At 34.9% G+C, this 72089-nt stretch overlaps 1 long non-coding RNA gene and 1 other non-coding gene across 2 annotated transcripts; both read right to left on the minus strand.

Moving 5' to 3' along the window:
• Nucleotides 1-4713: 4713 nt before the first annotated feature.
• Nucleotides 4714-20748, minus strand: LOC119471119. The gene is made up of 3 exons (XR_005200113.1): nt 20638-20748; nt 19357-19360; nt 4714-4726 (listed from the first exon to the last, which is right to left on the minus strand). It is a non-coding gene; the product is annotated as an uncharacterized LOC119471119 (long non-coding RNA).
• An 11755-nt stretch (nt 20749-32503) lies between these two features.
• LOC119471138 lies at nt 32504-32606 on the minus strand. Its single transcript, XR_005200136.1, has one exon. It is a non-coding gene; the product is annotated as a U6 spliceosomal RNA (small nuclear RNA).
• Between the last annotated feature and the right edge of the window lie 39483 nt (nt 32607-72089).

Raw genomic sequence — 72089 nt, forward strand, 5'->3', positions numbered from 1 at the left:
ATTGTTAGATTTACAAGAGCCTATGAACAATTTTACAGGTACTACTGTGTAGAATTACTCCTTCTTGCCTTGGCCCATAAAGCCAGTCTTTATTTTGTATGTGTGGTTTTTGGTTTGGTTTTTAACCTAACAAAACAGATTACCATTATTTTTTTTTTAAATCTATAAAGTTTCCTTTTTAAATCTATTTAAACATCTGTTAATTAAAGTGCTGAGCTAAATGAAATCCTAACAACTCTATGATCTTTTTATTCTTTAATGTAATGAAATAAAATATAATAAATAGGATAAACAAAAATAAAAACGTAACACAGCTAAAGCATCTGCTAAGATTAACCTGAGGTTAGTATGTTACAGAGAGTATATAGGGGAACTTAAAGTCAATTATGAGTAGATTTCTTCTAAAATTCTCCACTGACAACATTGATTTTTGTCATTTGGCTTTCAACATGAAAATCAGATCTACTATTGTTATTCTCCACAGACAATGCCCAACAATTTGCCTTCCATCCACAACTCAATTTTCTCCTCATATAAATGGATAATTACTTTCTCTCATCAAATTGTTTGCTTCATCCCCTAAGAACTTTCCTTTATATTTCTGTGTAGGTATATATATTCCAGTTAAGATAATTTCCTGCAGGAAAAGTGTCTGGATAGGAGTAAATGATTTAGATTGTTGATTTATATCATACTATTTAATTCCTGATCCATGTGTGATCAAATGATCCTTTGGCTCATTTATACATCACTTTTTATTTTCTATAGCATAGTATATTACCATTTAAAATACAATATAAACATATCACTGCTATAGGTACTGGCTAAACAGGAAGCCCATAAATTTCCCTTTATGCTTGTTTTGAATTTTTTTCTGCCATTAAATTAGAAAAAAAAAAAAAAAAACCTAAAAAAATGAAAGTAGTCCATGCATTTAACAAACCCTACATTACCAAAATTAATAAAATGCACTAAAGGGTGAAAATGTCTCCACCTTCAGGTTCGAAGATGTTAAGTTCCTGGACAAATTTTTGCCTGGTGTATCTTTGGCTACTACCCATTCGTCCATCTGAGACAGGTCCTTAGGGGACGTGGTAGAAAAAAGTTTGGATATTGGTAATATTTGCTTCCTATGCCTTTTAAGTGATACTGCCAGAATAAGTGAAGCTTTTATTCAAGCTGCTCATGTAAAACATGAAAGAAAATACAGCTGTGTTTAAAAAGAGTTTTCTGCTTCGAGTCAGCAATCCAAATGATTCAGAGTCAAACAAGTATGTACCCTGTTCAGTTGGAAAAGTCAACTACCTATCCTCAAATTAACATTAGTACATGAAAGGCAAGAAATTGGAGACGACAATGGGAATAAAATATTAGTACCTAGGAACAGCAGGAATACAGACAAATGCTCTAAGCTCTGTCTAAACCCTTTGCTTCATGAACTGACAAAGATAATATTTATATCCCTAAAATGTAGTGTGGGAGTAGAATCAGATTAGTTGGATCTCATAACTATAGCCTTTCATTTCTGAGGTAAATGAATAATGGAAGCAGTTTAACTGAGAGCTAAGGGATAAGCAGACAACTCAGAATTACCACCAAAACAGAAAGCCTAAGGCAAGGTCTACATTTAAAGACCATAACTAAACTGCCTCTTTAGGTTTGGTTACTAGATCTTGGAATAAAATTATGCAAATTCCAAAGAAATCCCTAAGAAACAAAACCTGTGTCCCTGAAATCATGCTAAATAAAAATGGTAGACAAAAGTCCAGCCAGAACAAGACAGGCTTTCTTTCCTGAAGTCAGTAAAGATCAAGGGATAGGGAAGATATTCCCTGATAACAGAATTTGGATCAGGTAAAATGACTAACAACTACACAACTGAAAATTTTCTGAACTGCAATTGACCAAGAAAAATCTATATCATCTGGAGACTGTAGACTCAGACCTAGATACAAGGAGTGAGTTTTCTTCCCTTATGGAATAGACAGATCTTAATTCCAATTGGGTAGATTCACTATGCTAGGGAGGAGAATATTTAAATTATATACACAGAATAAAAACCTAGTTATAGGCAATATTTTATATTTTCTTAAATTTTTAAAAATTATCTTGCAATACTTCTTCCTATTTCTGGTAACATTATAATTTTCTTCTTATCAAAAATGTCTTCTTCCATCTGATGGAGCTGTCAATTACATGAGCCCAATTCTCTACCACAAGGGAAGACTGACAAAAGAGTTGGTATAATGAAATCAGGGTCAATTAAAAATCTAAAATGTACCAAGCAACATGTAACATGTTGCTGCTAAAGATCATCTTTGCCATCAAATAGAGAGAGAGGGCCAGGCATGGTGGCTTATACCTGTAATCCCAGTACTTTGGGAGGGTGAGGCAGGCAGATCACACAATCAGTTTGAGACCAGCCTGGCCAACATGGTGAAATGCTGTCTCTACTAAAAATACACAAATTAGCTGGATGTGGTAGCGCTAGCCTTTAATCGCAGCTACTCGGGAGGCTGAGGCAGGAGAATTGCTTGAACCTGGGAGGCAGAGGTTGCAGTGAGCTAAGATTGTACCACTGCATTCCAGCCTGGGCAACAGAGCAAGACTCTGTCTCAAAAACAAACAAACAAAAAACCCCAAAAAACAAAAAAGCACATTGAGAGGCAGAACTTTCATTATACCTTTGGAGCATTTCTATCCTTTTATTGATATCTCTATTTAATGAAATATCACTCTTCTTGTTCCTGTTAGCTCTTTGTCCATAGTTTATTTAGCTCCTTGGCACATCATCAAAGAGAGGGCTCAAGCCCAGTATGGCAGCTTTACTGGGCTTAGGAGTCGCAGTTTATAATCTAGTGCTTCCAGAATAGCTTTAAGTTGGGAGGAAAGGAAACTAAAAAGGAGGGAACATAAAAGGATAAGGTCAAAATTTGATGGTAAAATCCTCTTTAAGGAACTAAGAAATATTGGGTAAACTTAAGAACTGAGAAGATATTTGTATATAGGACTAGAGAAAGGAGTTTGAAGTCCAAATTTTACCAAGTTAGCAGAGCAAAGTACAATATTGAGCTTTTTATCTACTTGAAAGCACATCAGGGTCTTGGTTTAAGAATTAGAACCATATACATAGACTGAAGAATGCATCTCAAGCCTGAGAGAAAAACTAAAATAGGTCTATCCAAACCAAACCTAATCCTAATATGAATATTTGAACAGCTTATGTATTCTCCAGTAATTTACTACCTGTTGTAGCAAATTACTGGAGAATACATAAGTTGTAGCAAAGATCAATGCTCTTCAAAAAAATAGATTGGAATCCACAATGACCAGTCTTCAATAAGAAACAATCAGACATTCGAAGAGGTAAGAAGATTTGATTTTTGATCAAGGAAAAAAGTACATAGAAACAATTATATGAATGACTGACACTTTGGACTTAACAGAACTTTAAAATAGCTATCATGAATATGTAAAATAATATAATGGAGAATATAAATATGACAGGCATGAAAAATATCAAAAGAAAAATTTTAGTTCTAAAATTAAAAATACATAATACCTGAAATAATTGGGCTGGCTTAGCGGCAGTATTAGACTTTGCCAAAGGTAGGATAAATAAATCTAAACACAAAACAATAGCAATTTTTATAGTGAAAAACATAGAAAGTAATAAATTTAAAATAACAACAGCGAGGTTCCAATGACCTGTGGGGGAATAAAGAAAGGGAGGAAGGAACAGAAAATATATACATATATGTACTATTTCAAAATTTCCCCAACTTGACAAAAAAATTTAAACCTCACAGGTCTATCGTGCTTCATGTACTCTGAACAGGATGAACACAAAAAACACATTAAGGCACTTTTTTTCAGGAACAATATTAGCCAAAAACAAACAAACAAACAAACAATTGAATGACATTTTTAAGATGGTGGAGAAAATTAAAAACCTGCAAACCTAGAATTCTATGTCAGCAAAGCCAAAAATCCTCTGAAAATAATGATGGTATGGACATATTTTAATATAGATTGAGTCCCCCTAATCAAAAATTCTGAAATCCAAAATGCCCTAAAATTTGAAAATTTTGAGTGCTGACATTATGCTCAAAAGAAATGGTCACTGGAGCATTTTGGATTTCAAATTTTCAAATCAGGGATGCTGAGCCAATAAGTATGGTGCAAATATTCCTAAATCTAAAAATATATGAAATATGAAACACGTATAGCCTCAAGGATTTCAGATAAGGAATATACTAAACCTGTATTTTGAAAAAGCTAAGAAAATTTATCACCCGCAGGTTTATTTGACATTCTACATAAGATTTTTAATGAATGGAAATGTATTTCAGTCAACAATATGATTCTTTGGGAAAGAGTAAAGAACACTGGATATAGCCAGGCTCGGTGGCTCAGCACTTGGGAGGCTGAGGCGGGTGGATCACATGAGTTCAGGAGTTTGAGATCAGCCTGGCCAACATGACAAAACCCCATCTCTACTAAAAATACAAAATTAGCTGGGCATAATGGTATGCATCTGTGGTCCCAGCTACTCAGGAGGCTGACACAGGAGAATAGCTTGAACCTGAGAGGGGCCGGTTGAAGTGTGCCAAGATCGCATGATTACACTTGAGACTGGGTAACAAAGCAAGACTCTGCCTCAAGAAAAAAAAAAAAAAAAGAACACTTTAGAAATATAAATAAATATAAAGGGTAAGTTTCTTTTCTGAAAGTCCATTAAATAAGGAAAATGTAGATAATACTACTATAAGGTTCTTACCTTATATGTGAAGCAATATAATGTAAAGATAAGCTTTTATAAATGTAAGTATATATTTTAATCCCTTGAGTAGCTACTGCATAAATGGCACAGCTTAGCTAAAAATACAAATACAGAAGATAAAACTTAATTTTAATAAATATGTGATTAAATCAAAAGAAGGCAAGAAATAAGAGGCAAAGAGAAAGGACAAGAAAATAACAAAGCTCCAGTGGGTAGACTTAAATCTAATCACATAAACAATTATGTTAGATGTAAGAGGATTCAAAAGTACAATTAAAAGACAAAGCTTGTCAAGTTACATTACAAAGCAAGACTCAACTATATGTTGTCTACAGGGCATGCACTTTAAATACATAAAGCCATGAAACATTAAATATATGAAAGTGGAAGTATAATATGTATATCAAGCAAAGAAGACTTTAAGAAAAGGAGTAGTCTCATAAAGAAGGAGTGTTTCATAATGGCAAAAGTATCATTTCGGCAAGATACATAAACAATTTAAAACGTGTTGTACCTAATCAAATTGCATGAATCTAAACGATTTAATAGACAATATATAGTTGGAGATTTTAGCACTTATCTCTCAGTAATTGACCTAACAGTTGACAAAACACTGAAAAAGAATAATGAAAAAGTTTGTTCTTCAACTAGACTTACTTTGCATTTATAGAACTTCAAACAACCAAGAACAGCACAATACTTACTCTTTTCGAGTAAATATGGAGCATTTACCTATAAAATGCATTTAAAAGTAAATTTTAAGCATTAAATCTTCCAGAACATATTCTCTCATCACAATGGAATCACTGGAAAACAGGAACAATCTAGCAAATGCTTAGGCATTTTTAAAATTAAGCAACACACATATAACCTATCATTGCAATATACTGTGTTAACTGGATAAAGTTGCATGATATCTCAATATAAGGAGAAAAAAATTCACAAAATTCAGTACCCATCATGAATAAAACTCAAAGTGCGACAGCAACAACAAATTCTAAGAAAGTTAAGACCAGAAAGAAACTTCCTCAATCTAATAAAAGGAACATCCTAAAAATCTAAAATTAGCATCATACTTAGTGAAATATTGAATAGTCCCAGTCTAGAGTCACAAATAAGGCAAAGATATTTGTTCTTTTCGCTCCTTTTAACATGGTACTGGAGATCCAAGCTAGCACAATATGTCAAAGCCATGGGGGTAAGGGGTGGGAATGATATAAATATTGGAATGGAAATAGTAAGTTGACCCATGTTTATATTTTGTATATAGAAAATACTAAAGAATGTACCAAAGCAAGTACTAGAAAAATATAAGTGCTTAGAATATGGATGCAGAAATAAGAATTCAATATAAACAAGTAAATACTATTTTGAATATTAGCAAAAACCATTTGGAAAATAAAATTTTTAAATATCATTTATAGACTCTCAGTCTCCAGTTCGATATGTAAAGATCTTTGAAGTCATTTCTTGTATCCTCACAAAAGGGAAAAGAACATACTGAAAAATCAATACTGTTTCTTAGATGCATCAGAGAATTGAGGTTACAGGGCAAACTGTTGGCCAAAACCTGCTGAAACAGATAGGTGGATACATATAATCATAGTTTTCTAAGAACAAACGCTCAGAGATGAAGTCAGTGTCTGTAAAATCACTTCCAACTCTAATTGACACATTTCTGGTGGCTCAGTGTGAACTAGCTGGAGAGTTCAAAGCAAGGCAATATAATTTTTTTTGACAATTAAAAACACATTTAAAGAAAGACAAACTCAATACAACATGTAAAATAATTAAAAGACAACAAAATGAGATAAAAATTTCAACAGTAAAAAGTTAAGGTCCTAAACGGCATTAATTATCAATGACATGTAAATTAAAAAATATAGTGAGATATTACATTGCATCTACTGGAGTAACTAAGATTTCAAAATTTGGTGGTTTCAAATATTGGTGGGGATATTGGTATCTATTCATAGCTCTCATAAAGTTGTAAAGTGACAAAACATATTTGGAATACTTTTTTGCATATATATGGGTGTGGCATATGGCCCACCAATTTCATCCTTGGGTATTTATCAAAGAGAAATGAAAATATAAATACAGATACAGCCTTCTATCAGAATATTCATAGAAGCTCTATTTATAATCACTGAAAGATTAAAACTGTCTAAACATTCATAAGTCTTTTGTCCCTTACCTTGCCACCCTTTCCCCCTCAGTCCACCAAGTCTATTGTGTCATTTCTATACCATTGCATGCTCATAGCTTAGCTCCCACTTATGAGTGAGAATATGCAATGTTTGGTATTCCATTCCCGAGTTACTTCACTTAGAATCATAGTGAAGACTGAGATAATTTTTTAAAAGAGCAAGGTATCCAAGAGAGAAGAAAGTTATGGGATCATAACCACATCTGAAGGGGCTGTCTACATAAAAAGGATAGATGCCTTAACTATTATCACTTAAAGGGAGGAAGAATGTACGCTGTATTCATTTTGTGAGTGACAGTAAAGAAGTGTTCTTCTGATAAAGATGTTTGGATAACGAGAGAGGTGTTGACTGAGTAAAATAAATACTGAATAATTGTTAGGAAATGGTGAGGTTATGGAATTTATAATATCAGTCTTTGTATTGGTATAATTTTGTATTAGCATGGCTTAGGACTCATCATATAGAGATGGAAAAGATAAATAGATTGGCCTGTGTTTTGGGTTTCACAAAACAGGAATAAAAACAGGAAAACAGGATAAATCATTTTAATATAATGGCAAGGGAGTGATTAAGATGATTTCAAGGAGAAAAGGCATGAGGTGGCTGAAAGTTAGAAGAATACAATTTTACTAATAAGATAAATAAAATCTCCAAAAGGAATGAAAATACTGTCTTTTATTTTCTGGTGACTAAATCCAAAATTTTGTTCGCCACCCCACTCCTGAGAGTCTTTCTATGTTAGCAAATTGAAAATGAGCAGATGGTCCCTGGACCTGCCCATTCTTTTTCAAAAGCAGATGATGGTTTCCCAAAGGAAAAATGTTAACTTAGAAATAATGATAATGTTTGACCTTTTTAGGTTTAGCAGGTATTTATGCAGCTGTTAGCCACAGTAGCATCTAACACACATTATTATAGCAAGTCATAAATTTTTTGAATAATTTCAGTCATATGGCGATATCTAACTTTAGGAGAAAGAAAGATTTTCTTAAATCCCCTTAGGCTTGGCAGAATTGATTTACAGAAAACATTCAGAACAAGAATCTAAATTTTCCAAAAGTGACATTGTGAAAGACATCTGTTTATCACAGGCACTAAACTATAAGCAGTCTCACTAGAAAATGCTATAGAAAGAGCTATAAATATAGTGGAGCAAGCAGGTTGCCAAAGCCAATGAGTGGTAAAAGTCCCAGAAGCTAAGTGAAAGGAAAAAACAAAATTTCTTTTTAATAGGAAAATTCTTCTCTTCAATGTCCTTACCTTCATCTGGCACAATAACAAGTGATTGCTTCTCATTTCTTTTCTAATTGAATTTCCTTCTTTACTTCTCTAATCAGGGTAACACAATACACACCATGATGTACATTTACTCTGTTAAGCAACCAAATAGACTTTGAGCACGTGTCTTGCCATTCTACATAATTCACACCATCTTAGAAGCGGTTTCTCTTCAATTATTATTTTCACTGTATGAGCCAGAAGCATGTGTTTTTACCCCATGGGTAGACAATGGCTTCTTTGCAAAGTGCCATGAGAGACCAAGCCAGGGAGGATTCTTGTTGAGCACCTACATGCATGGCAACAGATACTTCAGAAATTATTGTGAAGTATGCACCTAATTTTCAGCATGTAAAATTTAAAAAGACAAAATATTGTATAAAAAATATTTCATAAACCATTAAAATGTCTATATTTAATTAACCTAATTTTATCATAAAACCCCTAAGGAGACAGAGATGTCACAAACACTCTGTTTTAAAAGGTAACATTTATATAAGATAAATGCTTATTATTTCTATATCACACAGACAGAGGACAGAATTTTAAAGGATTTACAAGATTAGAAATGGAAAACTCAGGAAGCTCATAAACTGTAAAATGTTTTCATATTTGCTTTGCTGGTTAGCTAGTTTGCTATCCTCTATCCCTGATCCTAAAAGACCATGACAGCTCAAAGAAAAAAGATATACAACAAATTGATAGTAAAATTTAAACACAAATAAGGAATGCAAATTATTTAAAATATAAATGATACAGAAGTATATATAAACTTTGCATTTTCTGAGTCTCCTAACAGCCAAATAATAACCAAAACATGATAAGTAGATATATGTTTTCAAGAGAAGGAAACAAATATTTAAGATAAATTCAAAAAGCTGCACATATAATCAAATTGTAAGTGGAATTTCACATGTAGACTTTCATAATGGCAATAATATAGTCAACAATGTCTATAATAATATTTATACAACAAACAGTATTTCTATAATAGCAACAGACTTAACTGCTTCATTTTTAAGCAACCACCATTTCAAAGCCCAATGAATAATACTGAAATACAACTTACTAAAGGCAGTTATACAGAGTCAATGAAATACAGTCAAAGCACGTAGTAATGACAAAATTTTATTATTGATTTTTAATGGCTCAATGATAGAATTCACTGGATATATGCATATGTTTATGTTTGTGTTTGTGTGTTAACTTCATATATCCAATTAACGTTTTACTTTGCAATTATATATTATTTATCTTTTTGTAGAAAAAGTATTATCGAATAACCCAGGCTTCAGATATAATCTCCCCTTTCACAAACTCATAACTTTGCTGATGCTGTCACCCTTAAAAATCTATTCTCCCTCAACAATGTAAGCTATTCTTCAGAAATCAGGTCAAATGCCACTTCCTTTTTTATCTCCCCCAGTAATCAGTTTTTTGTTTCTCTGTGCCCACAAACAATGTTTTTCCCCTTATACAGAATTCTTTACGCTGTGTTGAAATTATTCTCATGTTGGTCTATTTTATCAGAACACGAGCTTTCAAAGCCCTGCAATTTGCCTTGTGCGTGGGAGCTTCCTTAATACTTATTACTAGGACTCCATACATATTTTCTGAAGGAAGGAATTAAAGGAATAACAAATTATTTCTTGATAAGGTAAGAGGGTGTTAATTATTCTGAAACCAAAGGCTCGAATGAGTCTTAATAATTCCCTCAAATTATTTGGAGATACTTTCGGCTATGAACATTTTTTTCTGGGACATAGATCCATAGCTTTGATCACTCTCAAAGGAATCCCTAATCCTGCCCCTGTGGAATAGGAATGGGATAAAAAGACAAACATTCACAGAATGTTACAATTTTAGTCTTCCAAATGCTCAAGTTACTTATATTTTATAACTTTTCAAATAGAAAGATTGTCTCCTGGGCATTATAAATATTCAACATGCTATCTGATTATTATTTGCATTCATTATGGGAGAAAGTAAGTTTTTCGAGTGTTTCCTGGAGTCTGTTGACCATGTAAGCCATCTCATAGCCAAATATATTTCACTTGACCTTTGTTTATTGGTTGCTGAGAAAATTACTGTTGCCTAAGCAAAGATCCAACTGACAAAAATGTTGGACTAATTATTCATTAATGAGAGATGCAGGGCCGGGCGCGGTGGCTCACGCCTGTAATCCCAGCACTTTGGGAGGCCGAGGCGGGTGGATCACCAGGTCAAGAGATCGAGACCATCCTGGTCAACATGGTGAAACCCCGTCTCTACTAAAAATACAAAAAATTAGCTGGGCATGGTGGCACGTGCCTGTAGTCCCAGCTACTCAGGAGGCTGAGGCAGGAGAATTGCCTGAACCCAGGAGGTGGAGGTTGCGGTGAGCCGAGATCACGCCATTGCACTCCAGCCTGGGTAACAGAGCGAAACTCCGTCTAAAAAAAAAAAAAAAAAAATGAGAGATGCACAAGATAAGTGCTTCTAGGAATCAGTATACCATACTTAAATGACTTAGCACTTGGAGATAAATCTATGAAAACAATACATAACTTAGACACTATATTCATTGGAACATATTCTTCTAGATTTTCACACTAGACACACAACTGATAATTCTATTTCTAAAGCCATTTCCCATTTGTAAAGCTCTTTTTTTCTGAAATTATAGCATGCAATACATGAATTTAGATGAAAATCTATTGAGGTAATTTGAATAACAGAATTCATTGTGCTTACATAATAGATTGAAACAGCTTAAAACATGGTTTAATTCTAAAACTATAATGCAAGTAAATTAATCATAGTCACAACAACTTAATCTTATAAGTCATTATTCTAATATGTAGATATTTGAATTAACAGATTTATACATGCCAAACTATCCATATAGGTGATCATTATTTTGTAGGTGAGGTTAAATGTACCTTCTACCCTTTTAAGGTTTCTGGCTAGTACTAACATAAGGCAGATTAACAAGAAAAAAAAAGCATACAATCCTTATATGGTAATTTTTACATGTACATGAGAACCTTCGTAACAAAAATGAAGACCCAAAGAACTGGCTAAGCCTAAGGCTTATATGCTAGTTTGAATAAAGGTTGGAAATAATGGAAAACTAATTAAAATAAATGTGACTGAAAAAGACACAAGTTATTTTAATAAGCTCTGTTTATACAGATTTTCTCAGCCCCCACTTTGCATCTCTGGTAATAAGAATGTTCTATTCTTCTGGTTTAAGGCAAGCATCTTTCACATGAGAGTTTTATTTCCCACTTTCAGAAGCAAGAAGGAAGAAGTGGTCAGAGTGCCCTTCCTACATCTACTATTTTTCAAGTCCCTTCAGTTCAAAATAATCAATATGTCAAATTTGCATATTTTGGGTGGCATGGTCTGAACTCCTTCAATCTACATAAGTGCTTATGAGCAACAGGGTACATTAACTCAGGAGGAGATAACAGTTGAGATCCTTTATTTAGTTGTGCAATCTCTCTTCTTGTGTAAAATAGAGACACTCATATATATGCATTAGAGATTGCTGTCAAAATTAAATGGAACATAGTTTCCAGCATAAAAGAGATTCTCTTTTATGTTATTTTCCCCCAATGTTGTCCTTTCTACGTGTGATTCTGTTATTTTGTATGTATGAAATATGTTATAATGAATATGCTAACATCACATTTTAAAAATCAGCATTTCTCAACCTTTTAGGCTTATGACACTTCAAAATGTCAAAAATTTTGGCAGCAGGGAAAGGATTTGAAAGTAGAGATGATAACTGACTAAAGTTTAGAACTCACTTTTTCTCTGGATAATTTCATCTGTTCCCATGGTTACCACTCCCATTGAGATCAGATGCCTATGTGTGTCTCAAAATTGACCAAAAACTGATTTAACCTCACCAAATAATGCTATGCTGGCAAAGTAGATCTGAAAATTCCTCTTTGGAAGGGCTGCTCAGCTATTGAAAAAATAACCTTGGACAAAGCAAAGTAATAGCTCTTAAACTGTTTCCCTTCAACATACATGTACACAAATTTGGGGTTTTGGATATTATTCTAGTTTATACGCACTTTCTGTTTCATCAATGGAACAATAAATGTGTGATTAGCTATTCTAATACTTCAGATTATAAGCAATATTTGTAGATGAACATTTAATTGTGTGAAAAGACTAGCTAAATTTTAAAAGAAATTCATGTTTATATTTAATCCTGTGAGATAAATGTAGAATTTCTAAGAGTAGAATACAGACTCTGACTTGAAACATTGATTTGGTTTTATGGGGTAATGATTCTTTTAAATGATTAATACTGGAGACTCCAAAATTTCTATTTTAAACCACTATCTTTCTACCTAGATACTGATTTTCCACTGTCTTTTCTTCAGGCTCAAAATTCACAAAATGGAATTCCTTATATTCCTCTGTACATACTTTATTTGTTGTTCCTAGTGACATAGAACAGCATTATAATATGTTTAAAATCTTCCCCCTCCACCACTGAAGGAACTCCCTTATCCTTTTAACCTAAAATCTCACTCAAGATTTTTTTCAGAGATGAAATGGTTCTTGATATGTTTTTTTTTTCCTCTATTTTCACTTCCACTTTCAAATTGAAAGCTTCACCATATTTCACTTGAAATTTTGCAGTCATATTCCCAAATGGGCCCTAGTGTTTATTCTTTAACCATTAATCCATCATTCCACTGTTTTTAAAATTAAATCAATATCATTATATAATTCAAATTTTAACAAATTTGATAATTTCCAATAGGCCAAAGGATAAAGATCAAGTTTTTAGTATAGAATCTGTAGACCACATCAATAAAGCTAAATCATCTTTCTAACCCTGTCCCACCATGTGACACATTTTAGCTCACAATACTACTCAGTCTATTCAAAGATGCTATACATTTCCCGGCTCCAACTTTGATCATGCTGTCCCTTCTCTTCCACCAGAAACACACAGGGATCATAAAGTGTCATCTCAGAAAGCTCTGTTCCTTCTTTTCTCCCAGAAAGACACAGGACTGATAAACTGTATAATCCCAAAGTCATTATCTACATAGTTTATGTTATGAGACCTTCATGGAACAGATAGACTAGGATGGTAACCTTCCTTGGAAGCAACAGAGCAACAAACATATATTGAAAACTCATGTTTCTAAGAACCAGTTTATTGTCTCTGCTTAATTCAGCAAATTATAAATCAAAACCAATTGTGTGACAAGTCCTGGCCAGGGATTTTAGGATAACAGATATGGAGTTTTTTAAAGAAACAGGTACCATATGTGTATATTTCTTATGATTCTAGGCTAGACAAGGTCATGGGTCATAACTTGCTTGATTGGCTGCATTGTGTGAACCTAAAAATAAAGATTCAAGAGACAGATTTCTGGATAAAGCTACAATCAAAACTATTTGACTATTTAGCCGTATCACAAAATTAATCCATATATTCAACAATAACATAGAAATCAGAGAAGCCAGGTGATTGATAAAAGGAGGCAAAAGGAGACAGGAAGACTGACCAGAAATTATCTTCTTCTTTGAGGATAATCTCATCACTTGTATGCAGTAGTCCAATGATGAACAAATTAACCAAGTAATATTAATTCCACTGGTAAATCAGAATTACCAAACTATTTTCTCCTACCAAAATAAGCAAATATATATTTCACATTCATTAATAGAAAATGTTAGTAGTAACTAACTGTTGCTGTCTACTTTCAGCTTCTTAAAAACAAAATGTCTCATTCAAAACATTATATTCCAGATTTTGTACATATCGGGCTATTTAAGTAGCAGCCTTCTTGTGACCTTGTTATATAATTATTTATAGTATATTAGTTCCACCTCCACTTTTTATGTTTTCTGTTGTTTTTTAATCTAAATTTGTATTTCCCACACATTTAGCACAGATTAATAATATGCATGTTAGATAAAATCTGAAAATATTTACTACAGTAATAATGGAAGAAAAGCATATTTGAAAGTCACCTATGTAATATAATTTAAAATATTTGAAAATTGTAGGATAGTTTGGATTTATAAAGGGCAAAAATAAGAAAGAATCACTTTAAATGGGAAAAATATGTCCAGATACACACAAGGAAAGAGATAGCATAATCGGAGAAAAGCTTGGAAAACATGGTGCCACACAATGGGATTACCAGAATGTCATGTTATATAATTCAATTATTGGGAGACAAGCAATTTGCCTTATATTTGCAACCAATTTTAATTGCATGACTATTATTTCTTCCTTATTAATTTACTAATTATACCTTAAATTATATTTCTCCCTTGCTGAAAGTATTATGATATGTATTCTTGGCATGTTATATCCTACCTTGAATTAGTACTTATACCACTTCCCATCCAACACAGGTATCTTACAATTTAGGCCTTTTACCCCTTACACATTTTGTTTTACAACTTACAATTTTTATCTCATTAAAGTCCACAAAAAAAAAAATAACATGGAGCACATAATTTTTATAACCTACTGTAATATATCACTTTCCAAACATTCTGCATTTTTCTTAAGCAGGATTTGAATTGCTGAAGAATTTTGCATAGAATTATGAACTATTAATGTACCTGTCTCCTAATATCAGATAATTATGTTGCTATGTAAAAGTAACATTAAAATGACCGTTATTTACTAAATCTCTATTACTAAGAATACATTTTTAAAAGCGCACTTTCTAAATAAAAGTATAAGAACTTTTAAAATGCTTTTGAGACATATTCTAAAATTGTTCTCCAGAAATGCTGTATGAGTTCACACCACATTTTTGATAGGAGAATGAATATTATTTTTATGCTTATAACATTGCATATTATAGTTTACTAATTAGTTTTAAATGGAATTTCTTTTATACCTAATAAATTATATAAATTTTAACATATCTTTCATCAATTTTTATTGTCCATTGGTGGATTGCTTACTCATTTTATCTACTTTTATTTTTTCTGTTGAAGTACCTATTACTTTTATTCAGTTAATATGCAGTTATGTAGATTTGTTGCAAGAATACTGCACAGGGGTATTAAAAATACTTTCATATCATAAGAACACTAAAAATAAATGTGTTAATATTAAATAATTAAAGCAAAAACAGTCTCTAGAGTGTCATATGCCCTAAGTCCTAATGGAACTTAGTTTTATTAAAATATCCACATGTTTTACTCATATTGACTGGAATCACATATTTAACTTAGAATAAATACCAGGCATGAAAAAGATATAATTTATTGTGATAAAACATCAGTAACTTTTCTATCATGATTAAAGCTGAGAACAAACCTGTAGTGCAAGCAGCCTTTTGGAGTAGTGTTCATTCTTGTCTGAAAAACAACCTTCTGCATCCCAACACTCTCTCTAAACATGATGTCAGCCTCACACATTCAGAAGTATGGCTTTTAAGTCTTAGGCACTGTGTTCTCCTCATACTTTTAGGATGATGTTACTGACCCACTTTGCTTTCATCTCTGAGTCTACAGCATATACTATGTAATTGGATATACTAAACTTTGGACAGCATATACCATGTAATTGGGTATATTAAACTTTGATCAGAAACTGGTGGTTATCCATGGTTGACTATTGGTCTCATAGACTCCCCTGGGTTCTGACTGTACCTTCTATATTCTTCAAGGGGTGAAGTCACTACCTGGTACCTCCCTGGTGGCACTGCCTTTCATCACCTTTCCAAGATAGTCCAGCCATATTCTCAGCAAATTTCTGTTTCCCTCTCTGTTCCTCTAAGACCAAGATAAACTTTTGGAAATGCCAACTTCTGCCAGACCCAGCTGTGCATACCCCATCCTCTTTTGGTTAGTATGGAAAGGAACACATTCTAGACTCCTAAATATGGTGAAGAAACAATAGAATATCTCTGTTCTAGATATTACTTTAACTTATCAAAAGGACAAGACTTGTCTTTGCTCTCCTATTTTTTCCTTAGAAATGAAAAATTATGTGTTTTCCAGCTGATGCCACGGACACTGATTTCTCTTTCTCCTTTTTCTTCTCTTAAACTGCTTTAAATAAAACATTAAATAAAACCATAGGCCTGGCCCTTATAAATCTACATAGGATAGAATGAGAAATACTTGAAACTCCATAGTTCTTCCTTCTACGTTTTTTCTTATATTATTCATGTCATGATGTAGTATCTTCCCAAACCCCTAAGAGATGAATAATATAAACAAGGCAAAGATAAAGTGATACAAAATTCAAAAAAGAAATATCACATCAATAATTAAATATTTTACATCTGTTAGGTATTTATGTCTTATAATTAAAACAAATAATCTCATTATTCTCAGATACAAGAATTAATGCTCCCTAATTGTCAATCCTTAATTATTAATTTTTAAGGAAGCACTATAAATTTGCCCCAAATTTCATTACAGGTCATGGAAGTTCTAAGTAGATACCATCAAATGTATATCATAGAAGTTCATACATTAATCAAGCTTTGCTAAGTATTACATTAAACTTGAAATAACTTATACAGGCTAATATTTCTCGTACATATCATGTGGATGATATTAAAAATATTTAACAAATGCTTGTTCAACAATGCATGCAGTTATTACAAATGCACACCCTTTAGCAGCCACTGTAAGCTTCGAATAGGAGGTTGCCTCTGGTCAACTACAGAAAAGGTAATATGCTTTTGCTTTAGAAATCTCAACACAAGACCTCATGACTGAATCTTGCTATTGGAAGTGAGCTATCAGGGGATTACTCAGTTTTAAGATAGTGGCTAAGTAGATGGGAAGGGAGAAATTTTCTTAATTGTCCAGTGGCAGGGAACTCAATCTCCAAATCTCCAAAGAGTTGTCACTTCACGTAACCTTGAGTCATCAGGGCCTCTGGATAGTAGTTGCTCTGTATGTCCCCACTGGCTGAGCCAGCCATCCTTCCCTCTTAGTCTTGGCAATTTCCTGTTCTTCATAGTTGAATCATTTTCTACCTCCCCTTGGATATCAACTCCCTTACCTACTAAATTACAGCCTATATTTAACTCCCTCAAAAAAGAAATTTTTAAAGACCTATTTTTAAACTGTTTAGATATATTCTGCATTCTATCCATTTGCTTTCTGCTAAGAACTGTTTTCCAATCACCGTAGTGATAATAGCTTGTTCTTAGAACTATGAAATTTTGGCAGCCTCATGGTGATGCTACAGTACAGAGAGTTAGAAGAAGGATTTAATTCTGATTTTAACTACTCCGTAATCATTTTGTTGTTTTATTTCTCTCAAATCATGTGGCAATATAAAAGAAAATTAACAAGATTTTACTTTGGGCAGTGCATAAAATTATTCCATGATTGATAGCAACAAAGACAGAACCCAGTCTTGAGTAAATTTAGAAAGGCATTCACTGGAAATAATCTAATATCTTATTTGTTTCATGAGACACATTGCTGGTTCTGTCGTGAAGCTGTGAGCACACTGTGACATACAGTAATGTCGGTGAGCTACAAAACAATGAACTTCAAAATCCAAGGCGAGTTTTGGCAACTTTAGCTTTGCCATGAAATATGACTCTTCTCTGTGTAAAAGTGAAAAGGGGAAGGAAAATGAAAGAAGATAACTAGCTTTTAACTGGCTTCAATGTTGTAAACACATTACATGTAATATCTTGTTGAATCCTTACAACTAGAATATTTGTTTTCCATTTGAAAGATAAAATTTTTTTAACAGATTAATGTTACCATAAATCCTGTAAGCAGTGTAAAATAAAACTGAAATGTGAATTCAAATTAACTATGGGGAAAATGAAATTGCCAAGACTAAGAGAGAAGGGTGGCTGATTCAGTTAGTCGGGGCACACGTAGCAACTACTTCTATCCAGACCCCTTGGATTATTACCGTGCTCACGGGTTTATAACCATATTTATAGCTTTGTAACCATCACAATGGCGGTTAATTATAAAGGATCTTAATGGCACTAAGGTGACTCAAATTAAAATAGCAATCCTCTACCTTACTCAATACACTGACATTACAGTCTCACTAGTGATAGGGATGCTTCAAGGAGTTTGGGGAGATATGAAATGTACAGCACATGGACATTGTCTTGCATTTAAAATTTAGTAAATGAAACAACAACATGGCATTCTATAACATATAGACTTATTTCTAGACTATCAGGAAGCTATAGTGAAACAATTGTGACAGCAAAGATGAAAAAAACTCTTGGAAAAATAGAGAAAGTGACAAATTATAGAGTGGAAAAAAGGGCATGTTTTAATAGGCAAACACATGTCCAAGAGATGGCTAAGATGTCAACATTTAGTAATGAAAAGAAGAATATTTTAAGCAGGGGAAAATACATGAGTAATGAATAGAAAAGGCAGTAACATGAAAAGTAAGTAGTCCATTATAGGTATACATAATTATTTCCTAGCAAAAGTATACAGAATTAAAAATAGAAAAATAGTATTCAGATTAAAGGTAGCTTTGAATGTTCTAATTTGGTGAATTTTATTTATTTGTATTTATACATCTATCAAAGGTTTTAAGCAAATCATTGACATAGTTTTAAAAATAGACTTTGAAAATGTTTCTGTAACAATTTACTTAGCATTTACTTTAAGGTAGTTGGGATATGAAAGCAATAAGGCCAAATTACAAGAAACCTATTGCAATATCAAAGAGTGAAAATGAGTTTTTGAATTAGGTGTACACCAGTAGAAATGGAAAGGAGGGGACACACATGAAAGATATTAAGGTGAGAAAATTAGTTATTTTCACTAATATTTCCCTTTAGTGCAGACTTGACTTTAATAATCAGCTGGAAGATACTTTCAATATGGCTTCTCAATGATTCCCATCCATTTAAGATTTTAATCAGGCAGTTACTGTCTGGTAATAAAATGACATTTTATGTTATAATGATGGGCCTTTCAAAGAGCTCTCATCAATGATTGAGTTGATGCTCAGTAATGAACTGATCTGTATTCAACATACTGTTCTTAGTTTAATGAACTTAAATTTAATTTTGCCAGAGCTGAGAGCTTTAAATCAAAGCCATGCCATTGTATCCTGGCAACAAAAGTTCTCAACACTATTCTGTAGTATTTTGCAGATTTATTCTGGGGTGGGAACCTGGAGATTATTTCTGAATTTTTATAAACTTGATATTTTTAAAATCACTGTTTAAATTACCAAGTCTTTACCCAACTAATAACAAGACTTGACTTTACAGTCACAAGACTGAGTAGAGGAGATAAAACATATTGTCTCCAAACATCTAGATTTATGAAAGAAGTATTCTGAAACATTATGTAATATGCTGGGATTAAAAAAAAAAACTTTTCTCTATACAAAAAGTAACAGCTACTGGTGAGGCTGTGAAAAAAAGTGGATGCTTTTAAACTGTTGATGGGAATGTAAATTAGTTCAGCCACTGTGGAAATCAATGCAGAGACAGCCCAAAAAACATAAAAGACAATTATCATTTGATGTAGCAATACCATTATTGGTTACATACCCCAGAGGAAATAAATTGTTCCACAGAAAAGACATACACTTTCATATGTTCATGTCTATACTACTCACAATAATAAAGACATGAATCAACCTAGGTGCCCATCGATGGTGAATTGGATAAAGAAAATGCTGTACGTATATTACACCATGGAACACTATGCAGCCATGAGAAAGAATAAATTTATGTACTTTGCAGCATCATTAATGCAGCTGAAGGGCATTATCCTAAGCAAAATTAACACAGGAACAGAAAACCAAATAGCGCATGTTCACACTTATAAGTGGGAGTGATATATTGAGCACATATGGACGTGAAGAAGGAAAAATAGACACTGGGGGCTACTAGATGGGGAGGGGGAAAGGTAAGCATTGGCTGATAAACTACCTATTGGGTATCATGCTTACCACCTGGGTGACAATAGGATCCATAACTGAAACCAAGCATCACAGGATATACCCATTTAACAATCCTGCACGTGTACATCAGGAAACTAAAATAAAAATTGATAGATTCCAACACCAAAGTCCCTTCAAATGCCTGGAAAGCCTTGCCAAAAAGTGTGGGTCCAAACAAGCCCAGGCTGTAAGGCTACAATAATTACCTAACTCTTCAATGCTGAAAGAGTGATGAATATGTACAAGCATCAAGACCATCAAGGGGAACATGACCTCACTAAATTAACTAAATAAGTCACCAGGGACCAGTCCTGGAGAGAGATATGTGATCTTTCAAAAAGAGTTCAAAATAGCTGTTTTGAGAAACCATGATGAAATGCAAAATAACAAGAGAATTAATTCTAAATCCTATCAGACAAATTTAACAAAGAGATTGAAATAATTTTGCATATTTTTTAAACTGATGTTACCATGAGGCTTGCAAATAATATAACCCATTATTTTAAATTGATGCCAACTTAACACTGATTACAGAAACAAATGATATAACAAACAAAGAGAAAACTAATAAACTATTTGCCAGTAAATCAGAAAACCTAAAACATAGACAAATTCCTAGACATACACAATCTACCAACATTGTACCATAAAGAAATCCAAAACCTATACAGAACAATAACAAGTAATGAGATTGAAGCAATAAGAGAAGTCTCCACCTGCAAAAACCCAGGACCTAAGGGCTTAAATGCTGAAATCTACAAAACATTTAAAGAAGAACTAATACCAATCATACATAAACTATTAAAAAAAAAAAAGAACAGGAAGAGAGAATACTTCCAAACTTATTCTACAAGTCCAGTGTTATTCTGATACAAAACCACACAACACATCAAAAAGTGAAAACTATACACCAACATTCATGATGAACATTGATACAGAAATCCTCAACAAAATAATACCAAACCAAATTCAACAACACATTTAAAAAATATCATTCATTGTTACCAAGTGAGATTAATGCCAAAGATGCATGGATGGTTTAACACATGCAAATCAATCTGATATACCATCTCAACAAACTGAAGAACCAAAACAATATGATTACTTCAATGAAATGAAATGCTAAAAAATTATTTGATAAAATTCAATATCCCTTTATAAAAAGAACCTCAACAAATATATATAGAAGGAACATATGTCAACATAATAAGAGCCATATATGGCAGTCCCACAGCTAGTATCATATTCAAAAGGGAAGAATTGAAAGTCTTTCCTCTAATATCTAGAACAAAATAAGGATGTCCACCTTAACAACTATTACTCAACAGAGTCCTGAAAGTTCTAGGTAGGGAAATAAGACCCAGAAACTAATCCACGTATTTACTGTGAGCTCATTTTCAACAAAGATGCCAAGAACATACATTGAGGAATATTTATTGTCTTCAATAAATGTTGCTAATTAATAAATGTTGGACGACTAGATATCCATAAGGCAGAAGAATGAAACTAACCCCTATCTCTCACCATATGCAAAAGTCAAATAAGAATGAATTAAAGTTTTACATATAAGACCTCAAACTATAAAACTACTATGAGAAAACCTTAGGGAAGTTCTAGGACACTGAAATGGGCAAAGATTTCTTGAGTAATATCTCACAAACACAGGCAACTAAAGCAAAAATCGACAAATGGGATCACGTCAAGTTTAAAAGCTTTGCAGAGCAAAAGAAACAATAACTAAACTTAAGAAACAACCCACAGAATGGGAAAAATACCTGCAACCCACCCTTCTAACAAGGGATTTATAACCAGTTTAGATAAGGAGCTCAAACTACTCTGTAAGAAAAATACTAATAATCTAATTGAAAAAATGTTGAAAGATATGAATAGACATTTCTGAAAAAAGACATACAAATGGCAAACAGGTATATGAAAAGCTACTCAACATCACTAATCATTGGAGAAATGTAAATCAAAACTGCAATACAATGTCTCTCCCCAGTTAAAATGGCTTTTATCCAAATGACAAGCAATAACAAATGCTGAAGAGGATGTGTAGAAAAGGAAGGCCTTCTATACTGTGGGTAATTTAATACAATCACTGCAGAGAACAGTTTGGAAATTCCACAGTAAACTAAAAATAGAGCTACCATATAATCCAGCAATCCCACTGCTAGATATATACCAAAAAGAAAGGAAATCAGTATATTGAAGAGAGAGATATCTGCTTTCCATGTTTATTGCAACACTATTCACAATAAGCAAGATTCAGAAGCAAGCTTGTGTCTATCTACAGATGAATGGGTAAAGAAAATATGGTACATACACACAAAGTCATACTACTATCCATAATAAGATGAGATTCTCTCACTTGTAACAAACAACATGGATGGAACTGGAGACAAACTTTGCATAATATCCTTATTTATCGGAGCTAAAAAATTAAGGGAATTGAACTCATGGAGATGGAGTGGAGAAGGAAGGCTACCAGAGGCTTGGAAGGTTAGTAGCAGGATGTGGGGAAGATGGAGATACTTAATGGGTACAAAAAATATAGTTAGATAGAATGAAAAATATCTAGTATTTGGTAGCACAACAGGGTGACTACAGTCAACAATAATTTATGGTACATTTTAAAATCACTAAAAGAGTATACAGTAATTAGATTGCTTTTAACACAAAGAAAGGATAAATGCTTGAGGTGATGGATACTTTATTTACTCTTATGTAATTATTACACAGTGTATGCATGTGTCAAACTATTTTATATATCTCATAATATATACACCTAATATATACCCATAGAAATTAAAATGTTTTTAAAATTATAATTGTTTTTTTAAAAAACACTTTTTCTAAATTATTTTAATACAACAGTATTTTCCTGATGACATTCACTAGACAAGAAAATTATACAACTTAAACAGTTAAGAAGTGTTTGGGAAGATTTGCGTTGTATTTCCCAGCTCTATCTATCTATCCATCATCTATCTATATATCTATCTATCATCTATCTAGCTCTTTAGCTAGCTATCATCGAGCTAGCTATCATTTATCTTTCTCTATTTATCTCTATAGAGATATTTCTATATACATGTATTTGTAACTATAATTTCAACAAGATCTTCCTTCTTATCTCTTTGTTCATTACTCTAACATGCCTCCAAGGCAACAAACAATAAAGAGGAGAGAGAATGATTTAAAAATTTCTACTATTTCTACATATTTTCTTTATATTATAGGATATAATAAGAACTTCAGAAATAGTACTTAAATCATTCATCAAGAAAGGCAATAACTTACCTGTCTTTACAAAACTCTCATTTGGTTGTGTTCTCTTAGTGTCCATATGAATACACAACTTTTAAAAATTATTTTAGTATAAATATAATTTTAATGTCATTTTTAAGTTTTTGCTTTTTGGTCTATTTTGTGTTTTAATATCACCTCAGGATGAGTTTATTTTATTGGTCATGCAATATTCTATTTTAAATATTTCCTTATTGATCTTAACTTGCACTCACTTGGCATATGTAATTATATGACAGTGAAAAAGCAGCAACCAGGTATCTTTCAATAAGCATCTTTATGTGCAGAGACATTTTTTCTTTTGGAGTATTTTAAATATTCTTTTAGAATTTTTTTTTTTTTTTTTTGAGACAAATCTTGCTCTGTCACCAGGCACCAGGCTGGAGTGCAGTGGTGCTATCTCAGCTCACTGCAACCTCCGCCTCCTGGGTTCAAGCAATTCTCCTGCCTCAGCCTCCCCAGTAGCTGGGACTACAGGCGCACGCCACCATGCCCAGCTAATTTTTGTATTTTTTTAGTAGAGACGGGGTTTCACCATGTTGGCCAGGATGGTCTCAATCTCTTGACCTCGTGATCCACCCGCCTTGGCCTCCCAAAGTGCTGGGATTACAGGCATGAGCCACCACGCCTGGCCTAGAATTTTTTACTATAAAACAAGTGGCATGATACTTAACACAACAGTCTAATCCATTCGGTAACATGGGAAATTTGAACCTATTTTTTGCAATTTACACTTAGCTCTTGATGTGTATTTTATCAATTATTTTCTGAGTATTTTCAGAAGTATTAGCCTTTTCAAAGAAAATAATGTTTATTTAGATCTTGTAGCAATTCTTAAGAGAACTGCTATATTTCAGTGCATGAGTTCCTGTTAACCAATCTTTTGGATTAAATAATCTAATTTCACGGTAACTATATCTACTAACCCAATGGCATAAACACAGCCTTATTTCTCCAAGATAATGAGCTTTTAATAAGAATCCTGAAATAAAAATATCTTCTCATTTTTTTTGTCACTTGGGGAGAAACATTGGAATAACTACGAGATTTAATTATGAAAAATGACTTCTGTGAAACAGCAGCCACTACTTTTCATGAAGATAATGTGACATTTTAAAAGTAGCCCAATATATAGGTTATAGAATCAAGGATCCCAAAGGAAAAATTATGACAATCAAGTACACTAATTTTTTTAAATGGAATTCAGTTATCTTCCTTCTAATCAACATGGGAACTACCGTACAGTATGGAATCAAGTCATAAATCACATCAATATTAAAGAAGGCCTTTGTCATCTACTGAACTGAATATTATTTTGGGGTTAAAAGAATTATAACTCTGTCAACAGAGTTCACAATAATGAGGTGCAAACTTCTGAAATATTTTGCTCTACTTGATCAACATAGATAGTTTTTCATGATCATTCATGAAGGTGATGATCACTCATCAAAGACGATGCCTGACTCAAATGAATGATTTCCCTTTCCGTCATTATAAATTCACTGAATAATTGTCAATATTTCCTTCACCTGAGGCTTGATAAATCCATCCACATTCCAGATATCTGCATAGACTTTTCAAGTTTGATTTCTATTTTCAAAGCTATTAAACATTAACTTTTAACAGCCATTAAGATTAGAGCTAGTGTTACCTCCCACACTGCTGGCTGAAATTTAATACCTGACACAGGACTTAAAATCTTGGCGTTAGTAGGAAAACTACTTTCTATGTAATTATAGAATTAAAACTTTACTGTAAAAGCTCAGCTAAAGTAGCTAATCAAGCTACAGTACATGTCAGTAATTAGCTTAAATTTTAGTGCTTCCAGAAATAAATAGCATATTTATTATAGTAGCACACATTTGGCATTGTGTAGGTCCTCTTTGACTTTAAAATGAACTCCAAAATAGTCATATCTGCTTTTTCCAATCAGGAACCAGCCCGCTACTACAAGGTGAGTAGGTAGGTGGTCATTCTTGAGTAGGTAGACCTTGTGATTCACCTTAAAAAAAAATAACCCTGGGTCCTCCCCATGCTGTTGTAAGAATGAAAGCAAGAGATGCTTTGGTGCTTAGATTTTCACATTGAATCTTCAAAGAATATTTGAGCTGTCACAGACGTGTTTTCACTTTTGCATCAAAAGTCCACAAGCCCACAGTCCCAAACTATGAATGTTCTGAGTCACTTCCTCATAAAGAAAGGGAAATAGAATCAAGGGTAGTATCGGTGAGAAAAAAATAGAATCATCATCCTATAGCTTAGATAACAAATTTTTTCCGTTTCTTTAATTTTTTTTCTCATCTGTCTTTCTCTCCTTGCCCTTTTAAATTTTTGTTTTGTTTTGTTTTGTTTGAGACAGTCTTGCTCTGTTGCCCAGGCTGGAGTGCAACAGTGTGATCTTGGCTCACTGCAACCTCTGCCTCCCTAGTTTAAACAATCAGCCTGTCTCAGCCTTCAAAAAAGCTGGGACTACAGGCATGCACCACCACATCCAGCTAATTTTTGTATTTTTAGTAGAGATGGGGGTTTTACCATGTTGGCCAGGCTGGTTTTAAACTCCTGGTCTCAAGTAATCCACCCACCTCAGCCTCCCAAAGTGCTGGGATTTTGGGTTTGAGTCTCTGCACCAGCCCTCCCTTTTGAATTAGTCCTAATGTCTGGATTCAAACTGTGATTGCGCTGCTCTTTAGTCAATCACACAATTCCTCTATACCTTAGTTTTCCCATCTGGAAAGGGACCATAATTAATATATTGACTTTGCAAATTGTTGTGAGTTAATATAAGCAAATAACTTAAAATAGCGTCTGGTACATATCATGCCACATAACTGACACGGTTATTGTTACACAGCATTTTCAGTAAAATTCCATTTGTGAGTTTCCTTTTATTTAGCACTGGAGAGCATAATAAGAATCAACTTATGGAAGACTTTCTAAGATGAAAGGATTTCTAGTCCCTGAAATGCTGGTCATGAAGGTAGTTTTGGAAGAAATATTACTTAAAAAGGGTGCTTTCTCCTAAGTACAAATCCATTGCAGGCCTGAGGCGGAAAAAAAAAAAAAATTGCAGAAATAGCATTTTCACAGCCAAGGAAGATGTGACTTAGTAAATCACTAATTTTGTTCTCTCAGAACATCCTAGCGGTATAGGCATTATATTAAACCTACATCAAAATGTATCTATTTAATGAGAGAGATCAAACGTCTTAATTTTCAGATTGCTTTTTGACAGGATATTTACTTGAACCACAACCTACTATAGAGGTTTTAAACCAGGGTTCCTGCTCCTCTGGTGTACCACAGTCCTCTTAAGGTGAACTATCAATTTCTTTTTAACAATTTACAAAATACTGGAGATGATAAGAGAATAGCAAATTGTGTGTGAGTGTAAGTGTGTGTGTGTGTGTGTGTGTGTGTGTGTGTTGGAAATATCAGGCACAGAGCAGAGGAGAAGTGTATCATTAGTTGGTAGTAAGAGTTGTAAGTACGCTGAAACACTAAGTCTGTTGCAAACTGTTTTTTAAAGAGCAGGCAAGAACATTGCCTTGTGAATATATAAGGCAGTTAACAGTTCTGCTCAAATGCAGTATGGTGCTAAAAGGCCACAGAGTGAGTCGTAAGTAAACAGAGATGCTTTTAAAGACAATGTGAAACACTGTTTTACTGTGGTTGTTATCTCTTGGCAATTATGCTGACATGTTTTAGTGTTGCTCTGAGTTCTTTTTAAAATCCCATCAAGAATGGGAAGTAATGCTTCAGTGTTCAAAGAGCGGAGCCCTGCCAACCATCAAAGGGTCAAGAATCCTGGCTACAGCAGGAAACAAACACACACATGTGTGTGCATATGCACACTCATTAAACTTTGAGTCAGGTTTGTCTTCCAACTGAAACAACTGGATTTGTATACTCAGGCATGACACTAGATCTCTGTAAGCTGAAGCATGATGATCAGTAAGATATACATGATACCTCCCAGATCGCAAGATCTTTTGAGATAAAATAAATGAGACATTGCATGTAAAAGAGGTTTGTAGACAGCACACAAATTTTAAAAGAAAAGATTCCCAAAGATATTAAAACATAACTCTGCAAGAGTGAGATATAAAATGGATTTTTATGGGAGAAGACATGGACACATAGAGGGGAACAACACACCCTGGAGCCTTTCGGAGGGTGGAGAGTGAGACAAGGGAGAGAATCAAGAAAAACAATTAATGGGCAGTAGGCTAAATATCTGGGTGATGAAATAATCTATACACCAAATTTGCCTTTGTTACAAACCTGTACTTGTACCCTGGAACTTATTATGAAAGTAAAAAAAAAAAATGTTCAGAGTATAAGGTTTTAATGGTAAAGAGTGGGCATTAGGGCCTGCTCAATCGTCATGTTCAAAGCAAAAAGGGAGCAGTCAAGGAAGCCAAATATTTGGGGTTGTGTGAGTTTCAGTTTTATCAAAAGCTGACTGCCAACAGGTCCAGCCCATGAGCTATTGCAGTGTGGGTAAAAGCCATAGGGAAAAATGTGTACCCTGACTAAAGGACAATTGTTCCATGTCCTCTCTGGGGAGGTACAACCAATTGCATCAAATTAGATGATTGGCCAATCTTCTATTTAAAATAGAATTTCCTAAACGTGAACAAACAAGAATAGGCAATGGATTATTTAAATGAACTTTGAGAGCATTTATGGCCTAGCAATGCCAGCTATTTTTTTTAAATCAATGTTTACTCTCTTTCTAAAGGTACCAGTTAGTATGTATACAAACAGCTCTAAGGGAAAAAGTTATGTTGCTTTACTGCTGCTTTCCTAATGAAAATGTAAGCACTTTACAAAGAAAATAATTTCTACATACATGAGAGCAGAAAGTTGAAACCCACAAAGAAAAAATACAGTCCTGATAAAGTTTTTATTTTTTTCAATCTCTTTCACCTGGTTATTCTAAACCACTCAGTAGAGATGCAAATGTTGAAAAACCTAAACTTGTGTCATTTTTTGAATGATGTCTTGTTAAGTGATCCTGATAATGTAAGTTTTACATCTCTAAAAAATTATTTAAATTATTTCAGTTGGAAGAGTTTCGGATGTTAAAAGAGAAACTTCAGCCGAATTAAATTTAAAGGAGTTTAATTAAGTAATGAAGAGTCTGCGAATTGGGTAGACTCCTGAGCCAGAATAGGCTCTGAGACACCACACAGCCATGTGGTAGAAGATGATCTATGGAAAGAAGAAGGAAAGTGATGTACAGAAAATGGAAGTGAGATACAGAAACAGCCGGATTCGTTATGGGTTGATGTTTCTTATTTGAATACAGTTTGAACAGTTGGCTACATTTGATTGGCCAAAACTTGGTGATTGGCAAAAGGGTAGGCTACAGGTCTGGTTACACCTTGACTTGGTATAGTTCATTATATACAGAAAAATCTTTAGGCCCAACTTCAATAAGTAAGGAGGTAGTTTTAGGCTAAGCTTGATTTAACAATTTCCCCCCTTTTGGTCATCTTCTCAATTTTGAGAGATTGACCAAAACTTTGGACATTGATGTTACTATCACTATCATAAATGTGCTTACTTGGACTTGAAATCCACTGGAAAATAGCATAATAGTGGGTTTTGAAAGGTAGGAGTAAGAATTTCAGTTTTTTTCTTTTTTTAAGGGTTAAAATAGAGGGTACCTCTTTATGCTGCGCTGTTCTGTTTACAGGAGAAAAAAACAAACCCTGCTCTGTTCTAGGATCTATTTGTTTCTTGAAAGTCCTAGTTTGATTATGTCACATTTAGCAGGAGTGACTCCATTTTGGTTTGTTCTGGTCTGTTAAGACCTAGTGCATGAGCTAGGTCTCCCATAATTTTGTTGAAAAATTCCCTTCTTGTGTCAGGATCTCAATTAGGTGAGAGTGTGACCAAAACCTAGGGCCTTAAGGCAACTCTCAGTTACCACCATTTTGGGTTTCCAGTCTCAGCATATCATTCATAGGTTATGATGTCCTCATGGTCACACATTTCTGCCAGTTCTTGTCATTGCAGTTGAGGAGATACCACTTGACATTCTAGAGATAGCTACATGCAAACATTTAAAACTTTTGAGAGAATACAGTGTGCCAGGAAAACTATTATGACTATCAGGAGAATACCAAGAGTTTGGAGTATGCTTCTTACCCAGGGTCCCTATAAACTAAACCACCTAAAGTTAAAGCAATCAAAGAATGAGCTAAAGAGTCCAGTCACTTAACTCAGAAGTCTCTTTATCTTCTGTAACTGAACATCTATAATCTACATTTGATGTATTTCCCACAGGCCACAAGTGGCAGCAGCTGCTCAGATACATCTCTGTTTATCCAGCATGTAATCCAGAGCAATTCTGTTTCACAAGATAATTTAAAGTCTGTTGTATAAACACAGCCTTTACAGTAGAATCTGCAATAGAGCCTATTATGAGGGATACATTTCTAATCACTGACTTTTTTTTACTCCAAACCATGAAAGAAAAGGACTTAACAAATGATGCCTTTCTGGAAGAGTGACGGCATCCTGGCAATCTTCTTTTTAACCCATGATGTGGGTTAAGATGGGTACACCAATGTTCTGTTTTTTTTTTGTCGTTGTTGTTGTTATTGTACTTTAAGTTCTGGGGTACATGTGCAGAGTGTGCAGGGTTGTTACTTAGGTATATATATGCTATAGTGGTTCACTGCACCCATCAACCCGTCATCTACATTAGATATTTCTCCTAACACTATCTCCCACCCAGCCCCTAAGCCCTGACAGGCCCTGGTGTGTGATGTTCCCCTCCCTATGTCCATGTGTTCTCATTGTTCATCTCCCACTTATGAGTGAGAACGTGCAGTGTTTGGTTTTTTGTTCTTGTGTGTCAGTTTGCTGAGAATGATGGTTTCCAGCTTCATCCATGTCCTTGTAAAGGACATGAACTCATCCATTTGTATGGCTGCATTGTATTCCATAGTGTGTATGTGCAAAATTCTCTTTATCCAGTCCATCACTGATGAGCATTTGGGTTGTTCAAGTCTTTGCTTTGTGAATAGTGCTTCAGTAAACATATGTGTGCATGTGTCTTTGTAATGGAAGGATTTATAATCCTTTGGGTATATACCCAGTAATGGGATTGCAGGATCAAATGGTATTTCTAGTTCTAGATCCTTGAGGAGCCATCACATTGTCTTTCACAATGGTTGAACTTATTTATACTCCCACCAACAGTGTAAAAGCATTCCTATTTATCCACATCCTCTCCAGAATCTTTTGTCTCCTGAATTTTTGATAATCCCCATTTTAACTGGTGTGAGATGGTATCTCTTTGTAGTTTTGATTTGCGTTTCTCTAATGACCAGTGATGATAAGCTTTTTTTTTTCTTATGCTTGTTGGTTACATAAATGTCTTCTTTTGAGAAGTATCTGTTCATATCCTTTGCCCACTTTTTGATGGTTTTTTTTTCTTGTAAATTTGGTTAAGTTTTTTGTAGATTCTGGATATTAGCCCTTTGTCAGACCGGGATTGCAAACAATCATTAATCATCATGAGAATGCAAATGCAAATATACACAGTAAGCTATCACCTCACACTTATTAGGACAGCTACTATTAAAAAGATAAAAGATCCGTTCAATAAGGATATGGAAAAAAGGAAATCTTTGTATTAATATACTGTTGGTGCGAATGTAAATTAGTATAGCCATTATTAAATAAAATCAGTATACTAATTATCAGGGCAATGCAAATCAAAACTACAATGTGATACCATATTACTCCTGCAAGAGTGGCCATAATCAAAAAATAATAGATGTTAGCATGAATGTGGTGAAAAGGGAACACTTTTACCCTGGTGGCAGGGTTGTAAACTAATACAACACTGTGGAAAACAGTGTGGTGATTCCTTAAAGAACTAAAAGTAAACAACATTTGATCCAGCCATTTAACTACTAGGTGGAAAAGAAGTCATCATACAAAACATACTTGCACATTCATGTTTATAGCAGTACAATTTGCAATTGCAAAAATATGGAACCAGCCCAAATGCCCATCAGTCAATGAGTAAAGAAAATGTGACATATTTATATTTTATATATATATATGTAATATATATATACACACACCCACACATACACACACATCATGGAATACTACTCAGCCATGAAAATGAATAAAATAATGACATTAGCAGCAACCTGGATTGAAATGGAGACCACTATTCTAAGTGAAGTAACTTTGGAATGAAAAAGCAAACATCCTATGTTCTCACTCATAAATGGGAGTTAAGCTATAAGTACATAAAGGCATAAGAATAATACAATGGACTTTGGGGACTCAGGAGAAACACTGAGAGGGGACATGAGGACTAAAAGAGTATACACTGGGTACAGCATACACTGCTCAGGTGATGGGTGCACCAAAGTCTCAGAAATTACCACCGAATAACTTATCCATCTGTCTGTTACAGGTAGTCAGGCATAAGTGGGACAAGAGAGGGCTCCCCACCCCAATACCTACCAGGAGTGTCAGGCGATTGGGTGACAGTTTGACAATTATCACATTGTCTCTCTACAAGTGATAATTCTGGCAGCCAGTGCCTGGAAGAGGAAAAAAAATTCTATTTTGTTCCCCTAAAACCTGTTGAAATAAAAAATAAAAAGTAAACAAAAAAAAAAAAGTGATTAGGCAGATTGAGACAGCTAGTACAAAGGGCTGAAAGCACAAAAGAGCTCAGGATGATTAAGGTTAAAAATAAAAAGTAAAAAAAAAAAAAAATTACAGTATGGAAGTTTTTCAAAAAATTTAAAATAGAAGTACCATATGATCCAGCAATCTCACTTCTGGTTACAAATGCCAAAAAAAAATTAAAGTCAGGATCTAGAGGAGATATCTGCAATCCCATGTTTATTACGACATTATTCACAATGACCAAGATAAGGAAAAAACCTAAGTGCTTATCTGTCAACAGATGGATGGATAAAGAAAATGTGATATGCATATATTTAAAAAATTTTTTAAAGATTTTTTTAAAAAAGAAATATGAAATGCTTCATGAATTAGAGTGTCATTCTTGCTCAGGAGCCATTCTAATCTTCTCTGTATTGTTCCAATTTTAGTATATGTGCTGCCAAAGCAAGGACTATATATGTGTGTGTGCATGTGTATACAAATACCATGAAAATATGTAATTATTCAGCCTTAAAATTAAGAAGTTTTGTCACTATTTGCAAACTTAGTTTGCAAATGGATGAACCTTGAAGACATTATGCTAAGTGAAAATATGCCAGAAACAAGAAGACACATACTGCAAGATCTCACTTTTATGTATAATCTAAAAACCACAAAGTTAAGCTCATAGTAACAGAGAACAGAGTGATAGTTACCGGGGGCTGGGCTTGAGGAAAGGGAAGATATTGGTAAAAGACTGCAATCCTTTAATTATAAGATGAATAAGCACTAGAGACTTAATGAACAGCATGCTAACTATAGTTAATAATAACATATTAGGTATGTAAAGTTTGCTGATAGTAGGCCTCAAGTGTTGTCATTAAACACACACACATAAAATGGATATTGTATCAGGATTGAGGTTCTTTAAGAGTGACTCTTCCTTTACTCAGACACAAATATCTTCCAGCGCATTGTCCAACAATCTGCTCATTTTAAACAAAACAAAAGCCCAAAGTCTTCAATAATCTATTCAAAGAAATTTGAGCAAAATGAGAAAAACTAAGGACTTCACAGTTGCTATATAAAATTATTAATCATCTGTCAATACTTTTAGACATCGCTGCTGTATTAGTCTGTTCTCATGCTGCTAATAAAGACATACCTGAGACTGGGGAATTTATAAAGGAAAGAGGTTTAATTGACTCACAATTCTGCATGGCTGGGGAGGCCTCAGGAAACGTACAATCATGGTGGAAGGGGAAGCAAGCACATCCTTCTTCAAATGGTGGCAGCAAGGAGAAGTTCCCAGCAAACAGGGAAAAGCCCCTTATAAAGCAATCAGAACTTGTAAGAACTCACTCCCTATCACGAGAACAGCATGAGGTAGCCACCCCCATGATTCAGTTACCTCCTACCAGCTCCCTCCTAGGATATGTGGGGATTATGGGAACTGCAATTCAAGATGAGATTTGGGTGAGGACAAAGCCAAACCAAATCAGCTGCCAAATAGGGCTCACATTGGCACAATTTAGCAGAACGACTGAAGGCTGACTCATTAACCACTCAAGAGGTAACATTTAAGAATTATAAATTGAGTAAGCGTCACCCTTTATATTAACAAAAACAAAAAAATTGGAGTTGCGGAATGAAGAAAGATTAGACGTTGTTTTGTTTTGATTTGTTTTAATTGTTTGGATGTTTGGTGTAAAAGCTGTTTGTTGTATAACAGATTAGCACAAATCTCAATGACTGGAAACTATAAAAAATATATATATATATACTCAATTACTGTTAGCTTCCAAAGGAATCCCTACATTTTCCGGAAAAAAAAAAATCTTGATGCTGTCTCCTTGGACAGGTTGGCAGAGGAACTGACTTACTTGCAAAACATCTACCAAAGCAAAACCTGGCTGAGTGAGAAAAGTAGCCTGAGTGATCCAGTTTCTCCAGCCCAAGCTTGGAGATCCTGGCTCCTGCAGAAGCAAACCAGGAGATTGTGGGAGGGGACTAAATCTGACAGATGGACTAATCATTGAATCTGACGCATTTACACAAGGAATATCTCTTACGATTTCAGAAGCGCATGTTCCTGTTAAGACTACACTATCCCTCAGAACCTGCATTCTGATCTTTGATGGTGGTGTGATGCTGTACTTTTCCAAAACTTTTCTTCATCTGGATAGGAGGGAGTCGTGTCAAATCAAGAATTCTCATTTAAAACCTCTGCCTGGTGATGGAGGTTTTCCTTGTGTCTTTTCAGTCATGGTACATATCTCTGCCTAAGCTTCTGTGATCCTTCCAAAATCAGGTCAAAGGCTTTCACGTGCCCCTGGGCTGCAGGATCCTGAATCTAGAAGAACAGCCTCAATTTCATCTGGGCCTGGACTTTGTACAGGGGCTAGTACTGATTTGTCTATTTGCAGTGGACCTTCCTGCCTCTATTCTTTGTTATGAGGACAAAGTCACTGGAAACAGCTCCTTATCTTTGTTTCCCTTTTTTTTTTTTAAGGAAAAAGGAACCTGTGTGTTCTGTGGCAGGACTAGCGGGGTCTTTCTTTTAGTTGTCTCAGGCCATTCACTGAACTAGGCAGAGTGGTCCTTCCCTCTGATTTGGCTATTCTACAATCCTTTCTGTCCACGATGTGCTTTCTTTCCTTCCTTGAGACCTCTAGCATCCTTTTTCTCAGCTATTAAGACTACATGCCTTTTCTAGCTTTTCCTCACAGAATGAAGCTTAGGATGCTTCTACTGGCAAAGGCTACTCTTTCTGGCTTTCCTATCAGAACCCAACGCCCGGAAAGCTTGCCCAGCCCAAGTAAATTCACTCTCGGGATGAGACTCATAGACTAGAAGCAAAGCATTTTGAGGCTAGAAGCAATGCAATGGGTAGGTCTGCAGCTGGGGCTTCATGTTCAGATGAAGAATTATGCTATCAAGAGGCTGTTTTTTAAAGCATGACTGTCCTATATCTTGCTCAATCAGCATCTGAGCATGGTGTGGCATTGCATTCTCTACTTACTCAAGTCCCTAGACCACACATATGCCCTTATTGTGATTTTTCAGGTTACTAATTATTAAGGAGAAGTTGAGTGTTTGCCCTTAAATTTTTCCAGGGATACTTTAACTATAGTAGGAACACCTAAAATCATTTGTACCAACTCCTTGATATGCAAGCTACACTTGAAGATGTCTCCCTTCTTTGATGAGGCCGAAATGGGCAAACCTAAGTACTGAGTGAGATGGTTGACAAAGAGGAGGCCAGCTAGAAGAGGTTATTTTTAGTGGATCTCCGTATAATTGAAATAAATTATAGTAAAATATATAGATAAAGTGATATATAGCAAAATCTACAAATAAATGCCTATATATATTTTTTAAATAACATAATTTCTATTGTTTTCATCTTTGAATGATGTAAAAATATTTTTAATGGTTTGCTGGAAGGGATTTTCAACTGATGTTTGCTCATCAGTCCTTCTTTCAACAGGGCACAGGATCTTATTCATCTCACAGACCATCCATGTGGGTGTGGCAGAAGGCTCCAGAGTAAAATCTCAAACACAGTGATCTACTGGCTGTGAATAATATTTAGGAAATTCAGCACACCTATAGGATAAAACAGTATGTCTACAATTTGAGCACTGATCCCCTTCCAGTAAGAGGTGGGTCTGGTCATGTTCATTTTGTTAGGGCTGATATGGAGAATAATGGTGGAACTTTGGAAGACTCTCATTGAATGTTATAGTTCAAGGTTTGATCTCAGGAAGCAGCAACTTATTAGATGGAGCATACTGGTACCTGTAGGAATAAGATGACAATGGCATCTCCCTATTTCCTTACTGTGACAGCTAACAGAGCCTCAAGACATTGTCAAGTATTTTCTGGGGAGCAAAATCACACTGTTTTGACAGTAGATTAGAAGTTACCAGGAGATGATGGGGAAGGGGTTGAGGAATCATTGCTTAATGTGTGCAGTTTCTGTTTGGGGTGATAAAAATCTTTGGAAATAGGTAGTGATGACATTGTGAGTATAATTAATGACAGTAAAAAATTGTCAAAATGGAGAATTTTATGCTACATGTGTATTTTATGACAAAAAGATAAAGGCAGAAATATGTTTGTTGTTGAAATTTTAAAATACTGAAGTGTTTCAGAACCATTCAGATACAGACACCTGCCTCCCTACAGTTTGTCTAAAAGATCCAATTTTTACAAAATAAAAATTAATTGTTGCTTTTCTAGAAATACCTTAGGAGTGACAATGAGAGTGAGTGAGTGAATAGTATATCGCCTAACAAACATTTTATAGATCAAATCTTTGTAATCGTTTTCCCTGGGCTTGTTCAGCGCTGCTCTGTCTCTGAAGGACACTATCTACCCTCCTCCCTTACAAGGCCTCACCCTCCTGGCTCCCACTTCGTCTCTTTCCCATATCCCTGTCCTTATTCCAACAGTTTAGACTCTTCTCACTTTATCATACAAAGCAATTTGGCTTTCCCTATTTCCCATCTTGATGTGCATGTAATCCCATTATTGGGGGGTAAAAATGTCTTCTGTTCCACATACTTGAATGTCTTGGGGCAGCATTTGGAGTTATATATCACAAAACAAAAATAAAAATAAAAACATGCAAAACAACCAATGGAACTTGAGAAAACAAAAAGGAAAAAGACCAAACAAATAAAAAAAATATTTCTTTCAATCACTCCAAAGGTAATTCCATTAATGAAGAGTTTCCTGATTTTCTTCATCTATTTTTGAACTTGTTATTAAAATTCTATTGGTTTTCAACAATTTTAAAGTCAGAAAGATTATTTTGTTGATAATATTTCTTAGTTTATACACATACACATATATTTGTATGTATTATATCCTCATAGTAGATAGGCATACAACAATTATTACAATAGGTTCTTTATAAACAAAATAAAAATGCTGAAATTAAGCATTCTATCATTTTTTTTAATTTTCACCCATTCTAGTGCTCATCCTAATGGATTAGCCTTGGCTCAGGACATCTAATTCTTTCCTATCCAAATGGTGAACCTTTATCAAAATGACACTTCCTTTCTTTTCCTACTTTCTTCTGTATCAACAGCTTCTTCATCATCTTCCTTCCCTACAGAATTTACATGTCAAGCCACATCCTTCTTTTTTGTTCTCCTTTGACTTTAGCAGAATTACCTGTTTTAAAAATCCATCCACAAATCTAATCATCTCTGGTGCTTCAGTATAACAATTCAGAACACCAGTGAATAAAAAAAATTATTTAAAGTGTCAGTGCAGCAGATACACTTATAAAATCTAAAGTATTCAGAACAATAGTTACAAAATCAGAATAAAAAATACAGAATATAGATTTAACCAAAATTACAACTTTAACATGGTTGTTGAAAATGGAGCTTATTGTTAAAGCTTATTCCTTATCATCCATAATAAGAGGTCAAGTTTAATTTATACAATTTGAATCATGAAAATAATGAAACAAATAGTATTTTAAGGTATGGAGGTTAATAATAAATGGAAAAGCTAAAAGTTTAAAGAGTTCAGTTATCTCTGAAAAGCATGGCTTGAGAAATAAGCGGTGATGAGACACACTTGTTTTTAAGGCCTTATTTTTTATTGTTACCACTTTAATGGGAGTATATGATTCTAAAACTGTTCATATATTATTCTGAAAAACTGAATTAAATTTAAAGGTAGTATGGGTTTTCATAAGTGTTCAATGGAGATTTTATTTTAAAATTTTAAAAAATAATGTAAGTTTGACTAACATATAATCAAATGTTAAAAAATTCTGCTATTTAAACCCAATTCACAAAGAGTAGATATTCTGACATGATCCCCTACTGTAAAACATGCAAATACAATTTTAGTTAAAAAGAATGCAGTTTTTAAACTATTGCTGAGTTCTCATGAAAATAAAGCAAGTCTTCAATGTAAACAGCAACCACAACAACAGAAATCTTCAACAAAACTAAAGAAAACAAAAATGGTTCTATAAACCCAACAACTTGAACTAGAATGGAAAAGGAAACAGTGGAGCCAGAGTTGCTCTGGAAGTGTTCCTAATCCTTAATCCTAACAGCTCCCTGGATATCAATCCCACAAGGAGTAGGATTTCAATTTACCAAATTGGAGAAACTAATGTGAGACCTTCCCCATTAAGTCAGGAATCCAAAATAACTTTATCTTCAATATTCAAGCAATATAGACAGAAGAATATACTGATACCAGCCAATCAATAGGCAAGAAAAACTCCATGATTAATCCATTTACTGGTTTAAGCAAATGTTAATACTCAGCCCCACAGATCCCTAAGAAAATACTTGCTAGTTCAGTGTAGATACAAATAAGGAAGACAAATAGGATAGCATTAGTAGTTTGTTTATATAGGTTGTATGTCTTTGAAGAAATATAGCATCATTTACATGATCAATGAGAAAATATATTGAATTATCTTTAAGACAATCCTAATTCTCACAGTGTACAATTTATTTTTGTTTTACTGAGGTCATGATGTGCCCTATTAATACCAATAAATTCCCTTGAAATTAGAGAGAGAAGCTGATTTGGTTTTTGGTGATTTTATGTGCCTATCTCCTGTAGAAAGAGACCACTGGGATTAGAATAAGCACCACTTTATTACATTTCTATCTCCTTTGTGTCCTCAGATTCAATAAATATGATCTCCTTTTCTATTTCCATTGTATCACTATAACCTTATATTTTGAAGAATATTTTGTTTAAATGGAATTCCTCCTTACTCAATGTATAACACCCTTTTTTTCTCTTTTTCACCAAAGTCACTTCCAAACCTGTAACACTTGATTGAAATTCCATATATTTCAGGTGAACTTTTCCCTACAATTCATTTTTATTTACTTTTTTATTAATATTGGTCTCATAGACTTGCTTGTGAGAAATAAACAAAAGCAAGAGAAAATTCATTTATAGCTATTAAATGATAGAACATGTTCCTGTGTTATGTAGACTTCATGATAAACTTATTAGATAAAAGGTATTATCCTCATTAAAATTAGAAAATTCATGTTTGCTTGTATAGCACAATACTTATATAAGAAACAATAATTATTGTTATTATACTGAAGCGCAATATACTCTTAAACATAGTTATACTCTTGGCTAAGATTTACTATAGCAATGTACTATAGTAAGGATACACAGCCGAATAATAAGAGAGAAAGACATCTGGAAGAATCCGTTTAAATGTCTCATGTTTTCTTCCTCCATGAGCAGTCACAGACAGCACACACTTCAACCAGCAATAAAAATGCAGCAATAGGTGTGGGAATTTTCTGCCCAAGGAAGCCAGCCTACTAGAAACTCAGTGCCCAAGGCTTTTATTGGGGTCTGCTCATTTAGGGATTATCTTCCTAGCATGTAGCAAAGTTCTAGACTCCCAGAAGGAAAGCATGGTTTACCATAAGCCACATTGTACAAGTAGTTTATGCACAGTGAGCCACTTTTATCAGTTAGGGTATGTTTTATATCGAGGTATGAAACTGTTTACCAGCCGAGTTCCCAGATGCCAGCCAAGGGTTAACCTTGCAAAGCGGCATTTATAAGCAGAGTGGTCTTAGGCTTGCTTTATTAACTTTTCTGCATGGACTTCAGTTTCTATCTAGATCTCTTTGGCCAAGAATCCTTAAGATTCTCTGAATGTCTCATGTGCTTAACATGTACAGTATGGTATTGTGACATTATCTACGTACTGTGGCTTTCAATCCTACCACTTGGACTGGCTGTAGTATATCAAAATGTCCCATTAGCATTTGAGAAAGATTTTAAAAAGCAGAAAATTATAAATATCACAAAGTAATGGTGTAAAAATATCCATCAACCTAAAATTTTAAGCTTAGCTAAACTTCTTGAGTAAGTATAGGTGAAATAAGATTTTTCAGACTGAAGTAGTGTAAAACACTACAGTTGAATTTAAGAACATGAATCAAGAAAAGAAGTGATATGCAAAAGAATAAACATAAAAACAACTGGGTAGAGTTATTTGCAAACATGTTCATTCTGAATAAATGCTAAACCTAAGGTAAAATGACAAAACTTTAAATGAGTAAAATACCTTAAAAAATTAATGTAGAAACTGAAAAATAAAACTTTCAGAGCAATTTCATTTTCAGATATAAAAATCAAGAAACTGATTTCTTTGTAAAGTTATTTAATTTTTTTTAAAAAAGGCTTTATAGCATTCACTAAATTAATAGAAATAAATGCCCTGTTTCCAAACAAGAAGCACAAAATAGAGAATGAGGAAAGCTTTCACCAAATCAAAAGATATTATGTAACAAATTGAGAATGCTCAAAAAAATGAGATTTAAGTCCAGCAACAAGATAAATATTAAATTAAATTTAAAACATGGTAATATATGAATATAACATTCAAAGCAAATGTCACAAATTAAGTTTAACAGAAAAATATAAAACATAATTATAATGTATTAAAAATACAACATAATGATAATGTATTAGCATGTTGCATGAAGTACACCTTTACCAGTTGCTTTTGGATGTAAAATTAACATTAAAATAATGACAGTAATAATTATCATTATTTTTTACTGGCTCACCCAACTGCTCTATTCAGAAGGTAACACTAAATAAGAGGCTAAAAGAAAGTAAGGTCCAGTATCTTCAGCCTCAGTCTTTTCTCTCTACAAATTTTTGCTGCTTTTGTACATTGACCTCATTGTGTCCTAATGAAAATTGCTTTATTCATGAAGTATAGCAGTTCCATCTTATGTAATTTGTAAAATTTGCAGAAAAAAAATGTTTACTTCTTATCAAAAAGCCATGTGTCCCCAACATCCTCAGCCCTCTAGCAGTCAACGTGGCCATATGACTAATTCTGGCCAATGGACTGTGAGGAAAAAGAATAATTCCCGTTTAAAATATGGAGAATTCAGTACACATCCCTCTAGCTTTCATCTTCCTTGTTGTGGGAAGCATGCTATGTGGAAGCACGTTTCTTTCATGTTGATGAAAGAAAGCAAAGTAAATTGCTGAGTGATCACATAAAAATATTCTCTAGAGAATCTCTCACTTTTTGAACCTATAACTTGAGGAAAAAGTAAAGTTTTGTTGTGTTACATCTGTAATGCTTTGTGCTTATTGAATGCCAAGGTACAATCTAAGCTTATATCTCTAAATGAATTGTCTCTCCTGATAGTTCTAGTTAACAGGGCACAACGAAGATACATACTATTTTAGCTTGAATAATGTGCTAATCTAGAACAAATCATTGTAGTTAGAGAGATTTGGTATTCTGATAGGCCAAATATTTGATTATGCCTACTCTTGTAAAGATAGAGGTAATCTCTTAATGAAGCCTGAAATGGAGTCCTCCCAGGAGAGAAAGGTCTTGTTATTTTAAGGAAGATCAGTAATTGTCAGTTATTATTTAAATTATTTGTAATTTGTCAGTTATTATTATTTAATATTATTAAATAATATAATAATAATATTATTTATTATTATTTAAATTATTATTTGTATCCCCTAAAATGCTTTATATCCCCTAAAATGCTTTCCTTATAGTTATGGGATGAATTGTGTTCCCCAAAAATTCATATTAAATCTGTAATCCCCAGTACCTCTGAATGTGTCTATATCTGGAAATAGTGCCTATAAAGGGTAATTATGTTAAAATGAGGCCGATTAGAGTGGGACCTAATCCAATCTAAGGACAGCTGTCCTTATAAAAAAAGAAAATTTGAACACACAAAGATATGTAGGGATTTGTTTACACAGATGGAAAGTCATTTGAATGAGGGACTGTGTTAAGGCAAAAAACCTCTCTTCCCAGGTCCACAAAGGGCGTGATTTCAAAGGCAAAAGCTTCCCAGAGCCTTGCCTCCATCCAGGCTACCATCCGGGAAGGTAAAGTTCTTTGTCTGACTTTCCCGTGAGAGGGCTAGGTAGAAATTCCAGGTGAGCTCCTCTGTTTAGAAAGCCTGGGAAAAGCTGTGGGAGGAAGGGCCTCTGCTGTGAACCTAGCAGCCAATCCAACATCCAAGTGAAAAATCAGTCACTCCAGCGGAAGTTTGAAAGAACTCCTCTCTTTGAACAAGAAGATGAATGGAGCTGGAATAACTCCAGGGTTAAAATCTCCCTGTCACTTACCTGTGCAGATTCTCCCTTGGATCCCCTCCCATAGCAGCATGTGCGCTCTCTCACTCCTTCTCTCTCTCTTTCTCTCTGCCTAATAAATCGCTCTCTGCTAAATTACCTGGGCCTGTGATATTTATCCCAACGGTAAGCTCACCACATCTCCAGGACCCCTTCTCCATTCTTGGGATAAGAAAGATCAAGGACCTGGGCACATCGGGGAACACAAAGGAACAGGGAGGGATCTGAGCCCCTGTGCCCACTGGATAGGGACAACTGAAAGCGTCTTCGGAATGCCTCTGTTCCCCTCCTGCCCCTCATTACCCGAAGATATATTGAAAACGCAGCCGCCTGCAAGCAAAGAGAGAATTAAGGAGAAACTAAACCCACTGACACCTCAATTTTGGATTTCCAGCTTCCAGAACTGTGAGAAAATAAAATTACATTATTTAAGTCATGGTATTTCATTATGGCAGCCCTAAGAACCTAATACACTATTACGTAAAAATATCAAAATGTCTGCTGGTTCTCAAAATACTGCCGAAAACACACTGTCTTCTTCAAAGTAGACTAGCATCCACTTACTACAGCAGTTCCAAGTTAAGGAACTGTAGTTGATGGGTATTTCTCCTCATTAATTTCAAATGTTATCCCCTTAGAATGCAATAGCTTATAGCCGAATGTTAAAATTTACATGAAAATTCTAGGAATCAAGAATCTGTATTAAGAAATAGCATAGCTTTGAAAAGAAGAAAGCAAAATATCTTTAGCACACAAAATATCTTTAAATTGGCCGGCATTCAATAGCTATGAGAATCTTTAACACATTTCCTGCTTTGAAGGGTCAAATAGGCAGAAGAAGTACTCCTGGAGAATGTTTAGAACATTAAGACATATATATTATGAACATTCCAGAAATTAATCACACATTAAAATAGAGCTTGCTAACTAATACTTCAAATGAGTTACAGATGTGTTCAAATATTGATTCCCTCAGCTCTTTAGGCAGGTAGGTGAACAGTCTCAGCTCTGTTAATCTTGGGGTAGCATCTAATCATTATTGCAATTTACTCTGCATGCCACAGTGTAAAAATGATTGGACACAATACATAGCCTCAATAATTTCAAAAGAATAATTGTTCAGGCTGTATTGTCTAACGGTAGTATTATAGAAATCAAAATGGCCATATTTTTTCAATCCTGAATTCTACAGATTTTCACATTTTAGATTTTCTAAAATTAAGGTGCGTCCTAAAATTACTTTGAAGAAATTGTAGCCATGACACAAGCAAAAGTCACGATATAATGGTCAATTCCTGTAGAACTATATATGGTTTTAAAATAACTCAACATAGTCAACTTTTAAATTTAAATATTTCTAATAGTACTATATTAAGATGCTAAAATGTGACTCTATCTATGTTTCAATTATGCCTCCAAGAAAAATGGATCAGCTTCTCTCAGAATTTCAAAATGTTGATGGTCAATAAAGCAGGACATGATCACGGAGGTTCTGAAAACTAATTTGGAGATCCTTAACTAACCTCAGATAACTAGCTTATTAAATAGATGGAAAAGGTGAGATGGAGATTTTAAAGAAGTTTCAGAGTGCATAGAATTCCCATGGTCTAAGATGTGGAATGCTTTCCTTCTACCTTAAGTTAGGAGGGGGAAGACAATGTTAAAAAAAAATCACACTCAGAATTTTGTATATTTACTCTGGGGCTTGCTACAGAGGTAAGATCTTAAGGAACTGGTTTCTCGTTTGAGTCTGAGAAAGAATAATCCTGGAATTGACTTAGATGGGGTCCATTAGAATTTCGTAGAAACATGAAGCTGCCTCAGCAGAAAGAAGCTAGGAGTGAACTACCAATGCTTAGATGGCAAGAAAACTGCTTGAGCAACAAGTTGGAGGAGATACATTTTTTTCATGGCAAGTGGAAGAGGAAGAGATTCATAAAGAACCCATCAGCCAACAGAGATAGAGTCAACTTTCAACATCTGCCAAACCCAGAGAAGTCAATGCCTGAACACCCCAACAAAACCATGAGCTAAGATCCTACCCACTGATACAGCCTCCTCTTCTCCAGTTTCAGCCTTACGAGAGAAACCAAGATACTAGAGAATGGGGAATGTGAACACTATATGTTTTCACTTCAAGGGACTTGTTTTAAGTAGATCTAAGGAAGGGGAGAAGAGAAACATAGAACGGATTTTAAATTTGAATTATAGTAGAATGCTTATTTTTAGTAACTGTTAATAGAAATGTTTTTTCATGCCTAAAAGGAAGTATAAGACATGAGACTTGCCCTACATTTCACATAAAAGGAAGAATACAGATACCTCCCAGAAAATTATTTGAATATGTGAAAGGAAAGGCATAAGAATAAAGTTGATTGTACTTTTTAGAGTATTTGCTTGTACTTTTTAAGTCTAGCTTTTCTAATGTAGTTGTATTTGTGATAGTAAATTAGCAATACATCTTGTGAATTTAAACCCAAATCTGGACATCTAATTTTCACTTTAAAATGTCTATTGAAATATTCTAGTAATATAGCATTGAAATTAAAAAGTATTTTTTTAATAAAAAAGTTTGCCTGTTAAATGCTATAATTTAAGGAAGCCTTATGCTTATGTGATAATATACATACCTTCTATGGCCAAAGGATTCAAAAGATTCTTTAATCAGGCCAGGTGCAGTAGCTCATGCCTGCAATCCCAGCAGTTTGGGAGGCCGAAGCAGCAGATCAGGAGGTCAGGAGTTTGGGGCCAGCCTGATCAATATGGTAAACCCCATCTCTACTAAAAACACAAAAATTAGCCAGGTATGGTGGCATGTGCCTGTAATCCCAGCTGCTCAGGAGGCTGAGGAAGGAGAATCACTTGAACTCAGGAGGTGGAGATTTGCAGTGAGCTGAGATTGCACCACTGCACTCCAGCCTGGACAACAGAGCAAGACTTCATCTCAAAAAAAAAAAAAAAAAAAAAATGCAGCCTTCATTTCTCCCTGGAAGGGGCTCGTGACATACTCCCTCAGTGGCTAATTGGCAGCCTGGCTTCGAACAAACTTGCATCAGGAAGTTAAAGGGACATGCAAGTATTAAAACATCCCTGCCTACCTGAGAAGCAGATCTGCTTCCTGAGCTTTCTCGCCCAGCTTACTCAGAAATAACTCCATGTCTATTAATCCCTCCTGGAAGGAGTTGGTCCACATATCAAGCATCCCAACTTGTGTTGCTTCCAACCAAAAAACAGCATCCTAAACTTTCTAGTTCTGGGGGCTAGGGCAGAGGGCACTGGCATTCGCGTCTCTTTAGATCACAGAAAAAAAGGGGCACGTAGGAACTTCCAGGGGCTTTATTTCCCAGGAGCAGTGCAAAGAAGGGGCTTTGAAAATGCAGCTTCTTGTTTCTCCCAGGAAGGGGTTTATGCCATGCATCAAGCATCCAAACTGTTATAGCTGCCTCCCAGAGGACTCCATCCTGAGCCTCTTAGCTCTGGGAGCAGAAGGGATTAGGCATATCTGGGACTCCCTAGATGATGGAAAAAAGAGGTGGTTTTAAACAGATGTGCAAACACTTCCTGGGGCTGCACCCTGTTGGAGTAGTGCAGAAGAGAGGTGGAAATGTGCAGCTCCCACTTTCTCTTTGGAAGGGGCTTACAGTACACACCTCCAGTGGCTACTTGATGGCCAGGCTTCTCATGAACTTGCATCGGGAAACTAGCAGGACAAACAATAGCCCTTATCAGCCAGAGCCAGACCTTGGCACTTCCTAAGCCTTCTCTCTAGCCCACCCCAGTGATAAATCCAGGCCTATCCATTCTGCTTGGAAGGAGTTTTGCCATACACCGAGTGCCACAACTTCTATAGCTTCTCTTTATTTTATGTATGTATGTATTTATTTATTTATTATACTTTAAGTTCTGGGATACACGTGCAGATCGTGCCGGATTGTTACATAGGTATACACATGCCATGGCTGTTTGCTGCATCCATCCCCCCGTCACCTACATTGGGTATTTTCTCCTAATGTTATCCCTCCCCAATCCCCCTACTCCCTGCTATCCCTCCCCGAGTCCTCCCACCTCCCAGCAGGCACCAGTGTGTGATGTTCCCCTCCCTGTGTCCATGTGTTCTCATTGTTCAACACCCATTTATGAGTGAGAACATGTGGTGTTTGGTTTTCTGTTCTCATGTCAGTTTGCTGAGAATGATGGTTTCTAGCTTCATCTATGTCCCTGCAAAGGACATGAACTCATCCTTTTTTATGGCTGCATAGTATTACATGATGTATATGTGCTGAAGTGCAGTGACACCATTGCAGCTCATTGCAGCCTCGACCTCCCGGCTCAAGTGATCCTTCCACCTCAGCCTCCTGAGTAGCTGGGACTACAGGCACACGCCACCACACCGGGCTAATTTTTGTATCCCATGGCATTTCTTAAGAAACTTATTTTCTGAAGGGTTTCAGTATGAGCTCTACTCCCCAGGGTTTTACCTTTAACTTGAGGAATGTGTACCATAGTAGAGCTAGATAATGTTTGCTGAAGAATCAACCAGAGGATACGTCAAATGTATCCATTACCTTATTCTTAGACTTACATTTATTTCTCAAATCTCTTGCTTCTTAGGCATAAGGTCAGTAACTTATGGGTTGGACTGGGATTGGAGAATCANAAAAAAAAAAAAAAAAAAAAAAAAAAAAAAAAAAAAAAAAAAAAAAAAAAAAAAAAAAAATTTAATCAGAGAATGTAAAGAAAAATTACATATAAACATGGAATGTAAATCACATTTATTATTATTGTTTCCCTCCAAAAGAACCATAATTAAATTGATAGTTCATCTTAAAATTACTGACATTTGAGAATTGAGAAAGTACACTGATAAAAGTTGTAAACAAATAACAAAAGTATAGCACTTACAAATTACTCTCTCATTAGACAGCAAATCAAAAGTACCCATATAGATTATTAGGTACTTTATTAGTAATAATGAATGATGATAATCAATATCAAATCAGAAAGGTTGTAGCTATAGATGGTGCCATAAGAAAAAAATAACTTAATTTCAGCATACGATTTAAGGAATAAAGAAAAGTACAATAAAATTAGCAAAAAGTACTTTAGAACATGGAATAAAGACAGAAATTAAAAAACAAAAACAACTGTCAATTAGATAAAATTAGCTAAAATCTCCATCTTTGACAAAAGCAATAGAATAAACTAGCCTCTAACCTGTTTAATCTACCAAAGACGCTTAGAAGAAACAAACACAAAAGCTCAGATCTAAGAATGAGAGCGGTGCTATGACTAGAGATTTGCTAGCTGCTTAAAAGCAGCAGAATATAAACAATTTCAAGTGAATCAACATTAACATATTTAAAGTTTTTTTTTTTTAGGAAAATAAATTGATTACCAAACAATCAACATTAACATATTTAAAGTTTTTTTTTTTAAGGAAAATAAATTGATTACCAAACCAGACTCATAAATTAAAAAACAAAACTGATAACGAAAGACCATGAGATACATAAAGAAAAAAGGTAAAGCTTTATTTTCCATTTAAAAAATCTGCAGATTGGAGAAACACAGCCTTCGCAGGCACAGAAATTGTGCTCTCTGAAGAACAAAGGAAAGATCTGGCTTAAATACATAAAGTTCTCAATCAGGTCAGTTCATGCAAATAAAGAATTCAACCTTATTTCATTCTGATTGGTAGAAATAGTCAAGCCTTGATTGCGTAGTTTCCAAGTGCAAAGTCTTGGAGTCTCTGATAAATTTTTCTCTGTTAAATGTTTCTTTCTGTCAGCTGATTGGGGGGGTGGCGAGGGGTTCCAGCTGCCGTACAGTTTGTCTTAGCACTGACGACAGAAATGGCTTGGCTTGATTGTAGAAAAGGAGGTCCCGTTACTATTTTTCAACATCTTTCCCGGAACACAAGAGTACATGAGCATTCCTGTACACAGCTATGGCAACCAGATTCTGTTTTAACTTTGAGCATTTCAGTTAACCATCAGAGTCCATTTTATCTCTTGCCCAAGGGCATATTTAAACTATCCTTCCTTCTAGTGGAAATCTGTCATAGGCAATGTTGATGACTAACTTATGTTTTTGTTCCATACTGTTGTCAGAGTGATGTGACTACCTGCACTGGGTCCATCTATTCCTTTGGCGGGACTCATGTGGCTGAGAGATTTGTGACCAATTTGAACAACTTGGTCAAGTGTAGGGTAGAAGATGGGTAAGCACCTGCTAGATTTAATTCAGTGTATGTTATTGCTATTCAATGGTATCTGGTAAGAGTATGGATAAGACTCGGAAGTATGCAGTCGAATTGATGTTGGCAAACTAATGAAACATTTATTCAAGCAGATAAAACAATTTTAAAGAGGAATTATATACTTAGGCTTAGTATGAAAAGGATTTAAAAAAATAACCATCACTGAGAAAAATTTAAAGTACCCATGATTAAAGATGCAATTAGCAAAAAAAAAAAAAAAAATTGGCTCTTTCTGTGGCATATAACATTAACATAATAACTGTGATTAAATAACATATATCAAGATATATTCAAAATCAGAAATAGCATACAGTTTTGGAACTAATATTAATAATACATTTAGGGCCAGGCATGGTGGCTCATGCCTATAATCCCAGCACTTTGGGAGGACGAGGTGGGTGGGTCACAAAGTCAAGATACTGAGACCATCCTGGCCAACATGAAATCCCACCTCTACTAAAAATACAAAAATTAGCTGAGCGTGGTGTTGTGTGCCTGTAGTCCCAGCTACTAGGGAGGCTGAGGCAGGACAATCACTTGAACCTGGGAGGCGGAGGTTGTAGTGAGCCGAGGTCGCACCATTGCACTCCAAGTGACAGAGTGAGACTCCGCCTCAAAAAAAAAATACATTAACATAAATATAACTTGAAGAAAAGTAAATACCTTTTTTTTTATTTGACAGTGATTCCTGTATGATTTAAACATGATGAATAAGCTTAGTATGTCTCTCCTGGATTTGGGGGTATTTCTATTATTTCTAAGCTCATGTCCAAAAGACTTTATTTTGGAATTTGAAATTTAATTTTGGGAAACTTGTCAAACATCAGTGTTTTATGTTTAAAATTTAAAGTGTTTAATCGCAGTAGGATCATAGACCACTATGAAATGAAGCCGAAGTAACCAAAGATTTTAAAGGTACAAAGCACAAGAAATTAGCTTGATGAAGCAAAAAACGGCATCTCTGTTCTAGAGGCCAGTTACCTCAAAGGTAAAGAAAAACTATTCACAACTTTCTATTAGAGTGCAAATTAATGCTTCAAGAAAAGCCTTTTATTCCAACACAGGGGCGCACATCTTGGCCTTGCATCAGTGTGCCTTTGATCTTAAGATTCAATTTGTAGAAAAACTTATACATAATTTTCTTTCATTTTAGCCAACTTGACCACACACAAATTTATTTCACCAGATTAATTTTTCACAAACCTTCTACAACTTGCTCAGAACTTTAGTTTTGTCATATGTTTGTTTGTGTGTGTGTGTTTGTTTGTGTGTGTGTGTTTTTTGGCATTCTACCTTAGGACAAAAATTTACTTTATTTTTCCCTCATCATTTTGACCACACAAAATTCTCCCTCATATAAAAGAAAAAAAAAAAAAACCTCTCTTTTTAACCTGGTTTACCAAAAATCCCTCCTACTTTTTTTTATATGTTCTGTAAAGAGAACTGTTTCTCTAATACTTAGTAGTTTTGTTACTTATATGAACTGTAATTGTAACTCTTAGTTACCATTATTTTCAGTAAAAAACTTACAAAATAAAGTAGTTTTAAACTGTTTTTAACTAGTATTTGTAGATGAAAGCCATTTTATGAAATTTATCTTCAATTTTTTATTAACAGTTCTAAATATATCTAGCTTTTCCATACCATATAAAAATAAGATGTCAAAACATATAAACGATCTTATCTTTAATAGTGTTCCAATATTTAAACTTACTTAAAAGTGACTCTGACATATTATGATTACCTATTACTTAATCTGACATAATGTGACTTGAAGATTTTAAATTACTAAAAATAATTTTGAAACTGTGACGTCGGTAACTTCTAATTTCATTTCCAATTGTCTTGGGTCCCATGTATCCACATGGCACCCATAGATGATAATGAAGGGCAGGTCCAGTCAGGGTCCTGAATTTACATACCAGGCTTAGAGCTTAGGATAGAGGACAGAGCTATGAATATGATACCTGTAGGATCCAACCCCTCTCAGCAGGCTCAGGAGGCAAAGCTGGGTCAGGGATAATGGGGTCATATTTAATTTGACTCTGCCTTGCAGCTGGTGGTCCAGGCACTTAGGACATGTCCCCAGGTCCCACTATGGCCACTTGTACTCCGTACCCCAGAATCCATGGGCTTGTCCAAAGACAGACTTAGTCAGATGTGTGCAAGACTTTGAAAGAGCCCAGAAGCTAAACTTTACAGCTTTGACTCACAGATAAATCAAGCAAGTATCAAAAATACTACAGACATAACAGTTTTATGACATTAAAACATCTAGCAAAAACAGCCTCAACTTGTGTATCGAGTAAGCCCAGGCAAAATGTCTGAATTATACTTAATACTGACAATTTTGAAGACATTCTAATTTCATTTTGCCAACAATTTTAAAGTAGTTTTATTTACCAAAGATCACTAAAGTCATCTGAGCTTAAAGGCATTTGAGTTAGTTCTATTTTTCTGACAAAATATTTAAGTGCTTACATTTTCTTTAAGCCCATTAATTAGAGTTCTTTCATATATTTCAGTAGTGAAATATCACATACACAAAACACATATAAATATATAGACATGCAGGTACAAAGACAGAAGCAGATCATATAGCTTTACAAGATTTTTTATTTGCCACTTTTTATGTCGTTTTTTTTTTCCTTGTAGACTATCAAGATCTAAATGATTATTAGCAAGGTAATTCAAAACTTGAATTTCCAAAACATGGCTTTTTGGTGAAATTTTGTATCTCACAGGCATAGAACTCAGATCCAAACACATTATTTGCTGAGACAGTTAAGGAAAAGTTCCAATCAAGACAAGATTGCCAGAAAAACTATCTTAAACAACTATCTTAAAAAACCAAAAGTATCTTTTCTTAATCAATATTATGACATAACTGAAGATGAACTAGGCATCTCCAAAGATTATAAAGTAGTCCTTACAAGATCTAGAACCACCCAAAGACACTTCAAAGGTAGAAGGCTTAGTAGATTCAAATGGGATATAACTCACAACCGTCCAGCCATATTGTATAGGGCTTAGTTTCTTCTTAGCAGAGATTCCTTCTCAAAAATAAATAAATAAAATTTAAGAAAATAATAAATAGGATCCTCAATTATTACAATGTAATATGCAAAATGATCCGCTTTAGGTGGATCATAGATTTAAATATAAAAGCTAAAATGATAAAACTTCTAGCANAAAAAAAAAAAAAAAAAAAAGAGGAAATTTTACTGACCATGAGTTTGGCAAAAGATTCATAAATAATACCCCAAAAGCACAAACTATATAAAATTAACACATTAAACTTCACGCACTCCTGTTTTCGAGCATATTGTTGCATTTTCCAAGACCACTCTAGCCCATCACACACCCCCATCCCACGCCCGTTTAAACCCCTAGACCTTAGTGGGCACACATGCCAGCAGCTGAACATCAGAAGGAGCAGAGGAACAGAGCGGCAGAGAGCAGTGGGGTGGCATGGCAGAGAAGGAGGGAAGAGGCTTCTAAACATAGGCAGAGAACAGTCAGACTCCAGGGGAAGATCACCTTCCCACTCCATCCCCACCTTCCAGCTCCCCATCCATTTCACGGAGAGCCACCTCCACCATTCAATAAAACCTTGCACTCAACCTTGGAACCCATGTGTGATCAGATTCTTTCAGTATGCTGGGCAAGAGCTTGGGATACAGAAAGCAGTCACTCTGTCCCTCTGCCCTTGCAATAAGGCAGAGAGTCCACTGAGCTGGTTAACACTCATGCCATCTGTAGATGGCATAGCTGAAAGAGCTTTGTAACACAGGTTGCAGGCACCCACCCCTAGACATTACCACAAGGCTGGAGCCCAAGAGCTTTGGCTGGCCTCTGCACCTGCCCATCTGCATGCTTCCCCAGGGGTTTGAGCTGCAGGGTGATAGAGCAGGAGAGTCACACCCCTGTGGCACACCTGCAAGGAGAATCAGGGAACTCTATAATAGTTTCAACATGGACTGAGTTTGAGCCTTCCTAGTTGAGGGACAAAAATTAATAAAACTATTTAAAAGTTTCACCTTTTGAGATTTTGGGCACAAATCTCTACCATATCTACCATAAGGGCTCAGAGTGAAAAATGTGAAAAAGATGTTTAATAAACATCAATGTGTTTCTCTCCATGGAATCCAATAAAGTATCAGGGGGAAATTAAGTTTTGAAAATATGGAGAGCAAAAGCAAGAATCATTAATGATAAAGGAGGGTGATGAGACTTACCTGAATGACCTTCCAGGTATAAGATTTAGAAACGTAGAGAAATATGAGAGAAGCAATCAGTTCTGAGGCATAAAGTAGCTTGGTGCACCAAGGAACTGAAAGAATTCCTCTCTGGTAGAGCATAGAAAGGACATGAACTCCATGTAATCAAACATAAAAGATAATTTATGTAATAAGTCAGATTACATAGGACCTCGTGGACTGTATTAAGGGTAAGTTCCATGGGATGGTCAGGCATGAAGGTCTTTAAGCAAAGGAACTGATTTGATCCAAGTGACTTTTTGCCACCATAAAAGTTAAATTCAAAGTTCACCATTTTTAAAAGCAAGGAAGGAAACAGGAAAAAAAAGGAAGGAAATAAGGAAGGAAAGAAAGAAAAGGAGAGGGGAGGGGAGGGGAATTACAAATGTCTCACATTCTTGATCATCTCAACGTCATAGCTACTTGGGAGCAGATACGGTCAGATACAGGGGAGACACTGGGTATATTTTGGCTGTCATTGCCTCACTAGTCATAATTGTCCAAGAATGACATTACTAAGATAATATCCTCACAGCCTTTGCAGCTTAAAACTTGATGCAGAGAGAGAATTTTTTCATGAAGCCAACTATTATTTTCAAGACTTAATGTAGCTATTGGAAACTTGATATGAGCTCTCAAGATTCCACGGCTGTGCAGAAGTATTCGAAGTGCACAAGTCCAACTCTCTTTCAGCCAAGTCTGAGACAATGACATATGGCACCAAATGACAAAGAGAAATGGATGTTCATTCCTTTGAGCAAAACCTGGCAGCAATGTACTGATTTAATGGCAGGAGAAGCTTTATAGCTTATCACGCAATAACCAGTCATCACAGGATAATAATCAAGGGTGAAAAGAGAAGAGGAAGATCTATTTGACTGCTTTTTTGGGCTGGCACTTCACCTGTGATTTTCTACCTACTATCTAGCAAAACATTCTCAGACAAGCTGATATGAGCAAATATTGGATCAATGTTGATGGTTGGGGAAGGAGAAACATAAATTCAAAGGGAGGTTCACCTTCTTTACTGGGATCTTTATGTTTCTAATGATACAATAGAAAGTTCATAAGCATGGGGGTCACAACTCTTTATACATGGATTCCAGCCTTTGTCACTAGTTAGATGAGACTTATCATGTGACTTACAAACTTCAATTTCCTCATATACATAGTGGATCTAATAACATCTACCTCACAGGGTTTCTGTGCAAATTAAATAAGGGAGATCAGTTAAAGAATTGTTACTCTGCATGGTGCTTAGAAGTCATTTACCATGTAGCTACAGGAGTACTGCAAATGCTGTGTAAGTTGCCCACAAGAGTGCAATAAAATGACCTGAAATTAAGTCCCACATGAGACAGCTAGGAAGAGCCATTTCCAAGTTACATTTTAAGATCACTCTGACAGCTGATTAAATAACAGAATGAAGAAGTGGAAAAATAAAAACTTTGAGACCAGTGAGCAGGTTACAACAATAATCTAAGTATGAGATGCTTATGGCTTGGAATAGGGAGGTGGTGATGTGGTTAAAAAAAAAGTGGATAGATCAGTTGCCTTTTGTGAAACAGCATCAGTCTGATCTGGTGATAAATCAGAACTGGGAGATGGGTAAAAGAGAACAGGCAAGGCACGTACAATTTTTTGGTGGGAGAGGATTATTTTCAGAAATTTAAGATTTACAAATACAAGCAAAAAAGCATATTTTTGAATATCTTGCCATTTATATGGAAAAGGAAATGCTCATTCAACTTGGTCAATCACATACTTTGCTACTCTAAAAGGTATTGGAATAGTTTAGAACTTCTTAGTTAATTAAACTTTTATTTGCCTTATTTTAGATATCATCTGATATACATATAATGCATTCAGAATTATCGCTTCAGGTATAATTGTATCAAACTTGAAATACCAAACATAAAACATAAATGCTATTTGTCATTGTAACCTCTATCAAATCTTATTACTCTTTACAATCATTCAAATTCCAATGGCCTTTTTGTGTTTTGTGATTTAATAAGCCATACTAAAATGTGTAGCCTAATTATACACTTCAGCTAACTCATGAGTGCAGATACTCCAAGCATTCACTTCATAGTCAGACAATTATTTACTACAGCCTTAAATTTATATCCAAAGATCCACAATTTAAGAAAAGCAGTTCTTTGCAACGTATAATGTTAACGATGCATGAGAATGCTTACGGGGGGCTGAACTAATAAAATCTATTTCATATCAGTCCATTAAGTGTGTTTCCCTGGATGGAATTGGCAAACCAATCAGAAGACAACAAAAGAGAAAAAGGAAGTAAAACATCTTGAAACAATTGTTATTCTTTTGAAATATCAGGGTTTTTTTGGCATTAACTTGTGTGCTTTACCATGTAACTGTTATTAACAAATTTTTTCTAGTGTATCACCAGCTATTTTAATGTTATATGCTTATCGCGATTTTATAGCACCACTCCAAGCTTATAGAACACTTGCAGAATATGCACTTCACAAGTATATTCTTCTTTAACAGATAATGATTTTACATACATAGGTAATTATATATATTAATGTTAGTATATATTTATAAGATAGAAATTATAAGATGTATGCTATATATATATATATATATATATATATATATATATCACATGACTTTCAAACACACACACCTAAATCTATAATTCAAAATTAATATTTTTTTGCTTAGTTTTTAAAAATACTCCACTACTGGGCTGGGTGCGCTGGTTCATGCTTGTAATCCCAGCACATTGAGAGGCTGAGGTGGGTGGATCACCTGAGGTCAGGAGTTTGAGAGCAGCCTGGTCAATATGGTGAAACTATCTCTACTAAAAATATAAAAATTAGGCAAGTGTTGTGGTAGGCACCTGTAATCCCAGCTACTTAGGAGGCTGAGGCGGGAGAATAGCTTGAACCTGGGAGGTGGAGTTTGCAGTGACTCGAGATCTGTGCTATTGCACTCCAGTCTGGGTGACAAGAGTGAAACCCTGTCCCAAAATAAAAGTAAAAATAAAATAAAATACTCTCCTAGGATGGCTTTGATATGAAGAAAGTTAACAATTATCTAATCTAACAATTATGTTTTATAATTGAATAAACTATAATTCAAAAGAGTTAAATGATTTATTCAATATTACATACTAATTAACTGCCAAACCCATGCTACAATACCTAGTGATTTTCAGTCTTTCTTTTTCTGCACATGCTCCATTCTCCTTTATTTCCTCTTTACTGTTTACACAATGAAATGTGTTGCAAAAATAAGTTTCTTAAGAGACAAGTGGGACACAAGGATTTCTTGCCATAGTCAATATTTTAGAGAATTGACTTTAGAAAGAAAGATGAAGGTAGTAAGTATATCAACCAAATTTATAGGTAAATTGAAATCATAAAAATTTACCTAGAAACCATGCTATTCATTTATTTAGCTGTGTTTGCTATGTGACAGGCACTGTGAAATTTTCTGGATATTTAAGACCAACAAAATAGAGATGCTCACTATAAAGCTTACAGTGGACTGAGGGAGACTCGAAATAAATAAGCTACATTTCTCTTAAAATGTATGCACTTATAATCAATATCAGTCAATGAAGAAAACTCAGTTAATGGATACTGACATAGAAAATCAGGAACAATTGGGAAGGAAGCCTTTCTTTCTACAGATTGGTCAGAGAGGACCTCTCCCTGACAAGGTGATTTTATATAGTGCTGAGAACAATTGAGCCCTATGAAGAACTGTGTGAAGGGCCATATGAGCCCCTGGAAGGGCTTGAGTTACAGGATTGAGGAGAGAAAGCCTAGGGCATATTTGAAGCCCTACTGATGTCCAGTGCATTTGAACAGTAGTAACCATGGGAGAGAGAATCACCCAAAGAAGTAGAGAACTCGCATGGGCGTGAGTTGTTTCTTTCTCTTTTCCCAGGCCATCATTACCTCCCTAATTCCTCCACCTACTGTTTATGATTAATCACACCACAGGCAAGTCTAATTGTGCAGGCATTTGCATTTCAAAATAACGTGGGCACATTTGTCATTTTATCTGGTAGTCCTATCAACCTTCCAAGGCAGCCAGATCAAGACTTAAAAGCAGCGTTTACACAGGAGTTAACTGACATCTAGAGTATCACGTTGTATTCTTGTGTTGCGTTACGCGTTTTATAACATATTCTTGTCGGCACTTCTACTTTTTGTGTTTTGTTTTCATTTTCAAATGTAACTACCTTATGTTCTAGTATGCAGAGATGTCTACCTGTGGAGAATCCTTAGTATCAAATATCCTTTGCGTGCAGTTTGCACCTGCCACATTTGCTTGTGTCAGCTATTTTTGTGACTCTTTCTGACACAGGAAAAGCCATTTTTATCTCTAGTAACCTCTTTAGGTTCCATAAAATTCCCATAGTTTTATTTTGGAAAGCAAAATTGTGAAACATTCAGTCATTCTTAGCTATTTTCTTAGACTCTTCAGGGTGTATGTCCAAAGGAACTCCCCTCCCCACCCCCAGCTTAGAGGAATTACTCACATGGGGCCACTGAAAGATAAAACCCATGGTTCCCATGGGCACTGTGGAGGAGCTCTGTGCTAACACTGCACTCTCTTCATAATAAGCTCTGCAAGAAGATACAAAGTAGCAAAGTCCCAAAATTGCCCTGATATATCATAGTGCCTAATATTAATTTGAAAAGTAAACTCTGTAATAATAGAGTCACATAAGAACACAAGAACTTCCTGAACTTCCTATAATATACTTGGATTTGCTAAGAAAGAGGAGGCTATTTTCCTTTACATTTTTAGTTTTATAACTCTAATATTTTCCATCAGGTGGAAGTGGAACTCTGAAATGTATAAATGTACTTTCTAAATGGGCTAGTTTATACGCAATTGTTCATTTATTAATTGAAGTTATTTTGAGCACCTTCTCTTGCAAATGCTATTCTAGGAGCTAAGATTACAAATAAAGATGTATAAAGAAGAAAAATAAGCAGATGTCCTCACAGTGCTAGAAGAAGAGACAGATAATTAAAACATGCAAGTTGTACAGCCTAATAAGCAATACAAATTAGAATATGATAAATGCTACAACAGTGATACACACATGGTAATTTTTACCAAATAAGAATTGCCCTTGACCCAGACTAAAGGAATAAAGTAGGATGTTTTAAAGGAGATGATCGCTGAACTGAATCTGGAAAGACATGCAATAGGTTAAAATTAAGTTTCAGAAATTAAAGTACTTGATAGATTTTATGTTAGGAAATCTTATTATGCATAAGCAAGAGACATTATATAAGGAGTAAAATTTCAAGAATTAGATTACTCAAGGACAATTTAATGACATACTGCTATTATCTCAGTATCAACTACTGTCTAACATAATACTCTGTTCTATCTTTTGCGCTTTTTGCAGAATTTCAGGTACACAATATCCTGCCAGCATTTCTATCAAAATTTAGAGCAACTAACTGTATAGTAAACAGATTTTAGGTTTATTTTACCCAATCAAAGCTTCAAAACATAGGTCTCTCTCTTTGTAGTTTTTTTGAAAAATATATTTTAAATTAAACTTGCAGCTCTATAAATTTTCTAAATTTGCTTTTGAAGGCAAAACCCAGAGAGTGGCTTATTGGCTCCAAAGTGCTCAAAGCCCAGTTACCCCCTCTTCTCTATAAAACCCATAAAACTTTTACTGTACCATAATTGTTATTCTTTTTGTTATTTCTGTTAATAAAGATAAAACAAAACAAAATACCCTTATTGGAACTGGTTACACACTAGGGTCTCATCAAGTTCCACAATAGTAAACTTCGATTTTGTAACTATTGAATATTTTTTTACGTAATTGCCTCATGTTTTTGTATATCTTCCAATAATGTCCTAAATTATGCTTAAAATATCATACTAACTGGTCGTGTAAGACTGTAAGCTACTAGAAGCTTTGGATTTTTCTATTTAAATTATACTTTAAGTTGTGGGATACCTGTGCAGAATGTGCAAGTTTGTTACATAGGTATACACATGACATGGTGGTTTGCTGCACCAATCAACCCATCACCTATATTAGATACTTTTCCTAATGCTATTCCTCCCCTAGCCCCCGATCTTCTGACAGGCCCCGGTTTGTGATGTTCCCTTCCCTGTATCTATGTGTTCTCAATGTTCAATTCCCACTTATTAGTGAGAACATGCGGCATGTGGTTTTCTGTTCTTGTGTTAGTTTGCTGAGAATGATGGTTTCCAGGTTCTTCCACGTTCCTGCAAAAGGCATGAATTAATCCTTTTTTTTTTTTTTTTTTAGACGGAGTTTCGCTCTTGTTGCCCAGGCTGGAGTGCAATGGCGGGATCTCGGCTCACTGCAACCTCTGCCTTCTGGGTTCAGGCAATTCTCCTGCCTCAGCCTTCTGAGTAGCTGGGATTACAGGCATGCGCCGCCATGCCCAGCTGATTTTTTGTATTTTTAGTAGAGACGGGGTTTCACTATGTTGACCAGGATGGTCTCGATCTCTTGACCTCGTGATCCACCCGCCTCGGCCTCCCAAAGTGCTGGGATTACAGGCGTGAGCCACCACGCCCGGCCGAATTAATCCTTTTTTATGGCTGCATAGTATTCCATGGTGTATATGTGCCACATTTTCTTTACCCAATCTATCACTGATGGGCATTTGGGTTGGTTCCAACTCTTTGCTATTGTGAACAGCACTGCAGTGAACATACGTGTGCATGTGTCTTTATAACAGAATGATTTATAATCCTTTGGGTATATGCCCAGTAATGGGATTGCTGAGTCAAATATTATTTCTGGTTCTAGATCCTTGAGGAATTGCCACACTGTTTTCCGCAATGGTTGAACTAATTTACACTCCCACTTAATTTTTTTTTTTTACTTTTAGAAAAATAAATTGAACTTGAAGAAACCAAAAAATATGTGGTTAACATAATATCATAAATCAAACCCATTATTTGTGGAATTATAATAATTAACACATAAAGTAGATCTGCAAATGATCTAATAAGCTTCACATGGCAAAAACAAAACAAAAGCAAAACAACAGGAAGCTAATAAGTTATCTTTGAAGAGGAACACAAAAGTCACATGTTTTATCTGTTTGATGAAAAGTTAACAGATAGAATTCATTTCGGAAAAATGATAATGAATCTTCATGTGTATTATATCTTTTGTCAAATCTTATAGGTAAACAACCTGATATCACTTAATGTACTTTCTTTTATAAATGAATGAATGACAAAAAATAACTAACAATTTTTAAGCAATAACTGGGCAACAGGCACTGTCTTGCTTTATATATGTGTCTTTTTAGATCTGTAATAAAGTAATAAGGTATGTTCTCATTAATATCCCTGGGAATTTATGATACAGAAAAGTAATTCACTTGCCTTTAGACATGAATATAAAAAGTGATGAAGTCAAGTACTCATAAATAACAGGTTATATTGCTTTCTAAATATATTATATAGGTTATACCCACTCAAGTTTATCTCTAAGTAAACATTTATACGTTGTTATATTTTTCATCTTTTATACTAAAATTTCATTTTTACTTTATGTTTTTAAAAGATGACTACTTTGCAAGGACTTTCAATTTTTAAATTTTTCTTTTTGAGACAGAGTTTTGCTCATCACCCAGACTGGAGTGCAATGGCCTGATCTCAGCTCACTTCAGCCTCTGCCTTCCAGGTTCAAGCAATTCTCCTGTCTCAGCCTCCCAAGTAGCTGAGATTACAGGCACCTACCACCACACCTGGCTAATTTTTGTATTTTTAATAGAGATGGGGTTTCACCATTTTCACCATGTTGGCCAGGCTGGTCTCAAACTCCTGATCTCAGGTGATCCAGTGGCCTTGGCCTCCCAAAGTGCCGGATTATAGACAAGAGCCACTGCGGCCAGCCCAATTTTTAAATTTTTCTAATCTCTAATTCCTTATTTGGTACAAATATGAGATTATAGAAACACAATAGCATCTTTACTTAAACAGTCACTGTATTAGTTTGTTAAAGGTGCTGTAACAAAATACCACAAACTGGGTAGCTTTAAAATCACCTTTGCAAAATTATGACTGAGACAATGAAAGAGATCTAACCTGACTAACTCCATCTTGCTTCTAACCTTTAAGCTTTACTCATTTAATCTTGGGTGTAGACAGGACTAATTTTAGGACGAACAAAATTAAAAAAATTTTTTAAAACGTAGTTTAAAACAAAACAACCTTTCTTCTTTTCCGGGGATTAGTCTGCCTTTGTAGGAGTAACAGCCACAATATTGGAAATTATGGTTTAGGAACTATGCAGCTGGACTCTGCAAGATTCTGATCCTCCCTAAACTGCTCCTAAGAGCAGTACTTGAGATATTTTGCAGACCCTACACTTGGATCAACTGGCATCACCCATATCTATTAACTGGCTCATCTGATCATGCGGCCCCCACCCAGGAACTGTCTCAGCGCAAGAGGACAGCTTCAATTCCTTATGATTTCATCCCTGTTTAACCAATCACGATGCCTGGCTCACTGGCTTCCTCTCACCCACCAAGTTATCCTTAAAAACTCTAATCCTCAAATACTTGGAGAGACTGATTTGAGTAATAAAACTCCAGCCTCCCGTACAGTCAGCTCTGAGAGGATTACTCTTTCTCGACTGCAGATATATCAGCTCTGTCTAGGCAGTGGGCAAGGTGAACCCATTGAACAGTTACAAACTGAACATGGGAAGGTCATTATTGCACAATTCTGGAGGGTAGAAGTCCAAGATCAAGGTGCCAGCAGAGCTGATTTATTATGAGGCTTCTTTCTTTGGTGGTAGGTGGCTGCCATCTTTCCCCTTATTCATGTGATCTCTGCCAATGTCTGTGTTTTAATGTCTTCTTTTAAGGACACGAGCCATATTGGATTAGGACAAAACCCAACGAGTATATTTAACCTTAATAACCTCCTTAAAGACTCTACCTACTGGCCAGGTGAGGTGATTCATGCCTATAATACCAGCACCTTGGGAGACAAGATGAGCAGATCACTTGAGGCCAGAGGAGTTCAAAACCAGCCTAGCCAACATGGTGAAGCTTGATCTCCTCTAAAAATACAAAAATTATCTGGGTTTGATGGTCCTCCCCTATAATCCCAGTTAAGAGGCTGAGGCATGAGAATCACTTGAACCCTGGAGGTGGGGGCTGCAGTGGGCAGAGATCATGCTACTGCACTCCAGCCTGGCAACGCAGCAAGGCTCTCCTCCCCACCCCCCAAAATAATATTAATAATAGAGATTATCTTCAAATAAAGTCACATTCTGAGGTAGTAGGGGTTAGGAATTCAACAAATGAAATGGGGGGGGGGCAATTTAGCCAATAATAGTCACTAAATTTGATTCTGTTTATGTTAAAAATTCATTGACTTTAGCATAGAATGAAAACCACTGAATATGTGCATGACCCCATAGGGCACCATTCACATATAGTAAAATATAGACATTCTGGTCAGTCATACAGTTGTTTTCCAGGAGCAGATCTTAGAATTGCTACAGACACTTTTCAGGAAAAAATACTTTTTATTAATTTCACATAGCTGTGGCAATACGTATCTTTCAGTAAAGCTAATAATTAAGCTTTTTATAGTTCTCTTGTTAAAGCTAATGATTAAGCTTTAATTTGCTTGAATCATAAAGAGATTGCATTTGTTTGTTAGAGGTCAATTCCTTCATACTGAAACGAAGTTATGAAAGCCAAAAAGATACATTTCACAAAATCAAATTGTTTTAATGACTTGAAAGTAGATTTCAGGATTTTACCAAGCACCGTAATTCCAATAATATGTTTATCTTAAATTAATGATTAATGTAATTTGACAATACAGACAATTTGAAATCAGTATTATTTAAATAAATATGTCTGTGACTATAAATGTACAGAAAGTCTTTCAGACACAAAAAGAACAGAAAAAAAATGATGCATACTATAAATAATTCACATACATAGTATTTTATACAAATGGTATAAATATGTTAATTTCCCAAATAATGATTTCACAAAGATGTTATTTTTGTTTTCATCCTAGAAAATTTAGAAAGTGCAAAATGAATAAAGATAGTGAACCTTACAAATGGCATTTGTAAAGACTCTGCATTCTATTATGTTCCCATGAGAAGTGAATTTTGTTCCATCAGACAGTTAACTTGGCTGAACCTACTCTAATGTATACCTCCTTTTTGTTAGGCAGCAGCTAAAATATACTCCATTTTTTTCAGCTTCTAGTTGCTACATTTTATCTAAATGTTCTGTGTTCTCCCAAGCATTTATAGATGGACAGATAACCACATAGTTGGCTAAATTTCAAATGTAAATTTTGGAGCCTGTCCTCTCTGTGACTTCCTCTTTTCCAGAATTCCCCTCCTAACTTTCTGTCTCCTCTTTTAGGCACAAACTCTGTCCTCTGATCTCAAGCCAAGTACAAATGTAGATATATGTATATCAAAGTGGTGAGCCAGCACCTCTAGGAAATGTCACCCAGTTTTCCAGCTGTGGAAGAGCAACTCTGGAAGCCATCTTTCATCTTACTTTTATATTCTCTAACCTTTTGAGCCAGAAACAATTAATATTTGAATATCACTGCTCCAAACAGAAACCACAAAAAGAAGAAATGTAAAACTATTGCTTTATGCTGATAACAAAAATTTTAAAATGCATTACCCACACATGATTTAAATAACATAAATTGAAGGAAAAGTAAACCTAGGTATACCATATAAGACCCAGGTGCATATTAGGTGCCTCTAATAATCTGAAATCACTGTCACTTAAAATAACATAAAACTTGTAATTGGTATACATCTTTTATCATTTAAAATGTTATTTCTTGGGATAGCCAAAGCTCTAGACATTTTTACCATTCATTCCACAACTCAGAATTGAGTGTCACAAAACCAAACCATGTACAAAATATATTGTACATATTATAGAGGAAACTGCAGATGGGATTTTGCAGTTGTACCATATATGCTACTTACGATGTATGTTAAATTTTCTCTAGGGACAGGATTAAACTGGGAAATATCAGTAAGATCTTAATTTATGTGGTTTGTTTTTCCCCATATGATCTTATTAATAATAGAGGCTTGACCGTATTTCTTTCTTTTCTGGTTGTAAAAAAGAATGTCAGCATGAGTTTTTTTGTATTTAAAAGTCACCATACAGGCATAGAGTGTGTAGTAAACAAATAAGTGTGACTGGGGTCTCCATCACCTCAAGCATTTCTTATATATTTGTTATATGTACCTCATAAATATGTACAATATTGTATATTTGTAATAATTTAAAATAAAAACTAAAAGAAAAATAAAACACTAATATAAGTAACAGTGTTATATTGTAAGCTTTGAGTGGAAATGGTAAAGTATTGTGAAATACAATTTTATTATTTTATTGTAGCACTGAAAATAACAAAAAATCAAATACCATTTCCTCTCAATTACTTAGAGTAGCATAGTCCCTTCTTTATGAATTTCCTTCCAGCTTAAAGCACAATGAAAAAACAGTTCAGACGACACAAATCATCTAGAGTGTCTCATTTGTCCTATTCTGCCTAGCATTGGCAATTATTCTGCTCTAGCAAGTAATTTTTAATGAATTTTCAAACTCAAGTGTTTATCTGATTCCTAAAGAAGATGTAAGTAAAGCTAGAAAGAAATATATCAATCATGCCATTTGGAAATAAGTGAGAATGAAACAGGTGCTTTTAAGTGAAGTTTGCTCCTTTTATTTTTTATTTTTTATTTTAATACTGGGTGATAACTGATGAGTTTCAGAAAATAAGACAAATTATTCTAGAGATATAGGTAGAGTTTAAGGTATGAAAAAACATGATTTTCCTCATTTGACTTCACATCAGCCTAATCGTGTACAGCTCCACAAATCATCTTACTGTATCTCACCTCTTCTTCAGTGATTGTGGAAGACGCTCAAGGATGGCTTATCCTTCTCATTTCCAACCCTCTTGCCATGTTCCCTTCTGCATGTAAGAGGATAGAGATTAAATCTACCTTTTCTATTCTTCCTTTCAGTTCATGTTCTTCATGCAGCCAGCTTCTCCTAAACAAAGACCATACGTGATATTATGCAGAGGGAAGGGATCACTGAGTAGTGTCCCTGAGCTGATTCTTTAAGTTTTTGCACAGAAAGGCACACATTCCTCATACTTCTATTTTTTTAGCCTACGTTTTATTGACCAAAGCTAGCCATATGTGTAGCCTTAATTTTTTTGCATAAAATACACTTTCACTGAGAAGCAGCAGCAAATATCTGAGAACAATGATATAGGCATAGTACTTTAACCAGGAGAATGGTATCATCTTATTTATATCAGGAAATGAATCGCAGAGAGACAAGAATGGAAACTAGTTAGGAAATTACTTCAGAAGTCGATGCAAAATATGACCTTAGCTTTTTTGGGGCAGTTTGAGGTGGACGGAATTTAATGCATTTTGGGAAATGTTTTGGTGGTAAAATAAACATGACTTTTTGATGCATTAGATGTGGAGGATCAAGGAAAGGGTCAATTTAGAGACGAATCCTAATTTTTTACTTTACCACCTATGATCAGCATTAACCCAAGAAAACACAGAATCCAGAAAATATAAATCACTTTCCCATTTTACTATGAAATGAAATGCTTTTCACAATTACCGCAGAAAATGTGCTAGGAGAACATACATCTAAGATGTCTTCCAAAGCATTGAAGAATATACACCTACACTGTTTACAGTGATCCAGGGCCAAAAATACTTTACAAAGATATTATAATGCTGATAACAAAGTTTAAGAAAGTACCAAAATGGAAAAAAAAAACATGTAAATTTAGAGTTACCTGAAAATGTCTAAATTTATACTAGCAAATTAGACTCCAAAGAAACTTCAAATAATAATGCACAATGATTAGTGTCTGATTCAAAAGTATAATTTAAAATTTATAAAATCTCTAATATAATAATTACATAAAAGGGTCAAAGAGAGGATAAATCATATTGCCTCTTACATATTTCTCCTATGAGGAGGTTTACCAAAGCCCTTGTTCTAGTAATTTCTTCCCAAAGTGTTTGCGTAACAAGGCAGTTAGAATAGAATAATGAGATTCAACTACTTTTCACTCAAATTTTCCCAATTCAGGTCTCTAGTGAGTAATTTATATCTCAGTGATCTTCAGTCTAATTGACTCTCAGTTTAATAGCCCCCAAGCTTCTCTACAAAGGATTAATTACCTTAGGGTACTTCCACAGACAAAGCAATAAGTGCTTTTGGATTGTTTCATTTAAAGATTTTTCCTGCTTATTTACTGTCAATAGCAAATGAGAGAGCTGGAGATAAATACATATTGTAAACATAGAAGACAACAAACAACTACTTAAAACTAATTCAAGCTTTTATTTATTTATTTTATTTATGTATTTACATGCTCACTTATTCACATTTATTTCTTCACGCACTCAACAAATATTTACAGTGTTCTTAATGTGTTCTAAACCCTGGTAGAGTTTGGAAAGAAAAATTCTGAGAGAAAGAATCTTATTATTCTAAAACTCTTTACACCTAAACATAGAGAAGACGTATTTAAGGAAAAAATCTTAAGGCTAAAGTTAGCTTAAAACAAATATTCACAAGATATTATTGATAGATAGATAAAGTATGACAATGCAGCCAAGTATTTGGTTGATAATGTTCTGTGTGGACCACATTAAGTCCAATATGGTTAAGATTCAAAAACAAAACACAGAGAACATGTTCAACTTGTCTTATATCAGTGTAGTGTTATCAGAAAACAAACAGCACATACTTAAATTATGATAATGCAGGAGGATTTAATAAAAGGATGAATTAAAAAGGTGTAAGAAAGATGGGGTATGCACAAGGTATACTGATGCCTCTAATGGAATTAGGGACAGTGTAGTAGTTGTCACTCCTAGATCTAAGAGATATGGACAGGGAGCTCTTAGAATAGTCTTGAAGAAAGGACTACAGAGTGAAGCAGAAAGCCTAAGACCAACAGCCTAAGATTAATGAAGAGAAGATCAGGAGAAAAAATACCCAGACTTAACAGGCCCTTTTCCCTTCAACCTCCCACTCCCTTGCTAGCCAGGCCCAATTGGAAGCTAACGCAAAAGTTGATGCAGTCACTACAAATCTATTCTTCCAAGGCAAAGAATAGGAATGAGTAAACCTGGAAGGAAGAAGAATGTGGATGATATTAACCAAAGTCATCTGAAGTACAATGCAAACTTGTAAAAACTTAAATTTATAACAAAATACTAAAATTATACTAACACGGTTATGAGTCATATCACACAGTTAAAAACCCAGTGTTTACATAATAATACACTAATAACTTCCTAACTAGAACTTATGTGACATTCTAGTGTAGCCTGAGTATCCTGTTTCCTAGGGCACATAGTAGATTGAGGTACCTCACTGTGAAGTTCCATATCTTTATCAGCAATTACCTTCCTAGCTCTAAGAATACCACTGAGTGAACATGCTCTCCAGTCCTCTTTGATTCCACCTTATTTTGGGACAGAAACGCCTCTCATCTGTCACCAGAAATCTTGCTTTGGAAAAAGTAGCCAGGCACACAAGCTAAAGATCTTATTTATGAAATAGTTGGCACTCCTATTGTCTCAGAGAAGTGGCCCTCTGTTGCCACTGCTAGTGCCAGAGAAATTAGACACTCCTGAGGTCCTCACAACCGGCCTAGGACTGAGCTGCCTACTCCGTGCAATTAACATAACTAGATCCTGCCCAAGTTGAAATGATTCTTCAAAGTTCCATGAAAAATCATGCACCACCAGGGCTCTTCAGGCAGTGATGTTTCTCACAAAAAAATGTTTTAGGCTCGCACCAAAGTTTACCTTGAATGCAGTGCTAGCCCAAGTTCACTACCTTTTAGGTGGAGACCCACTATTCATTTTTAGTTCATTAACATTTAATGCATTTACTGATGTGGTTGGGTTTAGCTCTATGATTTCATAGTCTGTTCTATGTTCCTCCTCTTTGTTTTGTTGTTTATTCGTTGCTTTCTTCTGGATTATTAACATACCTTTAGACTCTCGTTTTAATTTATCTATAGATTTTTATCCATATATCTTTGGAGCATTTTTTAGAGTTTAATCTACAGATAAAATATACATCTTCAACATTTCAACAGGCTAATAAGAATTGGCATGATAGCACCTCATGTAAAATACAGAAACCTTGCATATGATGTGTAGGTATATTAAACCATAGTTTGTTCTAAACCTGTATTTGTTGTGTATACTACATCTACATACATTATGAACCCCAAAAGACAATGCTGTACCGTCATAAGCAATTTGAAAAAAGTTTGGATAAAAATAATTTTTTATGTCCATGCAAATATTTCCATTAATGATGTATTTCTTTTATTATTGAAAATTTGAATTTTTCTGGTTTCACTTACTTTCAGTCTCAAACACTAGAATGTCTCAGAGCGGACAGACTAAACCCAGAACTGGGAAATGAAGTTCAGTTTCCTGCAGCTCTGATTATGCATCCTTGAGACATGTCTGGCTGGTCTGGCTGGGCTCCTGGATATTTTACAAAGCAACAATTACATGGTCCCTGCGGTCTGCTCTGCCAGCCTTGCGGCACCTACCCCCACGATCAGACCAGCCTAGGGCTCCATCTTCCCGCGTGGCCTCCACCTACGGCTGCCATCATGGTGTCTCTCACTCACCAGCTCCCTCTTGACCAGTGGATCACAGTCTCCAGCCCCTCCAAGTGGTCATTAACTCAAGGGCAGAGCCTTGGCTGGACATCTGCCTACCCATGAGAGGCTAGAGTGTGAATAAGAGAGCACCCTTATTAATGGATTGCTCAGTTTGTAGTCATTGGCAGCCAGCTACATGTCTTCAGGGAACTGCTATAGGGGCTTGGCTCCTGCCGATCCAGACCCTACCCCCTGGAGTCCTCAGTGATCCCAGCATTCCAGTCTGAGTGTGAGGGGTTTCTATGAGGGCTGTAGGCCCCCCTCCCTCCAGTCCAGCACTACTACCTGAACTCCAGATATCTTGCTGGGACAGCACTTACTTTGGCCTTTGCTGACCCATCTTCACCATGCAACTATCTACAATGCTGCTGTCTCCTGCTGCCTCTTTGCCCACTTTGGGTCACCCAGTGTCCCCAAGTTGTGGGGGAATGGAGAGACAGGGTAGAAGTTCTTTAAGCTTGGGTCTCGAGGAGGTTCTGGTCTTGATGGAGCAAAAAATCTCCCCCTTTGTAAGAGTCTATATTATGTTTTTATTTCACTTTCAATCCTGAAAATTATCTTTGCTAATAGAAAATTCTAGGTTAACAGTTTACTGTTGGTTGGTTCATTTGTTTGATTTTTGTCTTACACTTTAAAGACAAAACTGCCTTTGCAAAAATTGTAACAATGAGAAAATTATGACAGCGAAAGAGATCTGATCTAACCAACCCCCAACTTGCCTTTAGCCTCCAAACTGCCCTCCATCATTTCTGGACTTGGAGCAAGCTAACACTGAAAGAAATTTAGTTTATAGTTTAAACGGTAATAGTCCTTTCCCAAAACTAAACTCCTTTGCAAACCTAATGAAAGACCAAGGATGAGAGGAGCCTAAATTCTGCTAAGATATAGGCGTAAATGATATCCAGTCATTCTTCCTAAGGTCACAAGACCTAGAACTTTGTCAATTACTCCTGCAGATAACATCAGTATTGTAGAACCTAAGATTGGCCTTTTGAGATGGCTTTTCAAGCTTTTGCATATGGAAGAACTAGGTGGCTCCACCTGGACCCAGGACTCCAGACTCAACTGATCCTGCAGCTCTAACCCAGAAGTGCACTCAATGAACAAAGACTGCTTTCTGCACACTTATGATTGCATCCCCAACCAATCAGTAGCACCCATTACCTTGCCCACCAAACTATCCTTGAAAAATCCTAGATTCCAGATTTTTGGAGAAACTGATTTGAGTAATAAAATTCTTTGTCACATGGTCAGCTCACTGTGTGTGAATTAAACTCTTTCTATATTGCCATTCCTGTCTTGATAAATCATCTGTATCTGGGCAGCAAGTAAAATGAATCCACCGGGTGGTTACAAGGATAAAAAATCTATTCTAGTCTTCATACTTTCTAATAAGGTATCACTGGTCATTCAAAACATTATTTTCCTATTTCTAATGTATCATTTTTTCCTGTTACTTTTAAGATATTCCTTTTATCTTTGGCTTTCAGCAATTTGACTCTCATGTACCTAGGCTTGGTTGTCTCCAAATTTATTCTGTTTGGGTTTTGCTAAACTTCTTTAAACTCTAAATTTATGTCTGTCCTCAGTGTTTTGGCCATTATTTCGTTAATTATTTTCTATCTCATTCTCTTTCTCCTCTTCTTTTGGGACCCTAATACGCACATATGAGCTCTCCAGAAGTTGTCTCAGAGGTTACTGAGGCTTTATTCAATATCTGTAGTATATTTTTCCTGTCTCTCATATTGGAGAATGTCTGACTTATTTTTTGAAGTTTGCTGACTTATTTATTTTTTGTTTGCTGATTTATTGCCATTATTGCCATTCTGCTAAGGCTGTCCAACAATTTTTTAGCACACATATTGAAGTTTTCAGTTTTGAAATTTGTATGTTTTATTTTTATATATTCCATCAGTTTGCTGAGATTTCTTATTCTTTTATTCATTATGAGGACTTTTTTATTCCTACTAAGCTATTTTGACTGTTTTGCCAAAATAAAGTATTGCCATACATTTTGTTGTTTTTAAAATATTAAAAATGTTTGCAAACTAGATAAAAAGTAAATGTTACCTACTTAATAATTTTGAATGCATAGCTAATAGAATTGGGATATGTTTCTCTATTTTACTAGTGTTTATTAAATAGAATAATTTTGATTGCTTTTATTTAAGGGTAACAAAAATAGCTTTTAAGGGGAGAGGATGGTTAGGAGAAGAATATGTTGAAACTTCTGATGGAAGTGATGGAGAAAATGAAAGATTAATTGAATTTCAAAGTATAACATAAAAGTATGTTCAACCTTTGGATAGGCTGGATTGCTTTTATTTAAAGTTAACAAAATGGCTTGTAGGGAAAAGGAAGGTTAGAAGAAAAGTATTTACAACCTTCTGATACACTGATAACATTTTTTATAATGAGATGACATTGGGTTATTTAGTGAGTACATATAAAATGTATTTTAAAAATCTTGAGTGATAAGGTACAAGAAAGGGAAAAAAATAAACGACAAAAATACTCATTGTCTCTTTACTATACTGTAATAAAAAAGAATCCAAGCTAAATATCTAAATTGATATGCAAAATATTACACAGACATTTTCAAAAAGGTAATGTAAATATAAAGACACATGAACAATTTGTATGAAATACGCAACAAAAAGCTGGAAAAGCAGGATGTAAAATTGCTTCTAGAGCATGGTTACAATTACGTAAATTTAAGTCTCAAGATGAATACAAACTGCAAGAAAAATTGAAATAATATATTTTTTTATTTGTTGGGTATACAGATTGTGGTTAAAATTGTATCCCTTTTTTAGGGTTCTGGAAATATTATAATGTTGATTGTATAATGAAAACATCTATTTTAATCTACTTTTTCAAAGTAGTTTTTATTTAAAAATAAACCATTTTAGTGAAAGAAATTCTATTAAGCTCAAGACTGTTATATTCAAACCTCAGATTTAACTGAAAATTATAGCCATAACAGAAACTTCATTTTAGAAAGTGATGATATCTACTTTATTTGAAGAGTTTGGTATGGCAGTAGAGACTTGCCAAATGCAACTTGAAGTAATTCAAGAGCCCAAAATAGTATTCATTATTTATCTCTTTATTTATCTGTTTGCTCATAGAACAACCTACTCATTATGTTTTTACTTTGTGCCAAGTACTGAGATGTGTATTGGAATGAGTAAAACATATTCTCTCCCCTCAAAATCTCAGAATGCTGGAATAGGCAGACATACAAAGAGAAACAAACACAAACCTTTAGTAGAGATTTGCTTCATATATTATTAACATACAGATGATATCACTAGTTGGCCTAGAAAGATGTAACAGAGAACAGATGGTGTTCATGAAAGAATTCACTTTGAAAATAAAAGATTGATTGAATTCTGAAGACTAACATAAAAAGTGTCAAACATGGGAAGGGTGAAAGCAGAAGGTAGTGAATTTCTTAGGCAGAATTGACATTTGAAAAAACTAAAAG

This window comes from Cebus imitator, unplaced genomic scaffold (assembly GCF_001604975.1).
Source record: "Cebus imitator isolate Cc_AM_T3 unplaced genomic scaffold, Cebus_imitator-1.0 Scaffold51, whole genome shotgun sequence".
Lineage (NCBI taxonomy): Eukaryota > Metazoa > Chordata > Mammalia > Primates > Cebidae > Cebus > Cebus imitator.